The sequence below is a fragment of the Phoenix dactylifera genome, unplaced genomic scaffold (genome assembly GCF_009389715.1).
Source record: "Phoenix dactylifera cultivar Barhee BC4 unplaced genomic scaffold, palm_55x_up_171113_PBpolish2nd_filt_p 001140F, whole genome shotgun sequence".
NCBI classification, from domain to species: Eukaryota; Viridiplantae; Streptophyta; class Magnoliopsida; order Arecales; family Arecaceae; genus Phoenix; species Phoenix dactylifera.
In genome coordinates, this window is record NW_024068481.1 from 1 (window position 1) to 63662 (window position 63662).

Here is a 63662-nt window from a genome sequence, read left to right on the forward strand (position 1 = left end):
TTAATCCAACCCGTGCTATCCTATAGTATACAATACAATGAGACCTGTGCCTGACAAAATCTTGCTAGAGGATACAGCATATGCTTAGAACTAGTCATCGATGACCAAATTATAAAGGGGTTTAAAGGCGGAAGCAAAGACATCTTCAAAATTACATGAATATATTTGGTTAAAGGGAATATATAAGAACAAAGGCTTACCATTAAAAACAAACATATGATTAAATCCATAATAAGGCAATCATAAAGCCCATGCAAGAATGATAGTTCGATCAACCATTACAATAAGAAAAAATGAATGTTTATACAAAAACGATGTGAGCAAGCTCATTGCAAAATCATCTTTCAAAGAATTCTAGAAGAATAATATAAACATTCCTGAAAACATAAACATGGCAGGACACCATGCAATATCTTCCAATATAAATTCCTTCATGCATACATGGTACTTCGACTTAAAAAAAGGCATGCAAAGGTTCCAAATAAAGTTTAGAAGCATCTTCTAGACCAAGAACTAACAGAGACAATTTAGTGTTCTGTAGCATTGAAGGTTGAAAAATAAAGTTATAGTTAAAAATTGGATATATCACCAGGAAGCTGACACATTTGGAAACATTAAAAAAAACAAAAAAAAAAAGACCACAGAAAAAAAAGCCAGGCAGCTTTTAGAAGAACTTGTACTGAACATTATGACTATTTAGTAGATATGGAGACTCTAGTATATTAATTCAAGTTTTGTTTCCAGAAATCTGGGTTTTATCATATAAGATTCACTAAGATATTAAATACGTGGATCTTCAAAGTTGGGAATAGAAGACAGAATTAATAAATATGAAATTTTCCACTGAAAAAAATGTCGGGGAAAAAATGGCCTACCAATTTCAGGAAGCATACGCCGCGGTTTGCATGACATATGGAACAAACTTCAGCATGAAGGCACTTCAGAGGCAATTTGCAACGCAAGTTCAATATTGCATTAGGGCATTTTCATACTGCCCAGCCTTAAAAAGTTTATTTCCTTCTTCTTTTTGCATCATTTGCTTGATTTAGAGCTTTCTGCTTCACAAGGAAAGGATGATTTAATGCAATGTATTCTGAAAAGAAGCCTAAAAAGCTTCGTAGCATACATTACTACCAAAATAGTAATGAATAGACTTATGTGATGTGATATAGTGACAAATGTGAGAACCCATGCTTGAAATAAATGAAAGGCAAAGCAGATTATATATCTGAACAACTCAAACCAATGTTTTGTTTGTGCAAGTATTATGCATCTTGGAAGGGGAGGATTCACTATCCTTGTATACTTTAGGTTACAGTGAAAACTAAAAATTTTCCTCCTATAGAAAACTGATCCTATAAGATTTTACATCTATATCTAGCTCTTCTGTAATCCTCATCCCATAAGCCTGAAAAAACTCAATATGGTGAGCGTTAAACTATTGGGAAATAATAAGCATAAAATGCGAAATGATGCTAAGAAATTTTAACATGCGAAGAAGATATTGAAAACCACAAAGGATTGAGTTGCATAGGAAAATAGACTACAGATGACATGAGAACTTTGCAGGAAACAACAGAGGCTGCCAATATGTGATTAAAGAATCTAAACATAGACCATGAAGACATGCCAGTGGTGAAAAGTGACAAAAATGAAATTTTCTGGCGTAGAAGATGTGGCAGGAAAGCCCAATGCAATAAATAAGAGAATGTCCATTGTTTATGATTATGGTTAGATATTGATATCTTCCGCCATATAGGAATTTCAGAGTTTTCGAGTAAAAAAAATTCAAAGTTGTTGGTTTAAAAAAGTATCATTCGAAACTCAGGCATCGAATATGTTTCGTAATATGTATAAAACTATTCTAGCAGAGATAGGACTGTTTGTAGGCAATGTAAGGCAAAAGCTAGTGCAAAATTCATGAAACAATAAATGTATTTCGGAAACTTCAAGATTAAAACCAACATATCTATAAAAATGAAATCAACAAGAATTTAATACAGTTATCTATAGCAAAATCCCAAATCACCCAATATAAACAAGAGAATTCAGCCCAAACGTTTGAAATATGGTTCCCATTGCAAACAATTAGGGACGAGTTTCCAATAACCCAGATATTTTTTCCTAAATTATGGGAGGTATTTCCCAACTCATGGATCATCCCATCAAGTTTAGTGCACCAGAGAAATTACAATGATCATTTCTCTTTTGTATAAAAAAATTGGATCCCCTTTTATCATCAGATAAGAACATGGCATTTTGGTTTTTCGAGTCCATCGCCTACCTTTTTTTTAAAAAACCTAAATAACACTCCTTCGTAGGGACCCCACAAAATTCATAATTGATAAAGAATCTTATGTACAAATTAGAAGGCAAATTTCAGGTACTAACAACGGATTACATATAAAAATCTAAACTTTAAAACCACGGGAAAAAAGACTTCCACATCTAACAAGAATCCAAAATTCATAAAAACAGATCAAAGTAAAAAATAAGCGAGATCGGACCTCCTTCAACTGCTCGTCCGTCAGCGCGTCCCTCAAAAAGCTTCGTCCTCGCTGCCGGCTCCTTCCTCTGATGGGGCCACCGAAGCCTCCGGACCTTCGGCTCCGGCCGGCTCTCCCGGCGCTTCTTTGCTCTCTTCCCGGCTCGATGACGACCATTTCCCCTCGGCTGAACCAAGATCAAAAGAGAAAGAATTATGAGACAAAGGGATGAATCAATGATTCGCAAATCGTATTCGAATCAACTGGAACTAGGTTTGCCTCCGATCATATGATCCGATTACCAAGATCGAGGCGGCCGATACCCCGGGAACTTTTTTCTAGGGTTTTTGGAGATGCTTCGAGAGAGAGAGAGGCGATTCCGCTATAAAATAAGCGGACGAGGCGGTTTATTTAACATGCTTATATGTGAAAATAGTATTAATACCAGTGGTTTATATGTAAAAGCGCCTCTATTTTATTTTAGATACTCATACGTGTAACGTGATAGGGTCTTATATGTGAAAACGCCTGTAGACCGCGGAAAAAGTTTTATCTAATAATACTAGTAATTTGCCTGGATAATACAGTAAAACGGCGACGCATCTGCCGAGTTCACGCAGCGGGTAAATTAAACCAGTTGCGTGGTTCGGATCCGGTAACGTTTTCTCACGTGTCGTGCACGCGTGCAGTATGCTTGATGTAATTTAATGCGCAATAAGGGAGCTTAAACTAATTTTTCCAGTAGACCTCTCGTTCCCTCGTCTTCTTCCCTTCGCTCGGCCGTCGGAAATGGCCGCCCTATCGACGCTGTTCTTCGGTGTGAAGCAGCCGCCTCTATTCCCCTCCTCCGCCGCCTTCCCTCTCTCCAAGCCCTTGTCTACTTCGAGATCCCAACGGAGGAACCCCTTCTCTGCGTCGCTGGTGGTCATCGCGGCTGTGACCATCTCCAAAGCCCATACCCGGGAGCGGGTGAGGCTCAAGTAGCTATTCCGGGAGGCGCGAGAAAGGTGCCTCGTCGATCCCATGGACGGTGTCTTCTTCACCCTCGACGATTTCCTCGCCGCCTTTGACAAGCACGACGGGTCCGAGCCCAAGTTGGTCCCAAGGTTCGACATATCCTCTCTCTCTCTCTCTCTCTCTCTCTTTCTGTAATTTCGCGTATTTAACATGATTTGGTCATGTTTGGAGCTTAAATGCTAGCCTGGTACTTTGATAGAATGTGGTTTTAGTCTGATATCGTTGGATTTAATTACTTCAGTTTGTTAAAGAATGCGCTTTGAGCGCCGACTAGTATTTTTGAATCATAGGTACGTAAGATTTTGAGTTCTTGGAATGATGGATGGGGGGAAATGCTTTCTTTAAATCGACGGCAAAATTTATCAACAATCTCCGCATGAATTTGTAATTTTGACAAGACGTAATTTGGTCATCGACTAGCCATCTTAAATTGCTAGGCGCTAATTGATTTTATAACTTGTCATCTAGACTGACAACTTTTCTGTGTCAACTTGAAGTGAATTATTAAACCTGGATGCATTTTTTATTAAATTTAGCAATATACAAAGCTATACATCTTTTCATGCTTTCTTTTAACCAAATTATACGACTTATGTGACAATCTGATGATGTTATTGTTGTTTTTCTCTCTAGTTTAGGCCTAAATGTTTGGATTTTGGGCCCTTTTCTTTTCTGTACAACTACTAATTTCAGTCTGTTGTGATTCTATCGATATTATTAAGTCAGCTATTTAATACTTGCGGGTTATTATAATTCTTTGCAGCACATGAGATCCAACTATTTTTCCATTTTTTTTTCTCCCCCAAGGTTAAAGGAACTGTCTTTATGACAGATGATAATGGTGCTCTTGTGGACATTGTAGCAAACTCATCTGCATGCCTGCCTATTCAAGAAGCATCTATTTATAAAGTTTCACATGTGGCAGAGGCAGGCATATATCCCGGATTAGAAGATGAGTTTGTTGTAATTGGTGAGAATGCAGTAGATGATCGTTTGATTTTAAGTCTACGATCAATTTGATGCGATCTTGCATGGGAAAGGTGCCAGCAGCTCCAAGATGCTGTTGTCACAGGTAAGGTGTGGATCATGTACCACATCTAGTTGTCTCCATCTAATGATTTCTATGTTGGCCCTTTTCTTGGCAAACATGGATCTGCTGATTAGGTCTCATGTATGATATTAGTCTCTGGTCCTTTTTTCTATCAACTTTAGCTGATCCACTCCCAGGAAGATTTGATGTTTTTAGTTTCAGAGTATTCTTACTACTATTGCATGATTGACTCTGTTTCCTGTATTTGCCTCTATATTTCTCATGTTTTTATTGGAAAAGTAATATTGGAAAAGCAATACTGAAGGCTTGCAGCATTGCAAATAGCCATAAGGGATCAAGATAAGACTCTCCAAATGCCAACTTTGTCTCATATTGCTGCTGTTCATTTGTATTCAGAAGCCATGGAGGATTTTATCGCTTTATCTCTGTCTAAATGTGTTGCTATTTAAGCTTCATATACCAAGGTCTCTTGCTTTTGCATCAAGAATTGTTTTGAGCTGCATAACACATTAGGTTTTGAATCTTAAAACAAACTTGAATCTCAAGCTTGCCCTTTACATTTATATTCCTTCAAAGTTTCTACTAAAATTCTCCTCAATTTCTTATTAATATTCGCATTCAAACAAACATTTACAAATTCATTTCATTAATTCGTGTTAATGGAGCAAAGCCTCTCTAGGTAATCAAAGAGCCTCCTTTTCTTCTTCTTTCATCAAATGCCTATCTTGAATTGGCTGTATTATCCAAATAAAAATATGCAAGAGTCACTGAAAACATATAATTAAAATCCTCCAACTGCAAATCATGTGTAGCATGTGGAACCAAGGACAGAATATACTTATGTTTCTTCAATTCTACTATTTAAATTATAATAATTGATGAAACTGGAGTAAGCAGGAAGTGCTGTTACTGAAGGATTAATGTAAATCAATATAAACGGAATGCTTGGGTTTGGTTTGAGCAGTTGAATAGAGAATGGGGATCAAAGAAACACAGGTGCGAGTGCTAAAGCAGCAAACTGTAATTTGAAAAAGCTCATATTGTAGCATACCATTAATTGAGGTGACCAAAAATAGATTGATCAAGGTAAATTGCTTATGTAAATAACATAAATCTTCAGTGGGTTGAGGTTCATTCAAGTTTCTGACAACCTATCTAGCTTATGGTTGCAAAAAAGTAAAAGTGGAGGAGATTCAGGTGGTAGAGCAAGAAAGTATGTTTCTTTAAGGCAAACACATTGCGTAAAAATTGTCTGCAGAGTACAACACTGTATAAGTCACAATTTATTAAGGAAAGCTCCACGTCTTTATGAAATTGAGGAGTTAGTGTGGTATCATGATAGAAGCTTCCTGTATCTAAGGCCCAATATTTCCTTTGAAATTGGAAACTAATAAGTGTTAGCAATGTTTATGAATGGAAAGATTGATAAAAGGGAAAAAAAGTTTTGAGCAATCATGAATAGGTGCTGCTAATCTGCAAAATGAACTATTTTAAACATTTTGAAGACAATTGGATCGACGGCTAAAAGTTTTTTTATCAAGTGGTTGTGTGGCAAAAGGTTCATGTGCGGAGTCAAATAACAGTTCTAATTATTTATGTCCGTTGGCTTTTATATAATTTTAGGTTAAATTTAGAGTTTTGAAGAGTTCTACATGCTTGAGGGCAAGGTTCTTGTGTGGATGTTGCACTGCAGGCACAACCATTACTGGAGGGGGGACCTATGTTGATGTTGCACCTTAGAATCTGGTATCTGGACTATGATGCAGTCAAACATTCTTTAGGACTGATGCGATGTTATACACCAGAAATATGGCAAAGGAAACTGCTTGCAGGAGTCCCCTTGATATATTTTTTTCACTCTATTAAAGAACCAAAAGTTTAGGATTAGTTTTCTTTGGATATAGTTCTTAATCCTTCTAGGTGAGTATGTGCTACAAAATTCTGTATGCAAGGGCATGAGCTAATTTATTAGATTCATTTATGGACTGGTAGAATTTATAAAAGTTTGATAATCCATGGGTCGTCTGTCATCTGTAAACTTGAGTGATGCCAAAATTGTGGTTGAATGACTCCTTCAGACCCTCTTCTTCCTCCTACAGACCCTCTTCTTCCTCCTTGCTTTATTGTATTAAAATATTTTACATATCTCCTACTAATACATGTAGCCATGTTGTCTTGGATTTGTTAGGAAGGATCACTGAGTTAGTTAATTTCCCTTCCAAAAAATGAAAACCTACTCATAAATTGCATCCAATTATCAGCTCATGGAACAGATCTATTGAAATTTGGAACTCAATATTTGCCTCTAATTATGATTTTTAGTGAGGTCAACTTATAATACTGTTTTGCCCTTCATGCCTGCCTTTTAATGATCACATGCTTTTATGAACTGCAGGTTGTTGGGCAAAATAAAGGAGGTGTGGTGGTCATCATGGAGGGCCTTCATGGTTTGTACCATTTTCACATATTTCAATGGTGGTTGTTGTAACCTGATATCTGCATATTCTAATTTATTGGTGCAACTTAGTTGAACACCTAGGTTGTTTCACTTAACAACCATTTCCAAGAACAATCTCGTTATTTTTAAAGAAAAGCAAGGAGAAGTTTCACTGTGTTGCTTGTGAGTAATAGCACAACATTAGCTAATAAATCAATATCTTTTCCCGATTCTGTTGATATTATAGAATATATAGATCTTGTAGACATCAGCCTCTATTTTTTGGCAAAGTGGCACTCTTTGTCAATAAAGTTTACTTGCACTAGTCTGATCTAGTACTACTTGTTTCTGATTCTTGGACTTGATGTGCCAACTAGATATCAACTGCAAGAGAACTCATCAACAAGAAACTGCCTCTGAAATTTGTGGAGGTTGATAAAGAACAGTCTTGGCTTGTTCTCAGTAATTGCAAGGCTGTGGCAATCAATAAAGCTCATATTGGAATAGGGTCAGTTGTCACTGGAATTGTTCAGGGCCTGAAACCATATGGTGCCTTTATTGACATAGGTGGAGTTATTGGCCCTCTCCATGTTAGCCAGATAATTTATAACCTTGTTTCAGATGTTGCGACAGTCCTGCAGCCTGGTGACAGGCTAAAGGTATACAAGTTTGACTCTTTCATGTTCTCTTGATTGCTTGGCTGTTTTCAAGAAGGTTCTAATGGAAGCTTCTTATTACTACTAAAAGCCATGTCTATGAAGACACTTTTCTGAAACAGAGATTGAGAAGTAGTAAAAAGGCAGCTTTACCATCATAATCATAATTATCTAGACTTTTCTCAACTGAGGCACTTTATGGTATTCCTAATCTTAGTTCTGCTTAGAAGCAAGGTTTTATAAAAAGAATCCCACATAGTTGTTTACTAGCATATAACCTACACGATACATGGGATACGATTTTTTCTGTTTTTCCCAATAGTTCTTGAAATGCAATGTAATAAATTATAATGTGTAGAAGGCTTCAATAGCCAAGTTTCTATTGCATGTTAAGCAATGAACTTTAATGATTGTGAAGCAAATTTTTCTGTCATTAATACTGGCATCCACAGAGCAAATGAAGAACTTTGTTCAAGCAAAGCCTCCGTGCAAAAATTTCCATCACTAATACTGGCATCATTAACATCGCCTCATGGGATGCACGGGGAACAATTTTCTCTCTCTTTCCAATTGTTTTTGAAATGCAATGTGACAATATAACAAATTATAATAAGTATAAGATTTCAATAGCTAAATTTCTATGACACATTAAGCAATAAATTTTAATGATGGTTAAGCATATTAATACCAGCATCATTGATATCCATTGCATGTTAAACAATAAGCTTTAATGATGGCCGAGCATATTAATATCGCCATCATTGATACTAGCTCTCATGTGGCGAATGGAGAGCTTTGCACAAATTGTGCCTCCATTTAGATGCATATAATATAAGGCTTGATAATTACCATCGCGCTTTATTATAATTGTCTCAAATAACACTGTCTACCTTGAGTTTCAGCTCCAAGTAATCGAACTTTTCCCACTTTTTATGCAGAGTGGCTTCTCGTACTTGAGGTGATTGTAGACCCCTTCATGCCAATTGTACCCATCAAGGATCTAGACATAGCAGGATCCCACTGGTAGAGGTGTAAAAATGGAACGAGTAATTTTAGCATGCTGCTGCTACTCTTTCTTCCATAGGCTTCTACGGAGATACTTTTTGTCAGACATAGTTGTTATCATCAATTCTTGCTTTTGTATTTTTATGCTAATATTGTTGAAATGCTAGGAAACATCCTCCGCAATGTTGTATAAATGGTGTTGATAAGATCATGAGAAGTTACTGGACAAAGCAGAGAGTAGCTATCAGTCTCATATTTTCATTTAAGGCTGCAATTGTAGGTTTTGGATAAATTTAAATTTTTGAATTTTAAAATTAAAATTCTTTTAGGAGGTGTTTTGTTGTTAAATAGAGCAAGTTCAAAAATGAAAACAATTGAGTATAAGAATGAAAGAAAAAATGAACTAGAAATTGCTGCAGTGGCCATGATTAGTAATTTCAATATATATATATATATATATATGTATATGAAATAGCATGATTTTCTAGTATATTAGGGACATCCTAAGAAAACAAGCTTTTGATAATAATATAGAAATGTGGTTGTTGATCAAATATAATAAGAGTTAAACCATATTATAGCATTCTGAGTTGTATATTATGGTCGCCAGAAAGGGAGGTTAAGATCCTGCAGCCCTGCACAGGCTGATAGATCAAGTGCACAATAATGATGGAAAGCATCAGCCTTCTATAGAGGACCTCCTTATGTGGGTATACCTATCTCCTCTGTAGATAGATATTTTTATCTCCTGTGTGACCATAGATGCTCATATTTTTATTTCTTCTGCTTCAGCACTAAATAGCACGGGTAATCCAACTTGCACTTAAAAAGGTTTATATAACCACATCGTTTGTTTTCAACTATCCTAGTTTTAACCATTGTATACACACTGGCCTTTGATACGGGAGATATTGACTGCTCCCTACGGAGTTAATCACATGTATCATGGCAAAATGCACACCAATTGTCACTAATGAAACTCCTTTTTCCACCTTCCAAGTGTGTGACACCATTCTTCTTCCTTGGCCAGATTTCACGTTCGTGTGTATGTTCACTAGAACCGGAAAAAAAACTTTTCCATCCCTAACCAATTTACCCACTTCAAACGGCCATTGGCTCCCCATCCAGCTGAAGACAAAGCTCTAGCCGGATCAGAATGACTGATGAGAGGAACAGTTGCTCAGCTTGAAACTAGGGCGGGGATCTCCTTCTGTTACAAGCACGGGAGATCAGGACAACAACCATCTAAGCATCTGACAATGGCTCAATAACGTTCTGAGATAGACCCATATTGTAGTTTTTGGTTGAGCACAATGATTGACCGGCATACACGAATCCATCCCAGCAGAAGACGTTATACAAACCATTCAGATCAAGGATTGCTCTGGTACATCAATTGACAAATGATCCATATGCTGCCTGAGCTAAAGCGGCTATCATGCTCCCAAGCAATTCCTGGCAGATTCTTAAAGAATTTTAAAGAACCTAGAGAGTTGAGACTTTCTGAATTTTTTCGAACTTAGGAAAGAAATGAGAACCACCTAATGAAAGACACCTCGAGTTTATAGAGTAATCCGTTTCAAAATTCTATCGTCCCCATTTCTGAAAGATACACATCTAATGAGAATGAGGGTTGCTGTCAATAGGGTTTCTCAGCTTGCTAAGAGCCACCCTCTAATCCGCACATAACTAGTTCGTAAGTTATTAAACAGAAACATGCACTCGTTCGCAAACATGTATTTATGAATGGAACTCCAAAACTTCTTTACATCCACAAGATTTGCAACTACGACCATTTAAGATGCAATCCTTTTACTATTAGTATTTTAAATTTGGTAAAAATATGAGCTTAGCAGCAAAAGAACTGGCAACATAGTTACCTTGCTACAAGTGAATAATCTCCGACCAAGACCTTTCAACCTTTGCTAATTATCCTTGCCGGATTTTTTACCTTTTTTCTGTTTTTGCTTTAACTGAGTTAGACCTGGTGCTGTAATCTTTGCATTGCCAACAATTGCAGCCACCAATTCTGGCTCCGTGCAAGCTTTCAATAGTTCTTTTTCACGGTTTGTCACTTCAGGCATATGCATAAACAAGTTCATTGCAGTTTTGGCAGCTGAGGCAAAGACATTTCAATCAGTATATCAAATATGTAAAATGGTGAACTAATTGCATACATGATTAAATTATCAAATTAACTGCATATGCACACCAACACACAAGTGCACGTGCACATGTGTGTGTGTGTGTGTGTGTGTGAGAGAGAGAGAGAGAGAGAGAGTTCTCATGCAAAAATAAACCATTTTCACTATAACTGTGAACCAAGGCATGCCTGGATTTGAGCATGATTTACAGGCTCTAAATATCCCCTGAAACAGCAGATATCATATCTAGTGACAAAGTAACTTACAATGTCAACAAAGCAAGATTAATGAAGCATATAGAAATGCACAAAAATTGAAATAAGTAGCCATTTATTGTTGATGGATACAAGTTTGAACAAGGATACCAGACAAATTTTGAAATTATTTTCATTTGTTTCTTGATATACATTATCAACACTCAATTGCAATTGAATATCTATGTGCATCACTCACCAGTATGATCATATCTAAGCATCTAGCCAACAATGTTGAATACAGAAGCCTAACTCGTTAGTTTTGCATCATTTTCCAACATAACATTTTATGAGATCAAGATGTTGAAGCTGTTTACAGATACCATCTTGATTCCTCCTCTTCCAAAGATGTCCATTAAAAAAATGAACACTTTGACTTGCACTTGGAAACTTTATATGCATCTATGATTCACGTTTGACTTCATTTGATATTCTTGAATTGGCCCTCATCACAAACACATATTACATTTCACGATTTCAGAAATTAAACAAATCCAACTAAAAACAGGGTTGATCCTCCACAAACATTACATTTCATGATTTCAGCAACCAGCAACTATAGTGAAGCCATCAGTTTGTGGATAAAATGTTTAATGAAATATTGTTTGTCTTCTGAAAGGAAAACAAGATTTTATACCATGAGACATCGACCATGCAAATAAATCACCTGCCCTAGAGAATAGTGGCTAGATGCATGAGGAACATCTTGATAAGGAATGATTGAGCTTTAGATTTTTCAGTGCCCCCAAAACTTATGATACTCAGAGAGTAATCTGAGTTAAACTGAAGAAAATTCATATTAATGTGTTTCAACAGTAGCACAGAAAAGAGTCAAATATTTTGGCCTAGTTTGGGCTTCTGACAAGGCATAGATACAAGTGAATCAATCATATATTACGCAGCTTACACTATCAACTTGACATACAAGTAAATCAATAAATAAAAGAAATAAAATTTATGAGACTTCTAATGTATAACAGCTCAGTGATAAACTATTGCCAATCTGAACCAAAAAAAAGTTGATTGCTAATAATAAGATCCTTCTAGAAATGATGAATATTATAGGACTAATGAGACAGTGGCAACTTTTACTTTCATGGCTTCCCAGTAATTCACAAATGATGAGGAAGATACCTTTTCCTTTCTTTGCGGTGCCTGGAGTTATTTTGACACGGTATTTGTATGTCTGCAATGCATTATAGGGGCCACAGACAGGTATTGCATACAGTAAGATATCATCTAGAAGGGGATTGCCTGTAAGATAATCTAAATCATTTAATTTGGCCCTCTCTTCTTCCCCTATCTCATGGATTCCACTCTCCTCAATAGAAATCCTATCCATCTCACTTGTAGTTTTATCCAATTCTGCATCCAGATCTTCAAAGACATCACCATTGGCATGCTTATTCACTATACCCTGCGATTGATCAGTTTCCAAAATAGTTTCTGGACAATCCCGAGAAAGGTGACCAGACTTTTTGCATTTATAACAAATTTTGGAGGAGTCATGCTGACCTGATATATCCAAAAAGTAAGTTTCAGAAGATGGCCTCAAATGTTGTTCGTCAAAAATGAAATGCAACCATCAAAAATGAAAATGCAACAAAACTGCATTCAAAAAACAAAGTTAAATTTTAACCTGAATTGTTAAACAGATATGCATGTGCCAAGAACCGTGCCGCGACAAGAGGAAAATGAAAATACATATGATGTTAATGTGCATATTTGCATTAATGGATGAGGAAGTAGATCCCTTTGCATCAGATATTTTAAACAGTCATAATATCAGAATATATAGAGAAGCTTCTGATGCTATTAACAAGAAAATAAATACGAGGAAAAGGTGGCAAGATAACATGAAAGGGCTGTTCGAATATTCCTCCAGGATTGAGCTGAAAATCCTGCAGGATTCATGGACTGGGCCACCCATTTAAGCATGGCTCTATCAACCAAACACCTCCCAGCTCAAATTCTGTGGAAAGAATGGATCTTTTTTTTTCTTTCTGCAGCCCAAAGGCTGGGCTTTGGGAAGACCCTTAGAAGATGCAAGCTAGATGGGCAAACAGGTCTGATTCCTACAGAATTTTCAGCCCAATCTTAAAGGAATATCCAAATAGACCCAAGATGCGCATCACTCCAGCATGCATGCATATAACCATCTGTGTAATATTAATATTTGTAAGACTATACTAATAGAAACAAGTATAACAGATATGCCCCAGCTATGCACAAAGCATAATCTGACTACATTAAATCTATTCAATTGATCCGCCCATACTCATATTCTTAAGCATAAAGAATATGAATGATTCAAGTAAAATATTTGTCAGGATACATGCTCCAATTAATATCAATTTTCAGAGGAACCATGTGTTAATTAAATTTACTGCGAACGAAATGTTAGTAAAGTACCAGTCCCTGATCTGGTAATTTTGCCAGCTCCTCCGTCTTGATCTTGTGAGTCCTTTTCTTTTTTGGGAGCTTTACCAGCAGACTGAATTTATTAAAAGACAATCAGAACCAGAACTGGGGAAAAAACAGTTGAAAAAGGGAAGAAAAATCAAGTCTCCTTAACAAATCAAAATAAATTTGATGTTATGTACTCACTGCAAGTAACGCCATACGAATTCTCCTTTCTTCTTCATCCTGTTCTGCATACTTTTCCTTAATCTTCTTAAGTTTGCCCTTCTGCCCACGGGTGATCTTTTGCTTAGCTGGCTTCATATTCTCATTATTTTTATCTAGCTGAGAACCTGATGGAGCACATTCATTGCCCTCTTCTTTTTTATGTGAGCTATTTACACTATCGCTACTATTATTCTGGCCTTTCTTGAGTTTACGTCTTTCTGCCTTTGATACGTAAGGCTTCTCTCTTACAGTACCTTTTTTCCCTTCACGCTCATGATCCTCCATTGAATTTGATTTATAAGCATCAAGCCCAGCACCTTTACCAGATAGTTTAGCAGGACCAAGGCCAAGAGCCTCATCAATGAGAACAACAAGTTGGGATGAACCAGAAGGTTCACTTTCTTCATCAGTATCAGATAAACTTCCACCATGCAAATTTTTCTGCTGGCCTTCTTTGTCTCCAACAAGCTCTTCAGATGGGTTAGCAATATTAGGATTAGGAGGTAAAACTCCAGAAGCATTATCAATTGTAGAGGTGCTATCAGGATCCACCTTAGAATTATCTGTGTTCAATCTGGAAAGATGACCCAATTCCTTACTTGTGCCAGCATCATCCAAAATTTCTTCATCGGAATCAGAAACATTATGCTCTTTATGAGATGCTCCTTCCATTTCTTGCAGACCTTCATCTTCACCTCTTACCCTCCTTTCATTCAGATGGGATGCCAAAGAGCTCTCATCCAAACGAAATAGAATGCCAAAACCCATAACTAGGGGGTGAGGAGGAAGGAAATTCTTTTTACCACGAATCATGAAACTACCAACTGTAAGATATTCCCCAGAGGGAGCTGTTTTACTAACTTGATGGGGGTACACCCACCAAGCACTTGTTACAATCTTTGAGTCCCATGCCTGACTGTGACACACCTGCAAATAAGAACATGTTTTAGAAAAATCTAAACCCACAACCTAGAATATAGTGAAGCACAAAGGCAATTGTTATATTACGCCATATGGAATTAGATTTTGCTCAGTAAAACTATCTCGAGAAGAAAACATTTCAGACTTTTAGAAAGTAACATTGTACTCACAGTAAAACAGCCAGCTTGATTTAATGTCAGTGGTGGTATTGGACTATCTGGTTTGTAATTCTTGATCACCGTACTTGAAGCGCCATGCAAGTCTGCATGCACATACCTGTTTTATATCCAAAATTAGTTATATCAGCAGAAATCATCAGTATGATCCTGCTTTCTGTCTGGGATATAAAACATATAAAGAATGCCAAGCTATCAGAATTCTGTCCCGTAAGAATACAATACTTTGAGGAAAAAGATGAAGATGGCCCCATATAATGAAAATAATATTGCAGAGCGAGCACGAACTTATTCCACAACCTAAGTTACGCAAGTTCAGCATGTCATATTATGATTCTGCTATATGCTACATGACATGCTGCAGAATAGAGCATCATGATAATATTCTGACTGTGTGCCAAAGAATGAAATAGATAACAGGGATTTAGAAAATAATGCCCCAGAAAGGGCATAAATAAAAGAAGGTGATATAAATTTGTAACATCCACTCAATAACTTGCACATAAGCAAACTACAAAATACTGAAAGCATCCAAATAAACCGCATGGTGCAGGCTGATGCCCCGTGTAGAGCTAGTTGTAACAATAAGTTACAAAAGTAGAGCTGGTTATAACAATAAGTTACAAAACTTGATGGACAATACTTAGATTTCCACCCATAAAATGGTACCTCACGAACCACAGAACACGGGAGAGGAATAAACTTTCTGCGAACCGCAAAACAGAAAAGCAACAAACTTTAATAAAAAAGGCAGGTCAAAGCAGCTAAAGCATACATAAGGTACAATTACTTAACAGGTAGGCAAATGGGAGAGGAAGAGAACAATATAGCCGACAATCGGCAAAATGAATTAGTAGCTGAGGAAATAGAGGTCACGCTAAGGTATTATGAACAACATAAAGCTTTATGAAGGACATTGAGGTTTATTGCATGATTCCGAAACATAAGTTTTGTTTATTGCAGGATCATTGTACAATACTTCCTTACGCCTGTCTGAGACTAAATACAATATTCAAGGAATATAGGCATATAATTAAATATCGAAATCATCAATGCAAGCAAAGTTTCAAATGAGCCTTTCTCCCTTTGCACTGGAGACAGCTACATCAATAACTTATAGTTTTGTATTTGCATTAGTGCATATACATGTATACACTGTTGTTTCACTGTGTAGGAATGCAAATGGATTGCAAATTACATTCTGCACATGGGATTCAGACATCCACTGCTTATTGTGATGTCTAGAAAATAGAGTGCAAGTCTTCTTGTCATGTAAATATACTGTTTGTGCCTATACTAGGCTAACATCAATGCAGAACTTGACCCTCAAGCCAAAGCATTAGAACATTGTTTTAGAGATAAAATATCAGCCTTCTGCTTTTTAAGCATAAGGCAACTGTTGTCCATGGTATCAATAGAAAAAGTAAAGAATGAAGAAGTGAGTTATTCATTATAGAATATACAACAATGCCATAGGCACTGACAAAGCCTCAAATGCTCTTAGAAGGAATATGAGAATCGCATGAATAATAACATAATACTCGTACTTATGAAAGTGTGGGACATCAAAGTCAGGGCTTAAAGCTTTACTCTTGAGACATAGGATAATTGCAATTTTGATATCTGACTGTGGAAGTAATGCATGCCTGAAAGACTGTTGGAATCCATATATCAAAAATTGCTTTTTTCCCCTCGTACAAATCAATTCTTCTCCACCTCCAAATGAATTTTTGAGAGAAACACTCCATCGTATATGCTTAAAGTATGTAACCATAAGGTAGTTCTCCCTACTCAATAACTGGCCTTAAAGGTGGACATTCTCTTCGAGGAAGCCAATTTGACCAAAAATTCAACACCAGTTCAAATGTTGAGGCGGGCTCTAAAATATCTTTGAAGTATGGAGGTAATTTTAGATGCGACAATGGGTCAGGTCATGTCAAGTTTGGTCAGGTCATGTTAGGACAATAACATAGAAAAGCTTAACATGTACCAACCAGACCGAGCATTTACCAACCTAACCGAGCATAGGGTCAAGACTCACAACCCTCCAACCCATACCCACCCACAGGTCTATACAGAACTCGGAATGACCTATTTGATCTTAACCTATTCTATTTGGCAAGGCTTGATCCCTAATAGACCGAACCCAACATATCAAATCCAATCCTTACAATTCTTAACAGCTCATTTCTATAGTATTTAAACAACTAGTTTTAAGAAAATGTCAATCACTTAAAAAAATAATCCAAAATCACGAATCAACCTGACTTATCAATGTCAACCCAAATAAAACTCCACCAATTAAAAAAATCCAAAATCATGAATCAACCTGACTTATCCATTTCGACCCAAATAAAACTCTGCCCTCATGACACGAGTCATCCATTTAAAGTTCATAAGAAAACTTGACCCATACCCAACCCTAACTAAAAGCCCTTGACCCAAACCCAACCCAAATATGGTTGGGTTGAGTCAACTTTTGGATCGGGTCACTTTTCGACACCCCTACGTACCCAACTCGATTTACAAAGTCTACCCCATGTTAGATAAGTTAAGGACTGATGGTTGGTGGGTGGGTATGTTAGGATGTAAAAATGAGTATGTATCACATCTTCAGTGAGCCTCATGACCAAATGTTTTAGGTGTTTGATTCTCATGGACAAGGTAGAGATGACGAATATTACAATATGGCCTATTGCTGGTTAGTATGATCTCAGACTTTAAGGTAACCAATAGGAATAGAATGGCTATCAAATGATAAATAACAAACCTAGCTCTACACCGGGAAGAAGTTTGAAGATCAATTAATGAGGGAACAGCTGATTTAAATTTGAGAGATTAAAATGGTGAAGCTTCTGGGAAGGGCAAACTAGATTCTAGTAAGAGCAGTATAGAGGTCCCATGTAGAATGGGCATTGCTAAGGCATTCATAATATTTCAATTATTGCCCTTGCTTACATAAAAAATGCTTTATATATTATGCTATAAATATCTGAAATTATTTGCATTCCACTTGCTGATAAATTTCCATTCATAGAATCCAAACTGATCCATAACAATGAGAAGTTTCCATAAGATACTATAATAGTGCATAGTAGCTACTTATCAAACATGTTTTCAGAAGAGTATTTTTACACAATATTTCTTGGATGAGAATAGTGCAGCTATCAAAAATGATTGCTTGAATCAAGAAATTCTAAAATCGTGAAGTTTGAAGACCAAGCTAATATTCCAAGTTGGTTGACAAAAATATTCACATCACATATCCATGATTCATGATGTTGAGTACATGCTAACCCATTAGAACCTAAGTGCTACAATGATCCAGGGAAAGAAAGGTAGTCTATTTCAGATTACTTACAGATCTCCTTTGGACATATATCGCTTGACTATCATCTCATTTTGTTGAGCATCACGACCACTGATAACTAAATAATTTTCACTACTGATAAACCAATTGAATTTCTCAAACCAGTGCACCTTACGCATATGAGAGATTGCAGCAACAGTCTTTTCCTGCAAATAAATAGCAATACATTGATAAGAGGTACCTGTTAATTTGATTTATTTAAAATGTATTCTCTAATCAGTTTTTTAATGAAATATAAGAAAAAGAGTCTTTATCTAGTTTAATGTCAGAACCTTGCAATCTAATAAACAAATTTCCCACAATTATTGAAATACTGGCAGCAGCCAATGCAATATCACATGTTCATGTAATACATGCAAAGAACTATCATGCGAACAAGTAGTTTAGCTACCCAAAGCTACCACTCAAACTTCCATGTTTGTCATATCAAAGGATAAATGCAAGAAGATGTCGCTCTATTAAACCAAGACCTCATAGCAAGCCCTTAAAGGTATAACCAACTAATAAGGAGGAGGTAAGCCACACCTATTTAATTGTACATTTATTTCAAATTCAAAAGGGATATTCACACAGGCAATATATCTGAAGCATTTGACTTGAATGTGACAATGATACTAAAGACACAGATGTATACTGGGATCTCTGTGAGTATGTTCAAAGAAATATCATGAGAAATATTAAACTATAGTCTGTAGAATACCTGAGCAAGTTGGAGACGTGTCTTCTTCTCAGCTGCTTTGAAAGCCTTCTCATGTGCTGTAACGGTCTTCTCTTGTTTAATCTCCTGCTTTTTCTTCAGTTCATACCAGCGGCGAGCATTTGCATGTGCAGAAAGTGCTAGATCAACCTCTACCTGGAAGGAAAAGATAATTGCCATTGATTCTTGCAATTTGAAAAAAGATAAAAATAAAATCGAAGTTTAATGGATAAAATACTGCAGGAATACTACAGGAAAGAACTCTGAATTTACAGCAAGATGATATGGATATACTTCAAACTTCAACAAGACTAAGACACTCATACGGCAAACAGCCACAATAAACAATTAACAATTAAGAGAAAGAATCTCAATGGAAATATATTGCAACATATTAGAAAAATAATGACATCTACCAAGAAATGCCAAGGCCTCCTACAACCTGTTACCAGTAGAGTCAGTGGTTGATTTTTGAAAGAAATGTAGCAAAAGCATTATGATAAGATGTAGAGGAGCAACTTGACGGGACACCTGACTATGCAATTCCATATAATGTACTGATCATTTCCAACTTTCAACTAGCCAATCTCTTTCATCCATGAGTTGTATTAATAAAAATTTCTCGAGACTAAATTAGACTGGTATTAACAAGTCCATGATAAACTAGAACCATCAACAAAATTGAGGAGATCTATTTTGCTGTCCCAAGTAGGGGAGACATGATTGTACAAACCTGTAACATGTGAGAGGTAAGTCTGCTAAAAGGGACCAACATACGGAGAGGTGAAACTAATACAATGAAACATCTAAATCAATTTTAATCCGAGATTTATACTTAATTTCTTAGTCTACTGGGATTTATTTCTCCAGCTCCTTATATTTGGTTTAACTCAAAAAACAAAGTCACATTTGAGTGACACATTACTGCTTTATGTTGTATTTAAGCTATGTAGTACATCCAAGGTATGCTGAAATGTACTGAACCGGTGCCGACAGGCACCGATACGGTACATCCTATAAAAATGGTTTCGATCCAAACTGATCCAAACCGGTTGGTTCCGTACTTGTACCGGTTAGTTCCGTACTTGTACCGGTACAAGCCGATACCGGTGCGAACCGTTCGATACAAGCTCTTTTTTCCCGCGCGCGGCGGGGCGCGTGGGGAAGAGCGCCCACGCGGCTGGAGCCCACGTGGGCCACTAAATGCCATAGAGTGGCATTTAATGCTACTCTATGGCATTTAATGCATTCGCGCGGACGCGGAGTTTTTTTTTTGGGGGGGGGGGATCGCTCGCGGACGCGCGAGCGGAGAACGTGGGCCCGCGCGCGATTCCCCGCTCAGGAACCACGCCCGCGGCCAATTCCCCAGCAGGGAATCGCGCACGCGCGCAGTTCCCCGTGTGGGGCAGCGCGCTGGGCATTAAATGCCACTCTGTGGCATTTGACGCATCCTCCCATGTCTGCAGATGCGCGCAGACGTTTTTTTTTGACGTCCACACGCGCGCGGCCACGGACGCGCGCGTCTCCGGTTCGGTACCGATTCCAACCGGGACCATACCGGTGCCGGTGCTCACCGGTACGCCGGTACAGTCGGTCCGGCGAACCTTGAGTACATCTAAGTTACAAGGAACTTAAGCTAACTAGTGACAGCTAACAAGACTATTGACGTAATTATCAGAATGACCAAGGCATTACTATTGATGCAATCCTCCCTCCCCAACTTCTCGCATGAATTTAATATGAAAAAGAAACGGCTTTAAGGTGTCTCTCTAGACTAATTGCAAATGCAAAAAAAAAAGTATTCACAATGAAGTTTAGAAAAAAAATCAATTTTTCCAGGCTTTATTTCATCAACACAAGCCCGTAGTTTAGAATCCTATTGCATATCTTAAAAGATTGTATCTTGCTTGAAATGAATAATACTTTTTTCCAAAAATTATTAATAATATGCTCAATGGAAACCATACCTTTTTTCAGCGGTAATATGAAAGATTTTATTGACAAGAAGAAAGTAGAGCAAAGAACACAAATTAAGAAAAAACAACAAGAGAGGAACTAAAATTTAAGGTTGAAGGACATAGCCAACTCAATGTACTGGTTAATAAACCACCTCTTGAAAAGCTGACAGATAAGAATAAGCATCCATGATCTCCAGCAGTACCTCAACGAGGTCCATGTATTATGAAGGCTAAGAATTCAAGTTACTTTTAAGCAACTAGCAACTGTAGGTGAATTGCACTCTTTAACTAGTTAATCATTTCAAAGGTCTATGGATGGACCATTACATCATCTAAATATAAGACACAACAAGAAAAGCGTGAAAGAGAATAAGAGTGAGAGAGCTCAAATCATGGGCATCATAAGCCCCAATCATCAGCTCAAAAAACCAACTCTAATATAGGTTATGACAACCAACCCTAAAAATCCTCTAAACAATCATTAGAAACAACATTAGGAAAAGAAAAAAGAAAAAAAATGGCATTCCAATGAATAACTGACGCCAACCCAATTTGACTTGGTCCTTGACCGATACTAATTCCAGGAATAGGACTTACCTTGGTGATCACTGTCCTCAACTGCCTCCAAATTACGGTAGGAGGTGTAAAATGAATTAGTTTTATGTAGCAGTAGATTTTATGCCCCTATCAAATCAAACTTTATCATCACATTTCGTGAAGTTAATTAGTCACTTATATTTTGGGGCAAGAAAGGCTTATTTTTCTAATTTGGAATAGTAGAACTTCATGGTTAGGTACATTAGTTAAAATCTATACCAGTCCTTTCATCACTTCAAATGCTTGCATTCACAAATAACTAGTTAAACTTCGTTTACATTTATAATTTTCTAAAATGAAGGATGTTTCAGCAGAAGATCTGCTGTTAGTGCATTTACTATTTTTTTATTTTATCATACTGATGCAAGAACTTGAAAACAAGTCATCTCAGGAAAGAAAATAACACAGAAAAAAGTAAGTTATCCACAGAACTTATATCTACTTAAGCATGTTACGTGCAAGAGTAAAGATTTAAGAGCAGATGAAACTGCAGGAATGCCCTAGATATGAATGGAAAATGTTAGGTGAGTTAAATGCGCATTTGATATATCAAAGATGAAGGAATAAAGTGCATTAAGGAAAACACAAATATGAAACTGAAGTTGCACCAGCACCTTCTCAACAGGGGAGGTTTTCTCATCCTCATCCATTTCATCAAGATTGTTACTCAACAATAGGGTGATGCAATTTCTTTCAAGATGGAGCTTATCTATAAGGCCAGCTACAGGATTTCCCGATTTTCTCTCCTCTTTCACCATACGAGCAAGATCCACCCAATCCATCCCATTTGCAAGGGCAACACGAACAGCTAAAATGGCTGCATCCACATCTTCCAAGTTGTACTCAATCAACTGTGCCAATTTAGTGCAAAGGTCAACTTCCTTCTTCAGTGTATGTACCCGGTTTTCCTGCATCGTAGCACAACGTACTTCTAACATGCAAATATATTGTAGATAACAAGCTATTAGCAAAAAAGCAGTATTTTGTTTGTGAAGAATTAATGCCCTGATAAAACAATGAAAGAAATACAGGAAGAAGGAAAAGCCACAAAACCAAGTTATGGGATTGCCTTCCCATTCAATCTTACACCCCCCAAAACACAGTGGGAGACAGCCCCTAAAAAAGAAAAAAAAAAAAGAAAATATGTGACAGTTTTAAAAAACAAAAACATTGAAACCACATGACACCAACAAAAACTCCATGGGAATTGCTAGACATCTTCTCAGGCCATGTCACTAGGCCAGTATAAGAAGCCCACACAGTCCAAGAAACAGCAACAATGCATCATTATTCATTACACAAATTAAACTGCCACTACATGAATTACGATGGCTGCACCATGTTTAGCCAGTGGTCTAAAAATGCCACAGCAGCGAGCACCCCCTCATTGCAGATCCAAGCTTAGTAGGATTGACCAGCTGCTGCCTAAGTCAATTTCATATAAAAGCAAAGTATTGTCAAACAACAAATTTACCAAGTTACCCCCTGCCAATGATGAGAAGTAAGGTTCAACAACATGTGAGGTTCAACAAATTCACCTCGTGGTTTTAGAGAACAGAAAACATAAAAGGAAAAAAACTACATTATGTCCTTCGTAAAGGTCAATAGAGAAGAGAGAGAGAGACAGAGGGGGAGGAATGAAGAGAAGCCTCCTCCAATTCATGATGGTTTTATCAGTTACTGCACAATAATTTAAGACAAATACATGCAACTCAATATATAATCTCGCACTTAAGCAGCCAAGAAGTGTCATTAGGGAAAAAAAAACAAGACATGTAAAAAGAAGGTAAGAAAATTGGAAGAATAAATGAGGGGCCCATGAAAGGGAAAAGGAGGTACTATTCACACCTGAGAAAAGTAGGTTTTTCATTCTCCACTCTTCTGGAGAAGAAAACAAAATTTTCTTTTTTCCATCTTTCTCGAAAAGTCATTTCCATAGCTTAATATTTTTCTCTCATCCAAGCAAACAAGATATGAAGTTTTCTAGAAAAGCTATGTCCGAGCTTTTGCCCCCCGACATCCAAAGAGACCCCAATAACTTAGCATCAGAACTCATAGTGACCAGAAGGTCCTTCCTAAGATCATGAAATAGATCAAATAATTCTCTAGATCTTCTGATCACAGTTTGGATGAATATGAGTTTAGAGAGGGAATAAAAGAGATCACTAGCTGAGAAAACTAAGCTCCAGGAGATTAGCGACGGTAGATTCTGAATATGAGTTTAGAGAGGGAATAAAAGAGATCACAACTTTTCTAATCGTGTGATTAGAATAATTATGATGAACAAAGAGGTTAAATAATTCTAGATTATTCCTTGACTATTATATTTCTAATAAAGCAATTAAATTATGAAATTTGAAACAGGATGTGCACAGGTTCATGCCTTTTAACTTGCTAAAATCCAAAAACTCATGAGTAGAATTAGAGCTATCACGAAAGCTAAATTTCTAAGGATGACATAAAAATAAAGATAGTGTCTGATAGGTTCCTAAAAATCTTAATTTTAATAAACTTTTTTTGAGCAATATGCTACTCTATTAATGTGCAGTTAACTTAAGAAAAGACTGAGTAATTCATATATAGCACGCTAATACTAATGAATGATGATAATCCCTTTTCTTTAACCAAAAATTTTTCTTGAGAAAAATAGCTAACATATTACTTTCCAAAACAAAATAGAACCTGATCTAAGCGAATCTTGTTAAGCTTCAGTGTGGCAGATCCCTCTTTTGCTTTTTGTTGCTGTTCGGACCTTTGACTCTCAATTTTACTGTAAAACTCATCTAGTGCAGCGTCAAATGTCTCAAATTTCTTGCATTCCCTTGATTTGAACTGATTCAATAGAATGGGACAAAATTCATCATAGACCTGCCCACAGAAAAAGAATAAAAAAATTAGTCTCAATGAAAAGGCGAAAAACTAAGATGTCATGATATGAATTCTTAGCAGTACCAGGAAAAAATAAACATCTATTTAACATGAAGGAATCGATCCATCCTTTGTGAGGGTAAAAGATCACAGGGGTAAAATTGATATTTTAAGTCTTATATGTACAGGTTGACACAGTACGGTAGGCCTCCGCACCAACAAATAGTGGAATCTTGGAGCACCCGTAACACATGTACCATGTGTATTGGCGCGGGTGCACCAAGCATCCATACTATGATTCTATCATAACAATACATAAGCCCCATACCGGTGGGTACAAGTTGGTGAAAAATGTAACCATGATAAAAGCATGGCTGCACCTCAATCATGAATTCAATTACATCAGAAAATAAATCATCAGTTATTTAAGAATGGTCAAAAGCCGAGAATATCCAAATTACTGCATCAACCAATTGCACCAACATGACCATGCAAAACAGCATAGCATTTTTACCAGAAGCCCTTTCAATCCCAAAAAAATTGTCTGAAAGTAGATACACGGACAATTCAAACTTGCTGAAGAGTAATGTCTGGACATGTGAAACATGAGTACAAGTACAGATTTCATGTCAACGGACAAGAATGCACGTCCTCTGTTATAATTTACACATTCTTGTATTTTGTATTGATTGCATGTTACACAAGAAATTCAACTTCGTAGTGTATGGAAGTTCTCATGGATGTGTATTTTGATGTGTTTACTTAGGAAAACTTGGGAATAAGATTGTATATTATATGCCAACCTAACTTCATTTTTTCCGAGCATCGCAGTTTCAGAACCTAGCTACACCGGTACTCGGACAGCGTGGATACCGGTTCCAGCAGTTTTTGGGCTGGTACTGACCGGTACGCATGCATACCGGTTGCGTATCGATCTCGTACCGGCCGGTTCGCACCGGTACCGATTTTTTTTAACTACAGCGTGCGCGCTATGGATTTTAAACCACAGCGCACACGCGTTGTGGTGCAGAGCGCGTGGCTCGCGCGCTGTGGATTTTAAACCACAACGCGCACGCATTGTGGTGTAGAGCGCGTGGCTTCCCTCGGGGTAGAGCGCCCCGCGCATGGGGCAAAGCACTCCACGTGGACATGGGGCCGCGCGCCCACACGCGGTTCCCCCTGTGCATTTCCGTGCACAGTTCCACCGCGCGCGGTGCGATTCCACGACGCGCGGGCGTGATTCCCCGCGCTGGGAAACGCCCCGCGCGGGAGCAGGCCCGCTCATCCACGCAGGGTAGCGCGTCATAAATGCCACAGAGTGACATTTAATGCCACACTCTATGGCCTCTTTTTTTACCTACGTCCGCGCGTAGATGAGAACCGGAGGAAAAAAAACAAGGAAACCAGTTCGTACCGGACCGGTTCCGGTACGAACCGGTCTTGAACCGGTCCAGTAGGCGACCAGTACGCCTACCGGTACCGGTTCAGCGTACCTTGATGTAAATAATTCTAGACCCAAGTACCCAACCATGATCAGTTAGACCTGATAGCAGACATGCAAGTCAAAGCTAAAACAGAAGAATACAAAATACTAGGGGAAGCAGTGGCATAAAATAGCAGTTCCAACTGCCAAGGATGCCTAGATATCTAGCAAAGCAACAGCTTCAGATGGTAAAGAATCATCGCAAGCACCAAAAAATCCAATTGGAGTAGAAATAGCAGCAATGGTGGTGTAACAATGTTGATGAACATTTTGTTGTCCAACTTGGCACAAGATTCCATGGAAAGCCTGATGCTTTATTGTAGCAACAAAGAAGCTAGTGTTAGGGTCATGAACAGGAAAGCACATGATCAAGGTTCAAATATTCAAACCGTCAAGCAATGTTCCCCAAACACTTGGAATGGGTGCCAGGTTCCTTTGTCCCCAAGCATCCAACACTTTAACCTCTAAATATTCCAACACAGACTATTGCTTGCAATCCTATACATCAAAATCCATAAAAGAAAAGGGCTAAAAGTAGCATAAGTTGACTACTTAATAGTATTTTTAATTATAAAACACTACATGCCATTACAACATTAAAGATTGAAAAAAAAAGAAACAGATGTCATTGGAGGGGTCTTGGCAGTTTATACTTGTAGTTTTTAGTAATATGCCATTGAGACTTCATTAAACATATAGGCCTTCAAGTCTACTGGATCTAAGACTGATACACAAGCTAATTCTGACACATTTATCAATTAAGGTGAGCTTATAAATATAAGCAAAAACAAGAAAACAGGATAAGAAATTATTGGCAATCTCATTGAATTCTTGAAATCATAGCAGACAAAACTTTGTATAGATAGTAATTCTGAGACAGGCTCTGTGCAACATCATCAGTAACCTTAATGTCAATCAGAAATAACAATAGATATCCAAGAAGATATTTGCTTGGAGAGAATGAAAGACGATTAGAAGGAGTTGTTAAATTGCCACCATCATCTTTCTGATTCTAGACTTTGTACACATGTTAAATTCTAAACCTAACAAGTGCTGTCAGCAATTATCATGTCCTTAAATTCAAAAAGCAGAACTATCATGAAAGAGCAAGCAATTTGTGCTACACTACTGAGATAGGTGACAACTTTAGTTAAAGCAAAGAACACTAGCCAATTGTATCACATTATATGTTGACATAGATAAGCACACTTAGCACAACCTATTTTGATATGTCAAGGCAGCTTGATGACATAAGATATTGAAATTGGATACCTTGACTTAGTTGTTTTCCCTTCTATCACCACCACATCATTCAAAACAAGAGCAAGTGCTAATATATATAGTTGATTTTCCTTCTATCACTATCACATCATTTTAACCAAGAGTATGCGCTTGTATATATATTCCCAAACAACAGGTCACTTGAGCTACCAGTAAGTAGGAAAGCAAAAGCAGCCAATTAACCTTATCCGAAGTAGATTCTTGCAAAGGTAGAGTTTCCTTCTTCTCAATGACCTTATTTTGCATCAAAATGTATCCCTCAGGAACTATTTGACCTGAGATAACATCTGCAAGCCAGTCCTCGAACCTGGTAACAGCTTGCACCAAAGCTTGAATTGTGGCCTCATCTATTTTACTATCCTTCCCAACTTTCATATTTGGAGGCAAGCCGGCGTCCAATACTATATGTTCAGATAGTGCAGGTCCATAGCTTAATGTCTGTCCAAGAATCGTCTTTAAAGTAGTTTTATTTGACTGAGTTCCATCATTACTTTTCTTCTTTGATGCAGGCAAATTCTTGTTCTTACCACTAGTAGGTTCTTTGGATTTGTCACAAGCATCGCCACTAGCATCAAGAACCTCAGAAGATTCATTATCATCAGTTAACTCAAAGCTAAGTGCTGCTTTTAACTTCATAAAGTCAGTCCTTTCAAAAACACGACAGGCTTCAATTGGATAACGATGGCGTGACATAATAGCCAACCCTTTGTCATCATCTCTGCAGTAAATGAGCTTGCATTAGATGCATTGAAAGTGACTTCAAATCAGAAATGCTATTTTTCCCATATAGATTAAAGGAAACTTTATGGTGCATAATATCAAACAAAATCTGTCATGTTCGCATCACAAAAAGTTTGACAGCGGCCAGAGGGTCAAACATGGAAATCAGGAAAATAATGATTTGAAAAGGGAAATGAACAGTTCCAATTTGTGAATGAAATTCAAATAGTCTAGGAACCATAGCCAGAAAATGGAAATGCATTAAAAGAAGATCTCATCATCCTAATAACGTGGAGTTGTCTACAACATGAAAAATAATGAATCTTAGTAAAGTAATTTTATACCCCCTTTCCTGGAGAGACACACACACATAATTGCCAACCCTTTATTATCTCTTGATAAGAAATTTTATCACCTTTTGTTTTCTGGAGACACACACTGGACAACCCTTCTTCATCTCCTAATAAAAGTAATTTTGTCCTTTTTTTTCTGGACACATGCAATCACACATGCGTGCGCACAGTCTCCAACCCTTTAAATGAGCTTACATTAGACAGATCGAAAGTGACTTCGAATCAGCAATGCTATTTTCTTGTATAGATTAAAGGGAACTTTATGGTGCAGAAATAACCAATCAATATCAAACAAAATCTGTCATACTTGCCTCACAAAAAGTTTGACAGCTGGTTAAACATGGAAACCAGGAAAAGAAGGATTAGAAAAGGGAAATGAACAAGTTCCAATTTGTGAATGAAATGCCAACTAGTCTAGGAACCATAGCCAGAGAATGAAAATGCATTAAAAGTTCTCATCATACTAATAACCTGGAGTTCTCTGCAACACAGAAAGTAAAGAATCTTAATAAAGGTAACTTTACCTCCCTTTTTCTGGACACACGCACAAAGTTCGAGATAAAGAACTCAAATCATAATTTTTATCAGTGTAATTAGTAAGGCCAATGTCATAGTGAGGCCTCTTTCAACCGTAAGAAGTACTGATATCTAAACCAATAAGATTTGATGGTCATATCAATCAAAATTCATGTGGAGGTTAAAATAGAAGCAGATGAATCCAAATTAGGGCCTCTGTCTTAACTATACATTATAAGAACCAAGGCTACCAACTTATAAACAGAAATCAGTATCAAGAATTTTGACCAAGTTTCATTAAGTTTCAGGCTGCCCCAAATTTGGTGCAACAATAAAACATCAGGTCGCCCAGACAAGGTAGCCTACCATTTTCTCTCTTTTTCTAAGAAATTAGCATCAGCTACATACCACATAGATTTCACTTATATCATGACTTAGATGTAAGAGAAAAAATTAAAAAGATATACTAATTACACTATGTCAAAAGGATTATAGAACCGAAACATAAATAGCATCAAGATGAAATTCGCAATTGAGGATGTTATAACAACCTGTGCGATCGGAGAAGTGTCATGACAGTAAACTCAGAATCTGTAAGAAGAATATTTCCTTGGGCATACAGCTCCAGGATAACAAAATGAGAATTGCTACCCAATCCAAACTGGAAAAGGATAATCTGTAGATAGAAAATACAAGGTGGCTATAAATCAGCATAGGTGGGGATCAAGAAGCCTATACAAACCAAAAAAGTTGAATAACACATAGTAATGTATTGTAACTCAGAGAGCCAATTTGTTCATCCAGTTCCAAAATTAAGGAATCCAGACAGTTAATCTGATGCCACTAAATACAAGAGAAAGTAATTACACGGTCATATCCGAGTTGCCGCACATCTTCAAGTCTTCTCGTGCGGATGTGCTTCCGTAATTTAAGAGTGAATCCAGAAGGAGTTGTGTTTTTGTCCCTACAATCAATGGTGGAAAATCCTGATAATTTCAAAGATACTGCAATACACTTTATTAATGATCCAACTGAGCACATAATTTACCTGACATATTGAGTTGTGTGCAATCTGACACCACTTTCCATCAACAACAAAACTTTCTCGCTCTCACCTGACTCTGTCATGCCGCTGCTGTTCATCAGCTTGAACAGATAAGTCTACAAATGCAACATCATTATCAACAATTTAAGAAAAAAAGATTAATATTAATAACAAATTTAAACAAATAGAGATGCATCCCTAAACAGGATAAGGGTGTGAATTCTAAACAAAATAATATAATTTGTCAATAGAGAACTAGGACTACTTGGTTTGAAGGAGTTGCAGAATGGACAAAAATATCAATCCAGGCCAAGGCATGTTGTTAATGCATTAATTCTGAACTGCTGAAAGATATACTTGAAGCAATCCTCCAAAATCCAGTTCCATACTGATAAAAAGTAGTCAGTTGTGTTGTATGATAGTTGAACTGATTGCGATCACATAATGATTGAAGATTTACCAAATAATACAGTTCCATATTATTATAACATATAAAAATAGTGTGAAGTTCATGGTAAAATCATGACCCCAAGTTGTTGACATTAATATCAAGAGTGACACTTATCTCCAATAGATTGTAGTTTCTAGAAAGAAGGCACGGATCTAACTATATAGGTATACTTCAACGCTTTCAACAATTGTAAAGGAAAATTTAAACAATTATATTTCCAAAGGGAAAGTGAAGGAGCAATCCATTGAAAGAAGCCACAACACAAAGGCAAACCTTGATCTTTAAAAAATAAGTATTTTCTTAACTATTTGGGGCTATTCTTATAAAACAAAACATTATCTACATAGTTTGGAAATGTTATTCAACCAGTTCTGCAAGTCATCAAGTCTTCAAACTGACCCAAAATCCTGAAGAAGACAACTTTAGGCAAGAGAGGGCCTATCATAAAATAGTAAATGAACCATTTTGACTTCTGAGCTTCTAGTATAAATTATACCCAACCATAAGCTATTAGAAAGTCCTAAACAAATTTGCAGAGCATAAATAACCCTTCTAGCAAGTAATATGGCTGCGATCATCATTTTTATCCTCTCTAAGTTACTCTCAAAGGAGCTCAGATTTCTCTTTTGCAGGATTCCACAAGAAACTAAAATGCTTACGTGCACCAACTTTTTACCTTGAGATATTATCAAGAAAACACAATAGCCCTTTCTCTGCAACTTTAGTTAACATTTTGCTTCTTGATTAGGTATAACCGTTCTTTTCCAAAATTATGCTAGTATGCCGACAGATTCACAACTTCCGGTCTACAAACTTCAAGAATCAAATCAAAAATTTGCCCAGAAGAACAAAAATAAAAACATAAACAACGGATTTTCACTGAGATATAGGCGAGGGGATTAAAGAAGAGAAACATATAAAAATTGGAAGACAGAACGAAAAGAAATGGACAGGATGGCATTTGATCATGGGGGATTAGGGTTTTTGAGTTGTTACCTTGGGGAACATGGGGAGAGGGAAACGCATTGAAATTAGAGGACAGAATGAAAAGAATGGATCGGACGGTATTTGGTCTCTGGAGGGTTAGGGTTTTGAGTTGTTACCTTGGGGGTGATGTCGTAGACGTTGGCGCAGCGCATGCCGATGAGCCGCCGGAGGCATTTCACCTCGGCGGCGACGTCGGCGGTGTTCATCCGAACCTTCACCATCTTCGCTCCTCCCCTCTCTCCTCACCTCTCTTCTCTAACAAGCTCTCAGGGATCGTAGTATTTTTCTCCTACAGGTTTTCTAGCGGCTTCGGATTGGAATAGAAACTACGATTGTCGGATGGAAAAACATTGGAAAAGTAACGGTAATTTTTATAATATTTTATATGTTTATTATTGTATTATACTATAAATATAATATTATATTATATTATATTATGGTTAAATAATTTAATATTATATTAAATTATTATGTTATAATATACAATAATATATTGCTATATTATAATAATATTATATTATATTATAGATTTATATATTAATATATATTTTAATTTCTAAAATCTAGGTCCTTACCTTGGGTTACGTAGATGACAAATTCATATCTTCTGGACTCTTTTACTTATATTCTCCTAACAACATAAAATTTCTACCTTCTGGGTATTTTTACCCTTAGTCCCACACTTAATCAATATTTTTATAATTATGTTTTTTATTCTATATTTAAATTTAAAAATTGATTTCTGTATTTCTATGTCTATATTTTTAATATCTGAAGCCTATATCCTTAGGTTAACTAAATGATAAACTCCATGCTCACGTATATTCTCATGGTTAAGTTTCTACCGTCTGGATAATTTTGCTCCCAACCCCTCCACGTAATCAATTTTGAACAAAAAGAAGCAAAGTGATCGAGAAGAAGCTATAAGTCTTAAACCTCATTTATAGTTGACGGTGATGCATTTGTTCTTTCACAATCTTAGTTAAACAAGATTCAATCAACAAAAGTTAGCGAAAGAATGTACTGGTATAAAAGAATAACTTACAATAATTTTTGTACAAATATAAAAAGATGAGAAATGATATGTAAATATAAAATTTTTTTAAGAATTAATTAACAAAAAATCCCTTTTTATCATGTGTGTGCGCCGATGGATGATTTAATATTTCTAGCAAAGTAATAGATAATTTGGATACAATTTTTTTGGAATATAGTTGAAACCCTCTCTAGCCCATGGTTAGAACGAAGAGAGCTAGTCTATCAATTATGATTATTCGTGTATCGCATCGCAATTGTAATAAAGTGGATGGCATCAAAAGACACTCAATCCATCGTGCCATACACGAACATAATTGATTGATTGGACCTCTCTAGTTCAACCATAGACCAAAGAGAATCCGAACCATTGGGGTATACATATTTTTAGACTTAGTAAATTGTCCTCATAATTCAGGGGAAGAATCCCATCACTAAAAATAGCACCTAGTGTTTAGTTATTAATATAAAATCTATAGTTTGATTTATAAAGATTTGACATTATTTATCTTCTTAGAATTGTAAACCGGCTATCTTTGCATGCATGCTATTGCTTGATCTTGATCATAGAAACAAATGTGGCATAAATGATGCCTCAAGGGTGTAGATCTTTCTTTTTAACAAAAGTTTTTAATTGAGTGCTTGAAGGATAGTATTTTGCTCTAGCCACTGCATCATACTTATGGCTCCATGCTCTTATATGCACGAGGGACCACAATAACTGGAACGAATCAAAATAATAGGAACAACAATGTTAAAATGATAACTAGATTAATTAAAAAATATTTGGCATAGAGGGGATTCAAACATGATCTCTAACAAACCTGAGTTCTAACATGTTAGTTAATCAATTGACCTCAAAAGATTAAATCAATAGAGAAATGGTCAAAAGAATACATAAAAAGCCTAACAAATACGGCTCATTCTAAATTTACAAGAGGCTAACATCTGAAGCCTAAGCTACAACTTCCAAAAGCAACCATTTTATAAAAAAAAAAAAAAGAACTTACAATGTCATTAAAACTGTCACGCCCCGGATCCGGCTCCGTGACACGGCCGTGCTATTGCCGACTACCGCCCACAATAGCACGCAGCCTCGTACATGGTCAACAGGTAGTCAAAAGCAGTGTAACTTGTATATATCAAAAGAAGGTATTACAACCCACTGATTCATATAAAGTACAAAGCTTCTACATAGTTTATATACACAAAAGTTTATTTATATCATCCCCAAAAATAAAGAAGCCCTGTTGCAAAAGAAAAATGCTTCTGGCAGCTGTCACTGGTGGTGATCTAAAAAAAAAAGTAAATGAACAGGCGTGAGCTACACGGCTCAGTAAGTAATCCTGCATAATCTTGTCGAATCGACTAAAAATGCTAACCATGCTTATCAGGGTTTGAGAAGCTGACATGTATGCTACTAAATCAATCATCATAATAAAATATCCATGCTGAGTAAATAAAACAGTATCCTACAATGTCAGGAAATCATGTAATATGCACATGTAGGAAAAATCGTGCCACCGGCATGCCGTGGTCGTGCTCTTAAATGCTACTGCGAAGTCATTCTTGGCCACTGGCGAGACCGGCTCAGTTATTAGGCGGCCACTGGCAGGGCTGGCTCAGTCATTCTCGGCCACTGGCAAGGCCGGCTCAGTTACATTGGGTCAGTAGCTCTTAAGAGTAAATAATGTTTCGTATAGGTAGCACCTCATAGATGCTACGGCGAATTCATTATTGGTCACTGGCGGGGCCTGCTCAGTTATTAGTCGGCCACTGGCGGGGCTGGCTCAGTCATTATCGGCCACTGGCAAGGCCGGCTCAGTTGCATTCGGCCCGTAGCAATAGGAGTTCTTAGGTACCCCTTTACAAGCAATATGCCGCTAGAGCAAATCATTATCACTCTTTACACTCATGCTAATAAAAATCATAATATGGAATTCAATTCATTTTGTATGTATCACAAGAGCTATGAAAACATAATATGTGCACAACTATGAATTATGTGACTGACATGTACCACCCATGTTCATATTTCATAACTCATATCTTAGCATGTAATGTAATCCCAGTATTTTGTAGGCATAACGGAATATAAAGCATATATCATCATATCTTGTGTAACTAGAGCATGTCAGATACACATATCGTTCTTAGCCTATAGTACATGCATAACATGTTAAATTTCATGTATGATCCATAAAGATTAGGGCAGGCTACTTACATACACGATTCACAACAAGATTAAAACAAGTTACTTACAGTAATTTGCCTTTCTCCTAGGTCTCCTGCGTCCTGGTGACGAGTCCTAAGTCACCTACAATCATGTCATAATAATAATATGTTATTTCCTTTTCTACCTGAAATTTAGCCCAAGCCTAATTCCTCTGTATTGGGGTCTTGGCTGGGCTCATAAGTCTTAATTGGCCCTCCGATTGGCCACTAAGCTTAATTCCCAGCTCAATTGGGTTTAATTTCGGGTTTAGGGTCACTGTGACCCGTTTGGGCCTGAGTCAGGGTCGATCCGGGATCAATTTGGCCCCAAATTAATTACATTGGGTTGAATTGGGCTTTAATTGGGCCGATTTATATTCAATTGGGTCTGGTTTCATTGGGTTTACCTAACCCATTTGCTTTTCCTTTTAAGATTAATGGGTTGCGGGTTCGGGTTCGGATCCGACCCGCGAACCCGTGCTCATGTTTTTCCTTCTCCCCCCTTCCAGAGGCTTCCGCCTCTTCACCTTCCGCGACCCCTCTCTCCTCCGACGCTCTTCCTCTCTCTTCTCTTCTTCGCCCTCGCCGGAATCGTGGGTGTTTCGGCCGATTCCTCGGCCTTCTTCTTCTTCTCCGGCCGAATCCACGGCCTCTCTTCCTCCGTCACTCCCTCTCTTTCTTTCTCTTTCCCTCTTTCTTCCTTTCTTTGTCTTTCTTTCTTTCTTCTTTGTTTTCGCCGAACCCTAGCTTCCGACCCTTCGCCCCCCCACCGGAACCCACTGTCTCCTCCCCTTCTTCTCCCGCAGGCGATCGGGGAGACGAGGCTCCCCCCCGATCCACCGACCGAGGCGGGGGTTTCCCCCCGGTGCACCGGCGAAAAGGAAGGCCGGCCCTTCCTCTCTCCGAAGTGATGCCAGAGAGGGGAAGGGGCTCGGAGATGGGTCGGAGTCCGGGCTATACCCGAGAGCCTCCATCTGTTCCGTCCACGGCAGGGCATGGCCGGAGGGGAAGAAGCCTTAAGGTCCGGTGAGTTCCCCTTTTTTTTTTTTTCCTTCCCTTCTTCCTTTTCTTTTCTTTGGTCCTTCCTTCCGGCACCACCACCTCTTGCCGGAGAAGAGGTGGCGGTCCGGCCGGAGCTGGTGGCCTTGTGGCCACCTCTGTTGCCGGCTCGGCCAGATCCGGCGGCCCGGGCTGCCCCCCGAGCCCTAGCGTAGCCGCAGCCGAGGCTGCGGTGCCCTGCAGGCGGCTCGGCCCGAGTGGTCATCGGGCCTGGTCTTGGGCCGCGGCCATTCTCAGGCCGGTCCGGGGTCCATGGGTCTGGCCCGTGACCCTTCTCCCTTCTGCCGATCTCCTCCTCTCTGTTTCGTTGTTGAGACAGAGGGGAAATCCTCCACAGAGGGTTTCTCCAGACTTTAAAATTTTATTAACAGGGGGTCCATACCTGGTTTTAGCCGGGTGTAGTCGGGCAGTGCTTCCTCCCTGGTAGTCTCCCCTTTCTCAGAGCTTCAGGGCTCCTTGGCCTTCGGCTCCAAGGCTTCGGCTCTCTCACTCTCTCATTCAGTATTCTAGGGGGTCTGTCACTTGGGGTTGCCGGCAAAGGCTTAAATAATTTGTTTAGAGGATGAGACCCCCCCTCTGAGAGGTCCCATCCTCTCCATTCCTCCCTGCTCCGGGACTGGCCGCCGCCCCCCCTGTCTCCGGCGCGCCGGCATCGGCTGCCAGCAGGGGGTGAGGTAACCCTTCCCTGTCGGTCTTATCCCTTCGTTTTTTTTTTTTTTTTTTTAACCATTATAATAACCATTATAATAATACTGCCCATAGTGAAATTTGGGCCCAAACCCTTAACTGGGCCTATTTCTTATTGGGCCTAGTAGGTTGTGGGCCCGGACATTACAAAAACCACCTTCATGGACTGGGTCCAGTGACATCTACAGTTAGGGAACAACTTCTGATGTTCAGCACAAACCTTCTTCAATTATTTGCTAGAAATTGAATGCATTTTATGCTAAAATATATAGTACAAATTGTGACCTTTTTATGCCCTGTTTGGATGCCCAATAAGTAAAGCATCAACTGATGGAGGTTGAGAAGAGCTTACTTGGGGAGAGAGCACATTAATGTCCGCACATTAAAGCGAGTTTTAATGTGAGGGAAGTTTTGAACCATCTAGTCCCCAAAAAATCAGGATATCCAAAATCACCTCTCAGAGAATTTAATGTCCGCACATTTTGGAATTTTATGGTTTGTGAGGTCTCTCAAATTCATTAAATTTTTCGCCTGTCTTCTCCTTGAGAAATTTGTGACTTAGCTGGTTCTGGCATCCAAAGAAGGCCTTGATCATTTAGAAAGAAATAATCTTGATTTCCACGTACTGCAATCATTATGAGATGTGGCATTACGTTGAGATTTTCTGTACCTCTCTTGTCAAAACTAACCATGTCACATTGCACCAATCTTTTCTCAAATTTAAGCTCGATGAGTTCTACGAGGAGCATTTGCAAAAGCTTCTCCAAACGCAATATCTTGCAATGGATCTCTATCTCCATGGAAATAATTGAGCCGGGATCCTCTCTCGGGGTTAGACTGGGGAAAGCCAATCTACTAATGCATGACATGGTGGTTGTGATTCAGTGAGCCGCTTATGATAAGATATCCATGTTTGTGTCTATGTGGCGTCTATGCAATCGTGATTTGGGTTGTATCTTTTGTGCAAAAGCATGATTGATCTTAATCTTGAAGGAGCAGACTTTTTTAATAAAAAATGTTTTTTAGCAGCTGACAGTGTCAAAATTTTTTGATACTACTGTATCATAGAATAACGAGTTGCATGGAAAGGATTGATTTATGCTAAGCAGAGATTCTGAAAGAAGATTTACTAACAATTATCAGTAGCTTCATGATCCATCCTATGCCGTTGCTAAATGATTGCTAATGGATGATGCATGCTTTTCTCTCTATTGAGAGATTTCTCATGCTTACAGAAAAACTAATAGTCCTGCACATTGGATGGTGGGCTATATAGCCAACCATACCAAATTTACACTATAAGATTTTTTCACCTGCCTTTCATAATACTTTTAAATATTTTATTTTCTAATTTTTATGAATGTATTTATATTTATTTTTAATAATTATCTAATTTTTAAAAAAAGCATAGATCTTCTTTCACTACGTTCTCTATGGATCTATTGACTCATATGAATCTCAAAGCAATCCGAATTCTTTCGTTTATCCTCCTGAGCGACCATCGTGCGATCCCTTGTCCCTTTTTCTTTTTTGTTTTGACTTATTCTTAAACTCCAAACAACCAATCTCGCCTCCCACACGCCTATTCTACATTAACCAACGATCTAAGAACACTAGAAGGACTGATATCTCCTCAGGCTCTCAGATGCCATAACATAAGAGAGGACGAAGAGGGCGAACCAAGGCCTCCCAAGTTCTTTGCCCAAAGATATGGAAGAGAACCCTTTCCCCTCGAAATGGATCGAAGCCAGGTGATTCTCTCTCTCTTGAAATGCTCCTCAGGATCTGTGGATTTCATTCAAGAATCGACTCTTTAGTGTTAGGGAAGTAGTCGTTTGTTCTCTTCTTAATTTGGTTTATTAGGAGTTGGATTGTTGCCTTGTTTGACATTTTATTAGAATCTTTTTATAGGCCAGATCCAAGCAACCTCTGGAGAGGCCAATAAAAGCCTCTACTGGTCTTTCAATGAAGATCTTAATAACCTACTTGCGCGGGTGCCTCATAAAGACCCATAGTACGTGCACAATAAAATCCATAATGTGTACGTGCCTCATAAAACCCCATACCACGCGAAGATACGCATTTGCCCACGCCATGCCATGACATGCGCACCGCATGGCACGACGATCTAAGGTGGGCTGGAGTGCATGTGTTTGGTCACCATCCCATCATCCTCCAAGCCCAATCGAGCCTGAAACCAGTAGACATTAATAAATGTAAGTGTACTTACATTTAAATATCTAATAAAAAATTATTAAAATAGATTTTAAAATTTAAATTTTTTTAAAAAATAAAATTTGTATTTAAAAGGTTAAATGGTTAAGACAACCAACTAGCCTGTTCAAATGAGCAGAGAAGCCGAGGACACGGAAAATTTTTGAACCTTTTTAGAAAGAAAATTAAAAATTTTCAATAGTCAAGAATTTTGGCGGGTTGATGAAACTTAGTTCCCCACAAGTGTAAATTAATGATGAAAATAATAAACAAAATAAGAACACAAAAGATTTTTACGTGGTTCCCTCAATTGAGGTACTTCCACGGGACCGAGGTCTGATTTTTACTAACTTTGTAAGATTACAAAGTGTTTACAATAGACACAAATATCTCACAAAAATAATAAGAATTTTGTAGGCAAAAATGAAGCTTTTACAAGTGAGGAAAGAAGCTACACAAAAGCTCCAAACGAGAAAGGCTGCTGAGAAAAATAGGAGAGAATATGGCATCAAGCTCTCCAAGTCACCGAAGAGTCACAGAAATGCAGTCAAAATAACAGCTGTAAATTCCATCACACTAATTTGTATTTTTTCACTCCTATTCATCCTTTGAAATCCCAAAAACCAGTTTCCAATGAAGCAGCAACCTTCCACAAGTTTGCATTGAAACTAGTAGTCAAACAAACTTCAATTACCCAAGCAAGCTTGAATAACCAAGTGTCTTCCTAGAGAACTTGAACACTACACATCCGACAACTTCCAAGCATAATTAAATGCATAAGGAGGGATGCCTAACAATTCTCTCCCTCCCGACTTATAAGGAAAAATCAACCATTTTCGCCAAAGCTCTACACTTCTCATGCTTGTCTTTAGACAAAGCTTTAGACATCATGTCCAAACTATTATCATCAGTGTGAATCTTCTCAAGTTGCAACGCCTTTGAATTCAAGACATCACAATCCAATGGTATCTAACATCAATATGCTTTGACCTTAATGAATGGTACTTTGACTATCACAAAAAAAACATGCTTCTCTTGCTTCAAACCCAATTCTTGTAAGAATTCTTTCAACCAAAGTACCTCCTTGCATGCTTCCATAATGGCAATGAGTTCAACCTCTGTAGTTGATAAGGCAACATATTTTTGTAATTTATATTTTTGTAATTTAGATTACCACGAAACAGCCCTCCCTGCAAAAGTCATCAGTACCCCAAAGTGGACTTTTTAGAATCAATGTCACCTGCTATATCGGCATCCGTGAACCCATCAAGCATTAGTTTGCCTTTTCCATAGCATAAATATACATTAGAAGTCCCTCGGAGATACCTTAGAATCTATTTAACCGTTGCCCAATGTTTCTTTCTGGGGTTAGAAAAGAATCAACTAACAACTCCAACGGCATGTGCAATGTCGGGCCTCGTACAAACCATAGCATACATCAACGAACCAATCGCTAAAGCATAAGGAATTTTCATCATCGCCCTCTTGTCTTCTTCATTAGAAGGATATTGCTTTGAGTTAAGCTTGAAGTGTGCAGAAAGTGGACATCCAACGGGCTTTGCTTTGCCATGTCGAACCTTTCAAGCACCTTCTTGACATAGTTTTCTTAAAATAACCAAATCAGCCCCTATTTGCGATCACGAATGATTTTCATTCCAAGAATTTGTTTTGCGGGTCCCAAGTCTTTCATGGCAAAAGACTTGCCCAACTCCATCTTCAAGTGGTTGATCTTGGAGGAATCTTGACCCACAATTAATATATCATCAACATCCTCAAAACCTTCTGGTTGCTCTATGTATATTTCTTCTTCCAAATCACCTTGAAGAAATGTCATTTTCACATCAAGTTGCTCAACTTCTAGATTCATACTTAGAGTCATTCCAAGTACAACCCGAATGGATGACATCTTCATAACTGGTGAAAAAATTTCATCAAAATCAACACCCATTTTCTATCCAAAGCCTTTAACAACCAGTTCTACCTTGTACCTTGGGTTTTTGTCACCATTTTTCTGCCTAAAGACCCATTTATTCCCCAATACTTTCTTTCCATTTTGCGGCTTCACCAACTCATAGGTTTGCTCTCAAGCAAAGATGCCATTTCTTCTTGCATTGTCTTTAACCAAACATCTTTGCTTGCATCCTCAATGGCTTCTTGGTAGCTTTCGGGCTCACCTTGATCACTAACCATGACATATTCATGAGTAGAATACTTCTTGGAAGGTTGTCGCTCTCTGGTTGACCTTCTCAAAGTGGGTGGTGTTGGAGTTTCTTGACTTAGCGGCTCCCCCGCATCAACGTCATTAGCATCTTCATTACCAACCTCATTGTCATGGACTTCCTCATGAGGTTGTTGCAAGTCTTTCACATTTTCACCACACATCAGAGATGGAGGAATAGGTCCCAAGTCCACAAGATCATGGGTACTTGACTTGGTTTGCTCAACTTTGTCAAAATCCTCCATGGTTTGATCTTCAAGAAAAACAACATCACAGCTTCTAATGATTTTCTTGTCAACCGGATCCCACAATCTATAGCCAAAATCATCATGCCCATAGCCAAGAAAAATGCATTGTTTTGACTTGTCAAGCTTGGATCTTTCATCCTTAGGGATGTGCACAAAAGCCCTACAACCAAAAACTTTCAAGTGAGCATAAGAAACATCTTTACCACTCCAAATTCTTTCGAAAACATCACCAAGCAAAGGCTACGAAAGGGACATATTGATCAAGTCCACCGCTATCCGCAAAGCTTCCCCCCAAAATGATTTAGGTAGCTTTGCATGTAAAAGCATACACCTAATCCATTCAACAATGGTGCGATTCATCCTCTCGGCAACGCCATTTTGTTGAGAGATTTTCTTCAGTGTCTTTTGGTGTTTGATGCCTTGGGCATTGCAATAAGCATCAAATGGCCTAAGATATTCACCTCCATTTTCCGTCCGAATGCACTTTAATTTTCTCCCCATATCTCTTTTAACCTTAGCCTGAAAATGCTTAAACACATCTGGAACTTCATCCTTAGTTTTAAGTGTATAAGCCCAAAATTTTCTTGAATAATCATTAATAAAAGTAACAAAGTAAAGTGCACCACCATGTGATTTAGTTTTCAAAGAACCACAAATATCCAAATGCACCAAATCCAAAACATGTTCTTTTCTAGAACCCAAGTTTTCTTGAAATGAAACTCTATGTTGCTTACCTTTTAAGCAATGAACACAAGTCTGTAGTGACATACCTTTTAAGCTGGGTAAGAGCCCTTTCTTGGCCAGAACTTGCAGCCCCTTTTCACTCATGTGGCTAAGCCTTTTATGGGGATCTTCCGGCGACCCATGAGGAAGAAGAAATGTGGAGTGATTGATTAAAACCCCATTTGATTTTGATGAGCTCAAAGCATTTGAGTATAATTCTTGTTTACTAATGAATTCAATTAAGTGTTTCAGTGAAAATCCTGTCTACGTGTCTCTAGACTTGGTTCATAGTATTTTGGATAAGTTAAGAAGTCAGCCTGAACCAAAGTCTGAGACTCGAGTCGACTCCTGAGTATCACGAGTCGACTCCAAGCGTATCAAGTTCACTGGCACGGGCTCGAGTCGACTCCAGATCAGTACGAGTCGACTCCGACTGAGAACAGACAGAAGAACAGAAAGCTTCAACTCAGAACCTATCAACGAGTCGACTCCCAAAGTGCGCGAGTCGACTCCGATGTTCACCGAGTCGACTCCAGGATAGTAAGAGTCGACTCTCAGAGGAACACAAGAAAAAGTCAGAGAGCAATTTTCGGACTCTGAGATTCGAGTCGACTCCAAGACTCCGCGACCATCAACAGACAGAAGACCAAGTTACTGCCTCTGAGATTCGAGTCGACTCCCAGACAGCTCGAGTCAACTCCAAGACAGCTTCACATCAAAAAGGCAGAAGACCAAGTTTCGGAAACTGAGAGCCGAGTCGACTCCGAGGAAGTTCGAGTCGACTCCAAGACTGGACGAGCCAAAAGACAGAGAATCGGGAGTTCGGGCTCTGAGATTCGAGTCGACTCCCAGGACAGTCGAGTCGACTCGGGTGGATCAAATTCAAAATTGGATCCACGGACTTCAGTGGATGAGCCGACTCCGAAATTGCCAAGTCAGCTCCAGAAGTTGGCGAGTCGACTCCAGGTCAAGACGAGTCGACTCCCAGTCGTGAAGGCAACTTTAATTCAAATTTGGAACAGTTGCCGAGTCGACTCCGGAAAAGCTTGAGTCGACTCCCGCTACAGCCGAGTCGACTCCTGATCGCGCGAGTCGACTCTAACCCACCAACGGACACATTGTCAGGCTGCGCAGAGTGTGCAGAACGGGCAGAAAAAGCTCTCTAACGGCTAGTTTCCGTGGGGGTTGGTTTAAATAGCTACAGAAGACTATAGCAAGGTAGAAAAGAACCATTCCACTCCAACTAATCAAGCATTCAAGCTCTGCAACGTGTTCTTCAACGAAAAAGAGGAAGATCTGCATTTACTGCATCCACCTACATCTTCCCAGCAATTAAAGCCTTCTCCTCCTGCATTCAAGTCGACTACTCACTCAAGAGGAGACCAGAAGTTTAAGAAGCCATTCCTCTTCTCCAACCTAAAAGCGTTTGAGGCTTCTTAACTTCATTTATTGTTCATATTGTCTTTTATCTGCTTTTGAGAAGCTGTATTTTTCTGTTTCTTCTTTTTATTTACATATTGTATTTGCTTGGTTCAATCGGGGGATTGAATCAAGGGGATTGAGGTTGGTTGGTGAGCCGAGTGTAAAACCAACGTGTGTAAGGGTTCGATTGTGATCCCGAGAAAACAATCGGGGTGGTTCTAGTCGGTGAGCCTGGGAAAACCGACCGAGTTCGTTGTGAGCTCGTAAAACAACAAGTTTGGTTGTGAGCTTGGAAAACAACCGGCTGTAATCCAAGGGGGTTATAGTGAATTCCCAAGTGAGACTTGGGGAGTGGACGTAGGAGCAAGGGTTAGCTCCGAACCACTATAAAACTTGGTGTTTGTGATTGCGTGTCTCTATTCTTCTTCCTTTCATATCACTCACAGCACATAGTAATTAATTAAATAACTTACACTAGTTTTAATTACTTATCCACATCGTTTTAAATACCCAAATTATTTTAAAACCCAATTCACCCCCCCTCTTGGGTTGTCTATCTGGGCAACAAGTGGTATCAGAGCCTAAACTCTTCCACCCAAGAGTTAAAAGATCAAAATGACAACTCCATTTGGATCTTCCCACATTGAGGGTCAGTCCACCCAAAGACCCCCTTTCTTTAATGGATCCGACTCCTCATACTGGAAGGCTAGGATGAGAATATTCATCCAAGCCCAAGACTATGAGATGTGGACCATTGTAGTAAATGGCCCATACATCCCATCCACATATGTAGAGGGTATCACGGTACCCAAATTAGAAAAGGATTGGGATGAACATGACATGAGAAAGGCACAACTAAATTCTAAAGCTATGAATGTGTTTTACTGTGCCTTAGACAGAAATGAATTCAATAGGGTCTCTACTTGCAACTCTGCAAAAGAGATCTGGGATAGACTTGAAGTGACCCATGAGGGCACAAATCAAGTTAAAGAATCCAAAATTAATATATTGGTTCATAAGTATGAACTATTTAAAATGAATTCTAATGAGACAATCACTAGCATGTTCACTAGGTTTACTGACATTGTCAATGGCCTAAAAAGCCTTGGCAAGAACTATACTAACAGTGAGCTTGTCAGGAAAATCCTTCGGTGTCTACCAAGGTCGTGGGAAGCTAAAGTGACGGCAATCCAAGAAGCCAAGGACTTGAACAAATTACCACTCGAGGAGCTTCTTGGATCCTTAATGACGCACGAGCTAACCATGAAGCAACACAACGAGGAAGAGTCCTCCCACAAGAAAAAGGTAATAGCTCTAAAATCTACTTCATCTAACAAGGAATTATCTTGCAGTAGCAGCAGTGAAGGAGAAGAACATGAGGAAGATGATGGTGAGGCACTTCTTGTGCGCAAGTTCAAAAAATTTATCAACCACAAGAAGGCTTATCATCAAAGGAGAGGCCCCTCAAATTCCTACCGCAAGGACAAAGGTAAGGAAAGAAAAAATGAGGGGATTGGGTGCTATGAGTGCAAAAAGCCGGGACACATCAGAGCTGAGTGTCCCTTACTAAAGAAGGGCAGCAAGTACAAGAAGAAGAAAGCCCTTGTCACCACCCTATCGGACTCCGACACATCATCTTCATCATCGGATGAAGAATAAAAAGAGAAGGCCAATTTCTGCTTCATGGCCAATGAAAATGAGGTAACTTCCGAAACACAGCTTGATTTTACATTTGATGAACTTTATGATGCTTTTAATGAATTAATGATAGAATATAAGGCAATAAATCTTAAGAATAAAGAACTAAAAATAACTAATCAATCATACCTACATAAATACGATAAATTAGTTAAGGATAAGGATTTAATCACCAAAGAAAATATAGAACTTAAGACAAGCAACCAACTTTTAACTCAAAAGACTAATACCTTAACTAAAGATAATGAAAAACTAACTAAGAAATTTTCAGAATTTAAAAATCATAAACAAATCTTAAACAAGGATCTAACAAACAAACTAAATGATCTAAAAATAGAAAATCAAACACTAACTAAAGAACTTAACAAATACAAACCCTTAGTTGAAAAATTTACATATAGTTCTGAAAAGTTAAATATGATACTCAATAGTCAACGAGCAGTATTTAATAAAGCGGGTTAGGATATAAACCAAGAAATAAACAAAAACTTCTTAGTAACTTCTTTGTTAAAGCTGGAAAAACTAAAACTAAGAAAATAACCTGCTTTTGTTGTGGAACTATAGGTCATAAAGCAAATGTGTGTAATTTTAGGAAAGGTAAATCAAGAAGAAAAATTAAAAGGGTATGGGTTCCAAAAGGAACCAACTTGACTAACCATGAAGGACCCAAGAAAACTTGGGTACCTAAGTTGACATGATTTGCTTGTGTAGGAGTGTCTTGCAGCCAAGGTCAACAAAAACTGCTGGTATTTGGATAGTGGCTGCTCAAGGCACATGACGGGTGATAAGGATCAATTTTTCACCCTTGAAGCTAAGAAGGGAGGTGCTGTGACTTTTGGAGACAACAACCAAGGTCACATCATTGGTATTGGTAAAGTTCAAATCACCTCTTCAACTTTTATAGATAATGTTAGATATGTTGATGGTCTTAAGCGTAACTTGTTAAGCATTAGTCAATTATGTGATAAAGGATATGATGTTATGTTTAAACCATCACTATGCATTATAACAAACCCTAATGACAATAGTTTAGTTTTTAAAGGGATTAGACGTGGAAATGTATATGTTGTTGACCTAGAAGATCTTGCAAAACATAACCAATGTTTAGTTGTTAATGAAACTAAAGATAATGATGCTAGTTGGTTATGGCACCGTAAGTTAGGTCATGCAAGCATGGACACAATAACTAAACTAGTTAAAAGAGATTCCGTGATAGGTTTGCCAAAATTAAAATTTGAAAAGAACAAAATATGTGAAGCATGTCAATTTGGCAAACAATCTAGGAACTCATTTAAATCCATAAAATGTGTCTCTACCTCTAGGCCTCTAGAATTATTACACATGGACCTATTCGGACCAACTAGAACAACAAGCCTAGGTGGAAATAAATATGGTCTAGTTATTGTAGATGATTACTCTAGGTACACATGGGTCATGTTCCTAGCACATAAGGATCAAGCATTTTCTGTTTTTAAGAAGTTCCATAAGGAAGTAACAAATGCTAGAGAGTCTTCAGTCATAGCCATTAGAAGTGACCATGGAACTGAATTCGAAAATCAGTCATTTGAGAAATTTTGTAGTAAAAAGGGGATAACCCATAATTTTTCTGCACCTAGGACACCACAATAAAATGGAGTTGTGGAAAGGAAAAATAGGACTCTAGAGGAAATGGCTAGAACTATGTTATGTGAAAGTAACCTCCCTAAGTACTTTTGGGGAGAAGCCATTAATACTTCTTGCCATATATTAAATAGAGTTTTATTAAGACCCATCATAAAGAAAACACCTTATGAACTGTGGAAAAACAGAAAACCAAAAGTTAATTACTTTCATGTTTTTGGATGTAGGTGTTTTGTTCATAATAATGGAAAAGATAATCTAGGTAAATTTGACTCTAAATCGGATGAAGGAATATTCTTAGGTTACTCTACAACTAGTAAAGCCTATAGAGTCTTTAATAAAAGAACCTTAGTTATAGAAGAATCTATACATGTTGTATTTGATGACTCTAGTGACATCTCCTCTAGTAAGAAAGTTAATTTTGATGATGATGTTGAAATTCTTGAAGAAAAGATAGATGAGATGGCATTACAAGATGATAATCAAAAGTTGAGTGAAGGAGCACCATCAAGCCAAGAGGCTATTGTGGATCATGGGCTAACTAAAGCTTGGAGGTATGCTCACGGGCATCCTAAGGAACTAATTCTAGATGATCCATCTCAACCGGTTAGGACTAGAGCATCCCTTAGAAATTTAAATAACCATCTAGCTTTTGTCTCACACTTTGAGCCCAAACACATAGAAGAGGCCGAAAATGATGTAAATTGGATAAATGCAATGCAAGAAGAATTAAACCAATTTACTAGAAACAAGGTATGGAATCTAATAGAGAGACCTTCTGAATATCCTATTATAGGCACGAAATGGATTTATAAAAATAAACTTGATGAAAATGGAATTGTTACAAGGAATAAGGCTAGACTAGTAGCAAAGGGTTATAATCAAGAAGAAGGTATAGATTTTGATGAAACCTTTGCTCCTGTAGCTAGACTTGAGGCTATTAGACTATTATTAGCATATGCATGCTCTAAGGACTTCAAACTTTTTCAAATGGATGTAAAAAGTGCATTTTTAAATGGGTATATTAATGAGGAGGTATATGTAGAACAACCTCCTGGTTTTGAAAATCATCAATACCCTAATCATGTATATAAACTGAACAAAGCACTTTATGGTTTAAAACAAGCACCTAGAGCATGGTATGAGAGACTTAGCAAATTTCTATTAGAACATGAATTCTCTAGGGAAAATGTAGATACAACTCTATTTCTGAAAAAGCAAAACAAAGATATGTTATTAGTACAGATTTATGTTGATGATATCATTTTCGGTGCTACTAACAATCGCCTCTGCGAAGAATTTGCTGATTTGATGCAGAGTGAGTTTGAGATGAGCATGATGGGAGAGCTGAACTACTTCCTCGGGCTTCAAATCAAACAGTCTGAAGGAGGCATCTTCATCAATCAAGCCAAGTATATCAAGGAGATGCTCAAGAAGTTTGATATGGAGGAAAACAAGTCAATCAGCACCCCCATGAGCTCATCATGCAAATTAGATCAAGATGAATCAGGTAAATCTGTAGATCAAAAACTTTACAGAGGTATGATAGGATTCTTATTGTATCTTACTGCAAGTAGACCTGATATTATGTTTAGTGTTTGCATGTGTGCTAGATATCAGGCTAATCCTAAAGAATCACATCTAGCTGCAGTTAAGAGAATTTTTAAATACTTAATAGGAACTAAGAACATAGGGCTATGGTACTCTAAAGAATCTAGCCTAAACTTAATAGGATACACAGATTCAGACTTCGCTGGATGTAAGCTTGATAGAAAAAGTACCAGTGGGTCGTGTCAATTTCTAGGAGAAAATTTTATCTCATGGTTTAGCAAGAAACAAAACTCGGTTGCATTATCTACTGCTGAAGCTGAATATGTTGCAGCCGGGAGTTGTTGTGCTCAAATCTTGTGGATTAAACAACAATTAGAAGATTATGGCATTAAACAAGATAAAATTCCCATTAATTGTGATAATACAAGTGCCATTAATCTAACTAAAAATCCAATTCAACATTCAAGAACTAAACACATTAAGATAAGACATCACTTCATAAGAGATCATGTATTGAATGGTGATGTGACACTCCAATTTGTTTGTACTGATAATCAATTAGCAGACATTTTTACAAAACCCCTAAGTGAAGAGAGGTTTAGTGTGCTTAGGAGGGGATTAGGAGTGATTGATCCATCCTAGTGGTGGTTTCCACTAGATCCATTGATTTTGATGACTAGATTGTGGTTAAAATAGAGTTTCTTTTCAATAATCATCAAATCAGATCATACTTTAGTGTTTTTCCCTTATTTGGCACGATTATAGCCTGATTTTTAGGTGCGTGCCAAGGTTAGAGACGACTCGAGTAAGTTTCAGAGTCGGCTCCTAAGGGGGAGTCGACTCGCGCATTTGCGGGAGTCAACTCGCAAAGATGGCAGCAGAGGGGGAGTCGACTCGCATATAGTCGGGAGTCGACTCGAAGTCTACAGGCGCATAAGGAGAGTCGACTCGCGCATATTCTGGAGTCGACTCGAGGTCGAGTCGACTCGCGACTCAGTGGAGTCGACTCGCAGTCGGGATCCGACTTTTTAACCCTCGATTTGTCGTTTCGAAAACACTTTTCTCTCAAGCCGCCACTGTTCAAAAGCCCTAGAGCCGACTCCTAGGTCGTCCCCGATCGTCTCCAACCCCTTTTCCGTCGATCTTTCACCGGTTCTTCGGTTTTTCATCCCTTCCTAGGTCGCCCCCGGTCGGTCCCAAGCCTCCTCCGTCGACCTTTCTCCGTCCTTTAGGTTTTTCATTCCGTCTAGGTCATAATGCCGCGTAAGACCGTTGTTCGGAAGAGGTCCCGACCCGAGGCCGGTCCCGAGCGGCGCTCCAAGGCGCGGCACGATCCCGCGAGGCAACCACCTCCGGCTCGTTCCCCGCCTAGGGCGGTTCCCGCGAGGCCATTGGCCGGGAAGGCCGTCACCACCGGGAGATATGTCGACTTCGACTATCTCTCCCGGGAAGGGTTCACCATAGGTGATAGGCTTAGGACACAGGGATTAGAGTACTTCCTCACTTTAGATCTCCCCACTTACCCTGGCCTTGTTAGAGAGTTCTATGGTACCGTCCATCGGGGAGATGGGGGTATCGAGGGCACAGTAGCCGGTGTCCCTCTGTTTGTTACGGAGGATCTTATTGCCCACATCCTCCACCTTCCATTAGTAGGAGTGGCTCCCACACACCCTGAGGATAGGGTTGAGGCCCTTACGGCCGTTCTAGGGCATCCACCCCAGTCACCTCTAGACGAGGTTTCTGCTAGCTCACTTCCGATTGAGGTGAGAATCCTTTTGAGTATACTGTCTAGGTCCATCTTCCCTAAGACAGGAAGATTTAATTTTGTAAATGAGAGAGACCTAGCTCTTATGTTTTATATTCTTCAGGACACCCCGATCAACTTCCCCAAACTCATCTATAGGTATATGTGTGAGCCCCTAGAGAGACCTAGGCTCACCCTCCCATACGGCATGATATTCACCCTTCTGTTTAGGGAGTACGAGATTCCCATTCCTGAGGGGGAACCCTTTCGCGCATTGCGATGGACAGATCGCATGCGAGCGGGGACCCTACACAGGATAGGGTTTCGGAAGAGAGAGGGCATCTGGGTTAGGAAGTCGTCCCTCACTACACAGACCACCAGACCTTCCCCCAGTCCTGAGCCCGATTCTGACTACCCCGACTTACCAGATCTTCCATCCACTCCTGCTCCTACCACCTCAGCCGGACCCTCCTCCTCAGCTCCTCAGCCCATGGAGGTCCGGATCGCTCCTGAGCAGCTCCGGGAGTTGCGCCAGGAGATAGTTAGAGACCTGCGGGATGATCTACTTCGGGAGCTCCGGGGTTCAGTGCCTGCTCCCACTCCTACACCTTCGTCAGCGTTGGTCCCTTCCTTGACAGCCGTAACTGACATGACGGCCCATGTGCGGGAAGAGATCGACAATGTACGGTTCCTGGTCCAAGCCAGTTCCATAGCATGAGCGAAGTCTCGAGCACCACTCGGAAGATGCGCGATAACATCCGACAGGACATGAGCACCACCACGCAGGGGGCCGAGCGCTTGTCGAATGTGCTCATCGACAAGCTGGATACACTTCAGACGTCGGTGACTGAGCTCTCCACTACACACAGCAGGGCCACCTCATCCATCATCACTCAGCTCGGGCATCTTACAGATGCGGTCACCCTCCTCATGCAGGAGAACAGATTGAGAGGAGGAGCCACATCCTCGAGAGGAGGAGCTACATCCTCGAGGAGACCGTAGCTACTTTTTGTATTTTGCTTTGACATGTATTGCTTTACGTTACTTATTGTATTCTGAAATGTACTTACATACAAATTAATACAATGAGTAGCCGCATTTTTCTTCAATACTGTGCCTTTTGATTTGTGTTTAATTGTGTGTTTTGATTACCTCCTTTTTGATATGATGACAAAAAGGGGGAGAAATATGTGTAAAATATGTAAAAGGGGGAGAAATATGCATAAAATATGTAAAAGAAATCAATGGAAATCAATAAAAAGATAAACTCTTAAAACACACAAATTTGTTCTTAGTGGATTCGGTACCTCGAGGCTCATTATCTCTCTTTTGGGGCTCCTAATGGAGTAATCTCCAGAATCTATTCAAGGGATATTCGGAGATTAGCTCAATCCTACTCAAGAACAAATTGACAGATTTTTCCTCTAAAAACTAAAAATTTCAGTTCATAAACTTCAAAGCATTAAAAGGAAATTCAGAGAATCAAAACATAGTAGAATGCATATGTTGAGGGGGAGAATCTGAATTTTAAGCAAGCTAAATTATTAAATATATATAAGCCAAACAATTGATTGCATGATATGAAGGCTTATATAATTCCAAATGAAAGGGGGAGCTTTAACTCCGAAATTTATTGTTTCACTCCTTTCAAGCTTGGATAAATTGAATTACCAGACATTTGAATTCATTTATGGATTTTATTTCATTGTTTATTGTGCAATTCACTTTACATATACTCAATGTTTTGTCATCATCAAAAAGGGGGAGATTGTGGAGTGATTGATTAAAACCCCATTTGATTTTGATGAGCTCAAAGCATTTGAGTATAATTCTTGTTTACTAATGAATTCAATTAAGTGTTTCAGTGAAAATCCTGTCTACGTGTCTCTAGACTTGGTTCATAGTATTTTGGATAAGTTAAGAAGTCAGCCTGAACCAAAGTCTGAGACTCGAGTCGACTCCTGAGTATCACGAGTACTCCAAGCGTATCAAGTTCACTGGCACGGGCTCGAGTCGACTCCAGATCAGTACGAGTCGACTCCGACTGAGAACAGACAGAAGAACAGAAAGCTTCAACTCAGAACCTGTTAATGAGTCGACTCCCAAAGTGCGCGAGTCGACTCCGATGTTCACCGAGTCGACTCCAGGATAGTAAGAGTCGACTCTCAGAGGAACACAAGAAAAAGTCAGAGAGCAATTTTCGGACTCTGAGATTCGAGTCGACTCCCGCAATATGCGAGTCGACTCCAAGACTCCGCGACCATCAACAGACAGAAGACCAAGTTACTGCCTCTGAGATTCGAGTCGACTCCCAGACAGCTCGAGTCGACTCCAAGACAGCTTCACATCAAAAAGGCAGAAGACCAAGTTTCGGAAACTGGGAGCCGAGTCGACTCCGAGGAAGTTCGAGTCGACTCCAAGACTGGACGAGCCAAAAGACAGAGAATCGGGAGTTCGGGCTCTGAGATTCGAGTCGACTCCCAGGACAGTCGAGTCGACTCGGGTGGATCAAATTCAAAATTGGATCCACGGACTTCAGTGGATGAGCCGACTCCGAAATTGCCAAGTCAGCTCCAGAAATTGGCGAGTCGACTCCAGGTCAAGACGAGTCGACTCCCAGTCGTGAAGGCAACTTTAATTCAAATTTGGAACAGTTGCCGAGTCGACTCCGGAAAAGCTTGAGTCGACTCCCGCTACAGCCGAGTCGACTCCTGATCGCGCGAGTCGACTCTAACCCACCAACGGACACATTGTCAGGCTGCGCAGAGTGTGCAGAACGGGCAGAAAAAGCTCTCTAACGGCTAGTTTCCGTGGGGGTTGGTTTAAATAGCTACAGAAGACTGTAGCAAGGTAGAAAAGAACCATTCCACTCCAACTAATCAAGCATTCAAGCTCTGCAACGTGTTCTTCAACGAAAAAGAGGAAGATCTGCATTTACTGCATCCACCTACATCTTCCCAGCAATTAAAGCCTTCTCCTCCTGCATTCAAGTCGACTACTCACTCAAGAGGAGACCAGAAGTTTAAGAAGCCATTCCTCTTCTCCAACCTAAAAGCGTTTGAGGCTTCTTAACTTCATTTATTGTTCATATTGTCTTTTATCTGCTTTTGAGAAGCTGTATTTTTCTGTTTCTTCTTTTTATTTACACATTGTATTTGCTTGGTTCAATCGGGGGATTGAATCAAGGGGATTGAGGTTGGTTGGTGAGCCGAGTGTAAAACCAACGTGTGTAAGGGTTCGATTGTGATCCCGAGAAAACAATCGGGATGGTTCTAGTCGGTGAGCCTGGGAAAACCGACCGAGTTCGTTGTGAGCTCGTAAAACAACAAGTTTGGTTGTGAGCTTGGAAAACAACCGGCTGTAATCCAAGGGGGTTATAGTAAATTCCCAAGTGAGACTTGGGGAGTGGACGTAGGAGCAAGGGTTAGCTCCGAACCACTATAAAACTTAGTGTTTGTGATTGCGTGTCTCTATTCTTCTTCCTTTCATATCACTCACAGCACATAGTAATTAATTAAATAACTTACACTAGTTTTAATTACTTATCCACATCGTTTTAAATACCCAAATTATTTTAAAACCCAATTCACCCCCCCTCTTGGGTTGTCTATCTGGGCAACAAGAAAGGAGTAGAAATTAAGGCGAAGAAGAGAAAGGTAGGGTTTGTTTTTTTTAGCTTTTATGGTTGCATGCTTGGTGCAAGGACGTAAGCATCGTATATAAATAAAAATAAAACTTTTCTTATGGAATCCGATAGCGAATCGGCTTCTAATCAGACATGGAACAACTGAGGAAACTTTTCTTTGTTTTTTTGGTAAAAAGATAAGGACTCGATCTAGAATTTGTTACGAATAAGGCCACACACGGCTGTCGCAGCCTCTTTCGATTCCTCTATTCTCGGGATTCATAGGAGCCGTCGATTGCTTATGAGGGGACCTTGGAGTGCATCATGGCCACACACGGCTCTGACCTAAGCATAGCTGCGATAACTCGGCCTTGACCCACAACCCAAGCTAAGGCGGTACCCACTTTCTACTACAATTCGATGGAAGAATCATTTTCAAGAGTGTTGACAACACCTGGACAGATTTTGCCTTTCATTCAATAAAAAGTTGAAATCTTTTTACCTCTAGCCACCACTAGAGAACTCTTGGACAACTTCCATTTTCCATCACCAAATTGGTTGTTGTAGCCTTCATCATCTAATTTTTCGATAGAAATTAGATTAAGACAAATATGCGGTACGTGTCTCACATCATTGAGTAATAATTTGCAACCAACATTTATTTTCAAACAAATATTACCCATTCCAATAATTTGAGATACACCTTCATTCCCCATCCAAACATGCCCAAAGTCACCTTTGGTGTAGGAATTGAAGAAGTCAGCACATGAGGTAACATGGAATGAAGCACTGGAGTCAACCACCCAATTAGAGTCTTGACAAGTGAAGTTAACACAATTGTCATCACAAACAATCAACATCTCATAGCCGGAAGTCACCACTGTGGTGTCTTCTTTCTTTCCTTCTCCACCTTTCTTGCTATTTTTGGCTTTGAGCTTTCGACATTCTTTCTTCATATGCCCTTTTCTTGTGACAATAGTGGCACTCAATATCTTTCTTCGATTTTGAATCTTCGTGGGAGCTATCACGACTTTGATCTGGAGTATGAGGTGTTCTACTTCTATCTCTCCCACGCCTATTAACAACAAGTGCCTCCGGGTTAGAAGAACCGGATGATTTTCTTCTAATCTCTTCATTAAGCAAACTACTAGTCACTTGGCTCATAGTGACTTTGCCATCGGGCATTGAGTTACTAATTGTCACAACCAAAGTCTCCCAATATTCAGGCAACAAACTAAGGAGCAACAAAACTTAAAGCTCATCATCAAATGAGATGCTCATAGTGGCAAGTTGATTCACAATATTTTTCTTCTCATTCAAGTGCTCTGCAATAGATCCACCTTCTTTATACTTCAAGTTCACCAATTGTCGAAACAAGAAAGCTTTGTTGGTTGTTTTTTTCCTTTCATACAAGCCTTGAAGCTTCGTCCAAAGACTGAGCTGAAGTCTTGGTAGAGACATGGTGAAAAACACTATCATCAATCCATTGGTGAATGACACCAATGGCTTTTCGGTTAAGCTTAGCCCACTCCTCATCTTTCTTCTCTTCTGGCTTCTTCTTATTACCTTCAATGGGTCCATACAAATCTTTGCAAAAGAGAAGATCCTCCATCTTGATTTTTCAAGTTGACCAATTGCTTCTATTGAAGCTAACCATGCGATCCACATTGTTCTTCATGATTTACACAATCTCTGTGAAATGGTTTCCCACAAGTGTAAATCAATGATGAAAATAATAAGCAAAACAAGAACACGAGATTTTTACATAGTTCCCTCAATTGAGGTACGCCATGGGACCGAGGTCCGATTTTCACTAACTTTATAAGATTACAAAGTGTTTACAAGAGACACAAATGTCTCACAAAAATGACAAGGGATTTGTAGGTAAAAGCGAAGATTTAACATGTGAGGAAAGAAGCTACACAAAAGCTCCAAACAAGAGAGTGGAAAGGGTGCTGGGAAAAACTGGAAAGAATATGACATCAAACTCTCCAAGTCATCGAAGAGTTATAGAAATGCAGTCAAAATAACAGTTGTAAATTTCAGTACACTAATCTGTATTTTTTCACTCATATTCATCCTTTGAAACCCAAAAGTCAGCTTCCAATGAAGCACCAACCTTCCACAAGTTTACCTTGAACCTAATAGTCAAGCAAATTTGAATAACTAAGTGTCTTCCTAGAGAACTTGAAGACTACACATCCCGTAACTTTTAAGCATAATTATATACATAAGGAGGGATGCCTAACAAAATGGTCATTCCCATTCCCGTAGGAATGAATGGTATTCTTGGTATGACCAGTGAGTAGCATTTGTAGTATAGCACGGGGATTAATGATCTGCTATAGATTTGAATCTAATAAACTATTGAAACTTGATTATATTTCTTAGTCAAGGATATCTCAAAAAGTCAATATAAAATTATTTCCATTCTAGAATATAACTTGCTTAGTCAAATGCTAGAATGCAAGAAGCATTCCTTCCCCACGCATCTTTCCATGTCATGCTTAAGCAATGGAATGTGAATGCCAGTCTTGATGCTTATTTTTGATTCCCTTCACATTCTGATTCCTACTCCAGTTCTTCACCTGCACTTGCAAACAGAATGTAAGATCATTACGAGAAGAATTTTGGACCACAGGTTTAGTTTTGGAACAACCATCAAAATCAATCTTTTAACATACATTTATTCTTTGCTTTTTATCACTTCTTCCACCTTATTGCTGCAAACAAACTTGAATATGCCTGAAATGATCCACCTATCCTCTATCTGATGCCAAAAGTTATTCATCTCATGATACACTCATAATTCTCTTCGGCTTTTAAATCCCATCACAAAATCCAGCTCATCTTCCTCATGATCTGAAATCAATCCGCTTGTAATATGCGACTGGTCTGTAAATCTTAGACTGAGTTTTTTTGTTTGTTTGTTTTTTTAAGTAGTTCTCTCTCATTCAGGCAGAGAAACAAACTGCTATATGCGCAGATTTCCTTCTATCTAAATCGTAGTAGCAGTAAGGAATTATGAGCCACTCCACTAAAGCTCAGGATAACTATAGAGTTGAAGGACCCCTACTATCCGATACAAATGGAGGAAAGTTATCCAAAGGCAATGACAAAATGAGCAAGGAAGTTAATATGATACACCAACTTACTGATTGCAATGGAAAAACTATATTTTTAAGTGTATGCGTCATCCAGTTTTATCATTGAATAAATGCATGTTTGTTTTTGGCCCAAGCCAATTTACTGTAAACAAAAACTAACTTCAAATGAATGCAGAATAGTCTACTCTTGCTGGTAAAGTTAGGTTCATATATGCAGTGGGAAATTATTAAAAGACAGTCACACATGGATTGCTAGGTCTTTATGAGTACTAAGGATTCAAACCATGAAAAGCCCAAGACAAAAAACTTCAAAACCTTGGCTATTAAATGCTCTTTGATATACCAGATTCTGACCTTTTTTTTTTAATTCAGTTATTTGATTTTATGGTTTTGAGGACCCCCACTGTTTAGAAGGGATGTTTTCCTCGTTGTTCATCAACTCTCATCCTAAAGGGGCTAAATGTAAAACTGCTCCAAAATGGAAAAAATAGTTCTCTCTTTCATCCCAACCCAAGCAGTCATTGTTCACCCCTTTCCATCCATAGACTCCTCATTCTTCAGTAACTCCAAAAACTTCAAAAGTACATATTGATGTGGTGCACCACTACTTGAGCATCATAGTGTATTGACATGTCGATTGCCTATTATGAACTTGACACATATATTAATAAGGGAGCATACTTTTCAGGATGAAGGCTGTTGCACAAATTTTCTGAGGGATATATTCTCTCACTGTTGGATGTTATGCATATTCTATTTGATTCATTTAGTGCTTGCATTCTATTGTGGAATGTTTATGCACCTGCTTTAAGTAATTAAAAGATAGCACAAAGTTGCTGCTTCGTAGAAGCACAGCATAATTTTCCTTACAGGGTTAATCCAGCATATGCATGCATCTGTGAAAGAGCATTTAATAGCACACAGTACTTGGGCTTCTTGTGTAGTGATATTAGTTCTGAGCATATAACTAAATCATAAATTGCAATTGAATCAGTGTAAAAGCTAGGTTATCTTGTTGATTGCACAGCCTTAGTTAGCTTGTGTTCCACGACAGGATAAAACATCAAATAAATACTAGGGGTTCAGGCATTTACAACTTTTGTTTCCAAAAAAACGAAGACATTTTAGTTGTTTGGTCTGAACTGTTTGAGAATCCGAATGACGCAGGTATTTCTATGGCAGGCTCCAGCATCTAAAATGCTTATGCTTGATGTTGGGGGAAGAACCCCAAGTCATACATTCACGGAGGCGCTCGGCCGAAGAGCGCCGACCGGAAAGTTGCTCGGCCAAGGAGTGCCGAACAGAGAGCTGCTCGGCCGAAGGATGCCGACCAGGAAGGCGCTTGACTAGAAGGCGCCGACCAGAGTGCGCGCCAAGAGGTGCCCAACCAAAATAAGCTGCTCGGTTAGAAAGTGCCGACCAAAGACAGCGCCGAGGCGCTCTGCTAGAAGATGCTCGCCTAAAGGGCGCCGACCAGGAGTACTCAAAGCAGCCCCGCCACAGGGCGCCCCATTGGGCGACCAGCTCGGCTCGGCACCCTTGCCGAGCCGATGCCTTAACCAAATGTTCAACCTCCGCCTAAAGTCCAAGGGACTTGACAACTCCTACGGCTTGCGACCTGCCACTATCTCCAAGCCATCAAGGCATAAGATCTCAGCAGGCATTCGGCACGACCTGCCATTAATGCATGAGACTCCCTCAAATCTCCGACGCACTCAGGCATTTAATGAACACGGCCCAAGACGATCTCCGGATCACTGAACCATCAGAGCACATGGCTCTACCTGACCGCCGGTTCATTCGGTAATAAATGCACTCACCATCCACAGACCCCAGGCCCGCTACGGCCGGCGGTTCAACCACTCCAACAGGTCCGATCGACCGTGACAACTCCCTGGTTCCGGTCTGATTCGGCCCCGTTTTCCACTACGCCATAAATGGGCCAAATCGTGCCCAATTATTACAGACAGGGACAAATCCCCCGGTTACCTCCCAGGTAACGTAATCCCCTCCTATAAAAGGGAACCTGGGAGAACCAAGGGAGGAGAGGAACGAAAACGGAAACAGATCCCCGGGACTGAACCCCCCGGGAAACGCAGACACAATTGAGGACATCATCCTCTTCGTCTTCTTTATCTTATCCAAATGTTCTTGCTGTCTTCTCCATATACTCTCTTCCCCGCTCTCTCTACATACTTGCCCCCTCTGACTTAGGCATCGGAGGGCCGGCGCCGGGGAGCCCGGCCACCGGTTTTCCTTGCAGGACTTGCACACCCCCCGCGGCGGAGGACGCAGCCAGCCGACGCACCGCCGTCCGCCTCCTGCAGCAGCGGAGCTCCTCCTTCCACGGCTTCACGGCGGCCCCCGGGTCCAATTTCCAGCAACATATCCAAATGTTCTTGCTGTCTTCTCCATATACTCTCTTCCCCGCTCTCTCCACATACTTGCCCCCTCTGACTTAGGCATCGGAGGGCCGGTGCTGGGGAGCCCGGCCACCGGTTTTCCTTGCAGGACTTGCACACCCTCCGCGGCGGAGGACGCAGCCAGCCGACGCACCGCCGTCCGCCTCCTGCAGCAGCGGAGCTCCTCCTTCCACGGCTTCACGGCGGCCCCCAGGTCCAATTTCCAGCAACAGTTGGCGCTAGAGGAAGGGACCGAGTTCGCAGCCATGAAGCTAAGAAGCAAAGGGGCCTCCAACGCCTCTCGACGTCCTCCACCCAGTCCTGAGCACTCCGTCCGAAACTCACCGCCTCCGGCTGAGTCAGTTCATCAAGTTCGGCCGGAGCAGTTTGATGCCCTGGTGCAACAGGTGCAGGCCTTGGCCACCGCTGTCCAAAGCCTGCAACCTAGAGGCATCCCAACGGCACTGCCTCCTCCGGCTCCAGTCCAACCGGAGCCTCCTACAAGCGGGCTTCCCATTCGAGGTCAGGACTCTCGAGTCCAGGCCTCCCTCTGGAGAGAGCACCTGGCCAGAGGTCACGAAGGCTGGCCCCAACCTTCAGAAGCTGAGTCGGTTCCAGGACAACCAGCACCCGAGCAAACCGCGTCGGCGGTCCTCCAGAACCATGAACTCGACCGGAAAGTCGAGAAGTTGGAGCGCCAAATTCAGGCACTCCACGGGAGGAAGTCGGGGCATACCAGCGACTTCGAGTTCAATACGAAGTCACCCTTCTCCAGGAGATTGAAGATGAACCGGTTCCCCTCCGGTTCAAGATGCCCCAGGTGGAGCCTTACAACGGCAAGGCTGATCCCCTTGACCATCTGGAGAGTTACCGGGTCTTAATGGCCCTACAAGGAGCCTCGGAAGCCATGATGTGCAAGGCTTTCCCGGCGACGCTCCGAGGACCAGCCCGGCTTTGGTTCACCGGGCTGAAGCCGAGTACTGTCTCCTCCTTTGAGCAGCTCGGCAGACAGTTTGCTGGCAATTTCGCCGCTAGCCAGCCTCAGCGGCGGACATCCGACTCCCTCCTCGACATCAAACAAAAGGAGGGAGAGTCCTTCAAGGAGTACCTGGACCGGTTTACCGCCGCAACATGGGAAGTCCGGGAGCTTGACCAGTCAATCGCCATGTCGGCGCTGAAGACTGGAGCCCGGTCCTACAGATTCTTCTTCTCGATTGAGAAGAATTTCCCAGCGGACCTTACCGAAATGTTCGCTCGGGCCCGGAAATATGCCAAGGCTGAGGAAGCCGTGGCCGTCAGGCGGGGCGGGACCGAGCAGAACCCCAAGAAGAGGCGCCGCGAGGAGCGCGGCCAGCCCAGAAGCCCATCTCCGCGACAAGCCAAGAATCCGCCCCGCCCGAGGAGTCCACCCCGACTGAGGGGACCGCCACAGCAGAGGTCACCACTCCGCCCGAGGTTCCCACTGCAGGCCCGCGCACCTGAAGGGAGGTATGAAAAATACACCCCCCTCAACACCCCTCGGGCCGAAATTCTCATGGAAATTGAGAGTCAAGATCGCATCCGGCTCCCACCTCCGAAGCCTGATACCCGAACCCGGCGCGATAACCGGAAGTATTGCCGTTTCCACCGGGACAAAGGTCATGATACCGAGGAGTGTTACCAGCTCCGAAATGAGATCGAAGCACTCATCCGCCGAGGGGTGCTTGATCGGTTTGTGCAAGGCCGGCGCGAAGAAAAGCAGCCCGCCGAAGCAGCAGCACAGCCTGAAGGTTCGAGTGCCAACAGGCCCATTGCCGGCGTCATCAATACTATCCGAGGAGGGGCCTCGACTGGAGAAGCCTCGGAGGGAGAAACCTCATCGAAGCGCCCGCGCGCTTCTGAAGTCATCTCCTTTTCAGACAATGACTTAGAGGGAGTTGAAACTCCCCATGATGATGCCGTGGTCATCTCCATGATCATAAATAGATTTGATGTAAAGCGCATCTTAGTTGATAATGGAAGCTCGGCGAATGTTTTGTACTTTGGTGCATATTGTAAAATGGGGATGACCAAAGAACAGCTACGGAGGATGAATGCTCCGTTGGTTGGATTTACTGGGGATTCGGTCCCAGTAGAGGGCGAGATCGACCTTCTGGTCACGGCCGGGCTCGCCCCTCGTGAAAGCACCGTGGGGATGAGCTTCCTCATGGTACGCCTTCCTTCGGTGTACAATGCCATCCTCGGGAGGCCAGGCCTCAACGCCCTCCGAGCAGTAGTCTCCACTCACCATCTGCTCATGCGATTCCCCACCAGCCGGGGGGTCGGCGAAGTCCGAGGAGATCAAATGGTGGCAAGGCGATGCTACCTGGCGACCCACGAGGCAAAGCGACCCGTCGAAGTGCCTGCCCCAGCGACTGACCAGCCCTCAACCGAGGTTCTGGAGGCACGGGTCGACCCTCAGAAAGAGCGGGTAGAGCCCGGTGAGTTATTAATTCAAGTTCCTCTACGTGAGAACTCTCCGAGCTAACCGTGCAGGTCGGCTCCGGCCTTGACGAGCACGAGAGGGGTCGCCTCGTCAACTTCCTGCGAGACAACATGGATATTTTCGCATGGTCGCCTGCAGACATGCCGGGGATAGATCCAGAGATCATGGTCCACCGGCTCCAAGTAAAGCCAACCAGCAAGCCCGTGCGGCAAAAGAAGCGGGGCGTCGCCCCTGAACGACAGCAAGCAGCAGCCGAGGAGGTCAGCAAACTCCTCGAAGCTGGATTCATCCGGGAGATAGCTTACCCGGAGTGGCTCGCCAATGTGGTCCTCGTCAAGAAGGCCAACGGAAAGTGGCGTATGTGCGTGGACTACACTGATCTGAATAAAGCCTGTCCAAAGGACAGTTTCCCACTTCCCAGCATCGACCAGCTCGTGGACTCCACTTCGGGTCACGAGCTACTGGCATTCATGGACGCCTTCTCCGGATACAACCAGATCCGCATGGCGCCAGAAGATGAGGAGAAGACAGCCTTCATCACCGATGGGGGAACCTATTGCTACAAGGTGATGCCATTCGGCTTAAAAAATGCCGGGGCAACTTATCAGAGGCTGGTCAGCCGGATCTTCAAAGATCAAATAGGTCGGAACATGGAGGTCTACGTGGATGACATGCTAGTGAAAAGCAAGGTGGCACAAAACCATATAGCCGACCTCAATGAAGCATTCTCCACGCTCCGAAAGTACCAGATGAAGCTCAATCCAGCTAAATGTGCATTCGGAGTCACCTCCGGCAAATTCCTCGGCTTCATCATTACACAGCGAGGAATCGAGGCCAATCCAGAGAAGATCCGAGCCCTTCAAAAGATGACGCCTCCTAGGACGGTCAAGGAGGTACAACGGCTCACAGGCCGAGTTGCAGCTCTCGGGAGGTTCATCTCCCGCTCGGCTGAGCGCTGCCTTCCATTTTTCGCGGCCCTCAAGAAGCCGAAGAACTTTGTGTGGTCGGACGAGTGCCAGCAATCTTTTGAAGAGCTCAAACATCTCCTGGCTTCCCCTCCCCTGCTCACAAAGCCGCAACAGGGTGAGATCCTCTACTTATACCTAGCTGTCTCCCCTGTTGCGGTAAGCTCGGTCTTGGTCCGAGAGGAGGGCAAACTTCAAAAGCCAGTGTATTACACCAGCCGGGTCTTGAGGGACGCCGAGACCCGATACTCCAAGCTGGAGAAGACCGCCTATGCTCTGGTCATCTCGGCTCGGAGGCTCCGACCCTACTTCCAAGCCCACACAGTGGCTGTGTTGACCGACCAGCCGGTCAAGCAGATCCTGCAGAGATCAGACCGTGCGGGCCGGATCACAAAATGGGCCATTGAGCTCGGGGAATTCGACATCGAGTACCGACCCAGACCGGCAATCAAAGCACAAGCACTCGCAGACTTTATAGCCGAGTGCACCATACCGGACGAGGACGAACCCGAGCCAGAGTCACTCACGGAGCAGACCCCGAGTTTGACATGGACTCTGCATGTCGATGGCTCTTCAAACTCGGGGGGTAGCGGAGCAGGGCTCATTCTCACCAGCCCAGAAGGGGTGGTCGCCGAGCAAGCCTTGCGCCTGGAGTTTCCTGCCTCTAATAATATGGCGGAGTACGAAGCGCTCGTTGCCGGGCTCAAGCTAGCCAAGGAGCTAGGAGTGAAGGACTTGAGGGCCTTCAGTGATTCTCAGCTCGTCGTCAACCAAATTATGGGCGACTTTGAAGCCAGAGACCCGACCATGCAGAAGTACCTTCAGAAGGTACGGGATCTCGCCTCGACTTTGGACTCTTTCCACATCCAACATTTTGCCAGGTCGGAGAATCTCAGGGCCGACCAGCTGTCAAAGCTGGCGTCCTCTCGTATGAGCGAGCTTCCCAAGGGGGCAGTACTGGAATATCTTCAAAAGCCCAGTACAGACGAGCCCGAGCAGACCTTCTGCACTGAGTTCGAGCCAAGCTGGATGGACGAACTCATCAGCTATCTACAAGACGAAGTCCTCCCCACTGATGAACGAGAGGCTCGCCGAGTCAAGCGCCTCGCCACCCGGTACATACTATACGAGGGAAAGCTCTATCGAAGATCTTTCACTTCTCCACTCCTCAGATGCCTCCGCCCAACAGAGGCGGATTATGCCCTGCGTGAAGTCCACGAAGGGATCTGTGGAAACCATCTAGGAGGGCGAGCGCTGGCCCACAAAATTTTGCGCCAAGAATATTATTGGCCGACACTCCAGAAGAATGCCATGGACTTTGTCCAAAGATGTGACCAGTGCCAAAGGAATGCCAATGTTCAGCGCCGGCCCTCGGCTCCCTTGACTTCTATCAGTTCCCCTTGGCCTTTTGCCCAGTGGGGAATCGACATCCTAGGGCCATTTCCACTGGCCACCGGGCAAAGAAAATTTCTGGTCGTCTCCATCGACTACTTCACCAAGTGGGTAGAAGCCGAGCCCCTGGCCCGGATCACCGAGCAGAAGATGCGGGATTTTGTCTGGAAGTC

The 63662-nt window shown here is 40.5% G+C and overlaps 1 protein-coding gene and 2 long non-coding RNA genes across 4 annotated transcripts; 1 reads left to right on the top strand and 2 right to left on the bottom strand.

The window, feature by feature from the left end:
* Positions 1-874: 874 nt before the first annotated feature.
* On the bottom strand, positions 875-2641 carry LOC120108033. Its single transcript, XR_005509566.1, has 2 exons — positions 2508-2641; positions 875-1055 (listed from the first exon to the last, which is right to left on the bottom strand). It is a non-coding gene; the product is annotated as an uncharacterized LOC120108033 (long non-coding RNA).
* Positions 2642-3144: 503 nt separating this feature from the next.
* LOC120108034 lies at positions 3145-8671 on the top strand. Its single transcript, XR_005509567.1, has 3 exons — positions 3145-3592; positions 6950-7001; positions 8586-8671. It is a non-coding gene; the product is annotated as an uncharacterized LOC120108034 (long non-coding RNA).
* LOC120103670 (nuclear export mediator factor NEMF-like) lies at positions 8264-31429 on the bottom strand. Of its 2 annotated transcripts, XM_039121558.1 has the most exons (15): positions 31218-31429; positions 29667-29779; positions 29486-29582; positions 29170-29294; positions 27213-27747; positions 24080-24265; positions 22012-22305; positions 18846-18998; positions 18137-18291; positions 14770-14875; positions 13658-14605; positions 13463-13544; positions 12185-12565; positions 10533-10768; positions 8264-8873 (listed from the first exon to the last, which is right to left on the bottom strand). In XM_039121558.1, the coding sequence occupies exons 1-14, from the start codon at positions 31320-31322 to the stop codon at positions 10578-10580; spliced, it is 3471 nt and encodes a 1156-aa protein (XP_038977486.1). In that variant the 5' UTR covers positions 31323-31429; the 3' UTR covers positions 8264-8873; positions 10533-10577. The 2 variants fall into 2 exon arrangements, with proteins under 2 accessions (XP_038977486.1, XP_038977485.1); XM_039121557.1 differs by lacking the exon at positions 8264-8873 and having other exon boundaries at positions 10328-10768.
* Positions 31430-63662: the final 32233 nt, after the last annotated feature.

Bases quoted from the DNA above. Each gene is read 5' to 3' on its own strand.
- LOC120103670 (XM_039121558.1), bottom strand. From the start codon at position 31,322: ATGGTGAAGGTTCGGATGAACACCGCCGACGTCGCCGCCGAGGTGAAA. The intron at 29,295-29,485 runs GTAATTACTTTC...TTCTATCTACAG, and splicing joins GGCAACTCGGATATGACCGT to ATTATCCTTTTCCAGTTTGG. The intron at 13,545-13,657 runs GTGAGTACATAA...TAATAAATTCAG, and splicing joins TTCGTATGGCGTTACTTGCA to TCTGCTGGTAAAGCTCCCAA.